The sequence below is a fragment of the Tachypleus tridentatus genome, chromosome 2 (assembly GCF_004210375.1).
Source record: "Tachypleus tridentatus isolate NWPU-2018 chromosome 2, ASM421037v1, whole genome shotgun sequence".
Lineage (NCBI taxonomy): Eukaryota > Metazoa > Arthropoda > Merostomata > Xiphosura > Limulidae > Tachypleus > Tachypleus tridentatus.
The window spans coordinates 43,826,112-43,898,200 of record NC_134826.1 but is presented as its reverse complement, the minus strand read 5'-3'; the positions used below and the strand labels follow the sequence as shown (position 1 = coordinate 43,898,200).

The window sequence follows — 72,089 nt, the reverse complement described above, 5'->3', positions numbered from 1 at the left end:
CATTCCCCCGCCAACTCTTGGAATACGGTTTTACCAACGAATAGTGGGATTGACCGTGACTTTACAACAGCTCCACGGCTGAAAGGGTGGGCACGTTTGGTGTGACTGGGTTTCGATCCTGCGACCTTGAGATTGCGAGTCAAGCACCCTAACCACCTGGTCATGCCGTGCGCGTGTTCAGTGATATGCAGTATAGGTTGTCTGTTCCTGTCTGCCTTATAGCCAATTTTAGGGTAAGCAGCAAATGCAGTATTGTGTGATCACTTCCATAATCTGTTAAAGGAAACACTGCATCTGTTGATTAATCCATTGTTGTCAAAAGCTCGAAATGATGAATAGAAGTATAAAGAAATGATACATACTACTGAAAAATGAAACTTGAGATACTTAGGAGTCCCGAATAGAATGTATCAGGAAACTGGGACAGTATTACAAAAAGCAAATAAACCAACTAGATATCTGATGACCCTAAGCATTGGCAGACAGTTGGTATGAATTACTGTGGGTCATTGAAGTGACTTGAAGACTGGAGGTTATAAGACTGAGTGGGTACAATCAGACTGTGGCAATTAAGAAGGTTCAACTCCACTTCTGGTTGTTGTTACTTGTGACCAGCTCAAGGAGATTGGAGATGGTGTTGGCAGTCGTTGTTGCCAAGAGAGACAGCGCCGACTTGTGTGGAAGAAGAAAGTTTTTTTGAGATGAAAACTGTGTTATTAGTATTTCTTACTTTCACTTTGGACAATCAATAGCGGTGGTCCGGCATGACCAGGTGGGTTAAGGCGTTCGACTCGTAATCTGAGGGTTGCGGGTTCGAATCCCTGTCGCACCAAACGTTCTTGCCCTTTCAGCCGTGGGAGCGTTATAATGTGACGGTCAATCCCACTATTCGTTGGTAAAAGAGTAGTCCAAGAGTTGGTGGTGGGTGGTGATGACTAGCTGCCTTCCCTTTAAATTAGGGACGGCTAGTGCAGATAGCCCTTAAGAAGCTTTGCGCAAAATTTAAAACAAATCAACCAGTAGCGTAATCAGCATCTTAGTTTTGATAAGAATGATGTTTTGTTTTATAATGTCACACACTGTCTCTCTTTCGGGATAAAACAGAAATATCTTGCAAATACATAGATTATTCAAACCGATCTTTCTTTTTTCTAATATATGTACACTCATCTTTTGAATTTTTGTTTCGTTTAACAAATAAGGCTTAATTTTGACTTGTTTAACACTGTATTCAGTGTTTACTCTTCAACTCAGTCGAGTCAAAATTTTAGTTTCAACTCCATGATAAATATTCTGGCCATGCCTCCTGTTATTTGCAGTTACTACCCAACAGATAAACCAATAAACCCAAGAGTAAATATCACAACGGGATAAACTTTGCTTGCACCAGAAGAAAGTAACATTTGGGTGTTACATTCAATGTTAGCAGACGACAATAAAATTATCGATGAAAACAAATGTTAAATAATAATAAATATATACATGCCAACAAAACTTGTAATAATAATAGAACCATCAGTTTGTATCTCACTAAACTGTTAGGATACTACGAATAAAAGTAAACATAGACTGTTACGCTTAAAGTGCCGTATAAATAAAATATTATTTTCGACAAGTAGAACTTCATGGGTTATAAACACCTTTAGACACAGGTATATATCACTAAGGCTTTGAAGTAGCAAAACAGGTACTGTACTCTCCATGTTTATAAACAATATAAACCAAAGTTGTAGTTATAGAAATTTAAAATCATATTTTTCCTTTTTTCCTTCTTTTTTTGCAAAAGGGCAACAATAGTTTGATAATTGATGTACTAAGTACATTCAAAGGCAAAAATATAGGTGGTCTCTATTAAAGGTCAGAGAGGGTATGGATTCAGAGAAACAACTTTCTGAAAGACAGATAGATAGCTCAGAGGAAACAAATCTTCACACGGATTTGCTGCGAGTTAACTGTATGGGTGAGAGCATTTGATCTGCCCAATAAACATTTGGTTGAAGGACACTCTCCATTTTCTCGTGGAAGCTGGAAGCAATTTTTTGTTGTTAATGTCCAAAACCTTTAAAAACATCGGTGGTTGAAATAAAACTAACAAGGCGTAGATTTTTTAAAATTTTGCCTAAAATGTCACAAAGGCTATTATTGCATTTCGTTTTCCCTGATTTTAAACTGATGGACCACAAGAAAGACAGCCAATCAACAGTGTCCATTCTTACATGACCAAAAAGTGTGGTTTGTCAGTTACTCTTATAGCGTGCCCAATTGCCCTAAAGTGCAGAGCGCATTTTTGGCGCTAATGGACCACGAACCGTGAATCTATTGATTCACAAACTGGTGATACTAACAAGTAGACCAGTCCAGGTTCTGCCTAGAATGTTTTAACAACTAGGCCAGCTCAGGTTCAGCGTAGAATGTTTAATAACTAGACCATTTCTGATCCGGTGTAGAATGTTTTAACAAGTAGACTAGTCCAGAACCGGTGTAGAATGTTTAACAATTAGATCAATCCAGGTTCAGTGTAGAATGTCTTAACAACTAGACCAGTCCAGGTCCAGTGTATAATTTTTATTAACTGGACCCGTCCAGATCCGGTGTAGAATGTTTTAACATGCAGACCAGTTCAGATCCAGTGTAGTATGTCTTAACAACTAGACCAGTCCAGACCCAGTGTAGAATGTTTATTAACTAGACCAGTTCACGTCCAGTGTAAAATGTTTTAACAACTAGACCAATCCAAGTCCAGTGTAGAATGTTTTAACAACTAGACAAGTCCAGAACCGGTGCAGAATGTTTACCAGTTAGACTAGTCCAGGTCCAGTGTGCAATGTCTTAAAAACTAGACCACTCCAGGTCCGGTGTATAATGTTTTATGATAAAATATAGTTGCTTATGTGTTCTTCTTTAAAAAAAAATCTTGAATGTTTTTGTTGTTGTCGCAGTGTTTTCTAACATTAAAAACTAGAATAGATAACACTGCATTCAATTGTTTACTGTTGTAAACGTTTGATGCTATCCATAAATAAATTTTGAAATGTTTTAGATTTTTTTCTAATTGTCATGACGGATCCTGAATAGATAGTTTTTTACTGATGTATAAAATACATTGGTTCTTCAAACATTCATCATGTTTTCTAATGATAATAAAGACACGTATAATGTTAATATTATGACCATTATGGACAGGTGATGAGGGGGTTCAACTCGTAGTATGAGGATCGCGTGTTCGAATTCCCTTCATACTAAGCATACTTGCCTTTTTAGTAGTGGAAGCGTTATAATGTGACGGTCAATTCTACTATTCGTTGATAAAAGAGTAGCCCAAAATTGGTGATGGTTGGTGATGACTAGCTGCCTTCCTTCTAGTCTTACACTGCTAAATTAGGGACGGTTAGCACAGATATCCCTCATGACGTTTTGCACGAAATTCAAGAACAAACAAACAAATAATAGCTCTTAATAATTAGATCTTGAAAACATTCAAAGTCATTAGTTAACCATAAACATAACATAAATTTTCCTGTAATTTCTGGTTGTAAAACCCGTTCAATAACATATTAACTTGATTGATAAAGAAACGGCCGTATTTGCAGCATGCACGAGTATTGAATAGAATATTAATGATTGGTTCCCTGTCTATCCTTATTTCGTTGTTATATAAGGACTTGAAATTATACTTTTTTGTTATAGATACTTCCAATCGTTGCAGGTATTTCACAAAGTCAATACGACGATAAATCCAACTGTAGAAACTCTCTAATCGTTGAGAAAGCTTTCAATATGTCAATTGCAGCCTGTAAAATAGACCAGCATTTTCCTGATAGAATCACGCCCCACTAGTTTTTAGAACACCACTTAAAACGTTGAAAACAGAATAAAAGATAAAAAAATTGTATTGTTAAGTTAATGTTTTGAAGTAGATAACAAGCTTAACCATAACTCCACCAGGATATTTCAAGGTTAAGGTGACCATATGGGAACAGAAATTGCTGTTTAATTTTCCTTTGAGGAAATGTTTTACCATACAAAGCAAAATAACAAAAGAAAAATCTTAGCATTACACCATAACTTATCGATTTTTGTTTATTTTCAATAAACTACAATAATGTGTAATAAATATATATATATATAACGTAAATTCATAAATTTACGAACTTACAATGCTCAAACCTGGAGTTCAGTTCCCCGCAGTGTACACAATAGATAGCCTAATATGGTTTTGAAACAAACAGTAGCCTTATTACCTTGTAGCTTGGAAACTGTAATGTTATATCTGTCACGTGGTAGAACTAACACACATATTTGAAGTTGTACTTGTTTGTCCCTAATTATAAGCTAGTCAACACCACCCACCACCAGCTTATGGTTTACTTTTTACTAAAGAAGAGTAGGATTGACCGTACATTACAAAGACACCACGCTCAAGGTGCATGTTTGGTGATAGGATTCGATTTTGCGACCAGCAGGTTGCGAGTAAAGAACTCTAAACATTGGACATGGCTAGTTGGTTTAGGTGTTCGACTCGCAATCTGATGATCGAATCCCCGTCACACCAAATATTCTCGCCCTTTCAGCCATAGAGGCGCTATAATGTTATTGGTAATCCCACTATTCGTTGGAAAAAAAAGAGTAGCCCAAGAGTTGACTATCGGTGGTGAAAAATAATTGTCTTTCCTCTAGTCAGTCTTACACTGTAATATTAAGGACGACTAGCGCAGACATCCGTCATGTAACTTTACTCGATATTCAAAACACACCATCTAAACACCAGGACGTGAATATTTAAAGCAGAGTAATCAATGAAGTTTACATCAGCTAATTATCAAGTTGTTTTATTATGTATTAGAACAGAAAGACTGGTGCATTTCTCGTATCCTAAAACAAATTTGGTCGAAGACTTAATCTATTAATTGTCATTGTTGATCCATCCTAAAAATTAATCATGAATTTTCCTTTGCGCCTGAAGTAGCCTAATGATTATCATTTTGGTCTGTACATCCAAAGTTCCACGCTTCGCATCCCGATGCCTCAAAATAATACTCCAAATCCCATTTCTCGATTAGAGTAGACCAAGAATTGGACAATGGTGCTGTTGACTTGCTGCTCTACCTTTATATATGTGAAGTCAATCCCAGTATTTGTTGCTAAAATAATAGCCCAATAGTTAGTGGTGGATGGTGATAATTAACTCTCTTTCCTCTAGTGTTTTACTACTGAATTAGGGACGGCTAGCGTTAGATAGCCCTCATATGAGACAGCATATTAATTCAAAATTAAGAACGACGCGAAGATATCTCTTACACAGCTTTGCAGAGATATCTGAAACAAAGTAGTGAGTTTTTTTCCAAGAAAATCCTGCTTATTTCTATTTTAGAAGTTGAGTAAGATAATTATAAAACATTAAATATTCTGTAAAAATACCGATTTTTCTTTCAGAAACTCTGTTAAATCAGATCTCATCAGTAAAAATCTGAGGAACGTTGGCACTAGGTGAAGTTAAATTCAACGTCTTATGTGCATTTTCTTCAGAAAAATTTTCATCGTTACAAGGAAAGTGGTAAATAAAATCTGACGCTTAACTCATGATCAAGATTAACTTGTTCTTGCCAGGAGTCAAACATAGAACCGGTTTTTCCTTGTTTTTTGCAAGTTTTAACTACTGTTATTGAAGGAGCATACGTATATCTGTGGGGTGATTAGCGTATGTAGTGGAATGTAAAAGGTTCGAGCCACGTCACTGTATAAGTTCGCCACTTTTAATCTTGGAGACGTTATAATTGCAATAGTGAATCCTACTAGTCGGTTGAGAGAAAATTCATAAGATGGGTGGTGCTGACTGGTTGCCATGCTTTAAATCAGCAGTTCTGAACTTTCAATGGTATGTCTGATCTTTAAAAGCCCCTTTATTCTCCTGAAGAAGAACAGTGAACCCTTCGAAAGCACTGAAGTTTTGGGTCTCTTTTAAAAACCATTCCAACTATTGTGAGCGATCCTTTGTGGCGACCTTTTAACCAGACCTTATAAGCCTGTAATATTTTTCAAGCTTGTAAATTTGCGTCAAAGTAATCAATAAGAGCTTGCTGATTGGAGATTCGAATGATAACAAGTTATGAAAGGCGTGTCTGTTTATTTACTAGCTTTCTATTTCAGTTGGTCCGGAGGAAAGTGTTGAATCATGGGAGCTGCACAAAGGTAACCTTCATTTACACACAACTAAACAACAAGGATTCTTGTTAACATAGTTTAGTACATGTGCCTCATGGACTAAAGTTGGCAACCATTGAAAATTATCTAAAGAATATCAAAAGTGATATGCAAACTTTAAGGAAATATTAGCTTTAATGTTTGAGTTTTTATAACTCTGTTAAATGACACACTGTTTATCTATTGTTTCGTACATTTTTCAATTGTCTACCATTCCTTTATTTGTCGACGGATTGACTTGAAACTTGGTGGGGCTTGTTTTGTTGGGTTTTTTTTTAATCCAGCTTCTCTGAACAATTTATGGGGTCAAAGTTCAAACAACTATAAATGTATGTTTTGGGCTTATGTGAGATCATATTTAAGCAATCAAGATCAAAATTGGAACAAATACAGATTTTCGTACGCCCAAAACATTGTCAAAAAGTTGGATTTGTTCCTTTTGAATCTTTTTAGACGAGTCAGAGCTCACAGAAAGTGTAATTATGGAAGTTTTGGTCAATTACTCAACAATGTTTTGATCAGTTTATGTGGGATTTATTACAAAATATACTTTTCTACAGGTCCCACACGTTGACAAACGAAAATGTTGAACTTTAGTTACCTATAAGGAAATCAAGATGCTACAAAAAACATAATTTTAGGGATTTTCCCATAATATCGCCGCCATATATTGGTCAAATTACATGATATTTGGTACAAAGATACTTTTTTACGGGTTCCAAACAATTTTGGAATTTTTGTTTTTGGTTCATGACAAAAGTGAGAGAAGCACAATCTGGGGGAGGGGAAGGAAAGGTTTGTGACATAAAACCCTCTTCATGAGAAATACGCTATATATACTAAGACTGTTATTCAATGCACAGTCTTCTCTTGTATTTTTATCCAACATTCACATTTCGTTTTTTTTTTGTCTTTCTACGGGACCGACATGGCCAAGTGGTTAGGACGCTCGATACGTAACCCGAGGGTCGCAGGTTCGAATCCCCGTCACACCAAACATTCATGGCCCGGTATGATCAAGCGTGATAAGGCGTGCGACTCGTAATCTGAGGGTCGCGGGTTCGCATCCCCGTCGCGCCAAACATGCTCGCCCTTCCAGCCGTGGGGGCGTTATAATGTAACGGTCAATCCCACTATTCGTTGGTAAAAGAGTAGCCCAAAAGTTGGCGGTGGGTGGTGATGACTAGCTGCCTTCCCTCTAGTCTTACACTACTAAATTAGGAACGGCTAACGCGGATAGCCGTCGTGTAGCTTTGTGCGAAATTCAAAAACAAACAAACTGTCTTTCTATTTGAACTATCTGTATTCTGACACAATAGATATTGTTCCTCTTATCCTCAGGAATTACTCCAAAAGTTTCTACAGGGAAGTGTCTTTATTCTGCACTTCCTTCAGTTCTGGTGAACCTAGTTCGAGAAGTTAGTTTTAAAGACTTTAACAAGCTTCATATCGTGTTTGTTTTTTTCTTTAAGCTCTTTTGATGGAAGATGTTGCTTCAGCAGTCTTCTTTCTGTCAAAATCTTCCAAATTCGTACTAACTGTTATGTTACCTATTACCAACTTATGCAGTGGTTCCTTGATACACACATAGACTCAAGGCCTTCTACACAGAATGGAGTATCCATATTTAATTTTGCTATGGGAAACCTTCGCGCTGTCCCATTAGTTAGCACATATAGGCGTACCTTGCCTGTCATCTGACTATCGGATTCTGGATCAGTTTTTACTGCTGCATTACTGCACCCAGTGTCTAGTAGGACCTTCAATTTCTTGTTTCCGATATAGCCTTCTCATACTGACATATTATGATTTGTTGGCATCTTTCGATATTTGTAACATGCTCTGAATACTATTGGCACTGTTGATACATTTCCTAACTTGAGTCGACCATTAATCGTGCGATGATCAAACATTCTTTCTTGTATTGAATTTGATAAGTAATTTTTATTCTCTTTCTTCTGACACCAGCATCCGTAGTGCCAGTCATTATTTTCTTGTTTCTTATCAACACTGTCTTTGAAAAGCTGATTTCTGCTGAGATTTCTGCTGTTGTTTGATGGTGCTATACTTGTAATCTTTACAATATTTCCCATTTTATACCAAATGTAGCATGTCTTTTCCCTCTGTCATCTTTGATAAACTGCTTCTGGTCAGCCATCAATGGTTTCAAATTTAACTGGATGTTATTTGACATGCCAGTTATACTTTCTCCAGCTGTTCTGCCAGCTTGATCATCTCGTCCACATCTTTGATGCTCTCTCTTTACAAATAGCAGCATGTTAGTTGAACACGTGATTATGAACTATTTTCACAGATGGCCACGTCACTCCATCTGACGAAATATAACTGTTAACGTGCAACAAACTGCAATACTGTTTTTCCAGTGTCAAGTTTGACTTCTCTAAACTTTCAAAGAAAAACCTTTTTGAGAAGTTCATACCGTTTCAGTAAAACCAGTTTCAATTTGACATCGTACCTGGCACCTTCTGACGTAATTCCTGCATATACTTGTAGGATTTTTCTTGTGAGAAGTGGGCTTATACAGTCTACCCAATTGCCTTTATCCCACTTCTGACTTAAAAAAAAGTTTCACATATTTCCAGGAAAGCATTTATGTCATCTTTATGTTCATTGGACAGGTTGGATCAGCTGGCCCAGACTTCATTGTTATTTTCGGGTCTTCCTCCTTCGGTGGACGAGTTTTGTAATCTCAATTTGTATTCTGATTATCTATGTTTCTAGCTTTTTCTTTTTCTAATTTTCTTTTTTCGCATTTTTATTCTCATTTTCTCCATTTTTAGTCTCTTCTTTTCCACTTTCTCTTTTGTACTCTTATTCTATTCCTATTTCCTTTCCTTCTTTTAGTTTTCCTTCTTCTATTCTCTGCCTATGCTCTTCTCTCTCTAGTTTTTGTTGTTGGCTAACAAACTCTCACAGTTCACTGTCTTTTAACCAAAGATGTTCTCCAATTTCTATCAATTTATCCAAAATTTGATATGGTTAGTAGTGTGATTGTAATCTCTACTTTCTACACCATTTTCGTTATTGCTACAGTCATAGGTATATAGGCCTATGTTCTTCTATTGTACTTTACTACTGTATAATTAATCATGGCTGGCTTACCAGTTGTCACGCAACCTTACGTTTTATAGTGTGTGTATATATAGAAAGTATACATGTGGATGTCTTGCGCTATGGATTCTCCTTCAATAGGTGTCTGTGATTTGCTGGTGATAAACTCAGCAAACAGAACTTATTCCACTTGTTTTCAAAAAAATATACATACTTGAAACTAGTTAAACATATTTGCAAAAACGTATTTACACTGTAAATATCATAGGCATATTGTAAACACTATATAGTTTTCTTCTTGTCTGTTTTTGTTTGTTTGTTTTTTAATTTCGCGCAAAGCTACTCAAGGGCTACCTGTGCTAGCCGTCCCTAATTTAGCAGTGTAAGACTAGAGGAAAGGCAGCTAGTCATCACCACCCACCGCCAACTCTTGGGCTACTCTTTTACTAACGAATAGTGGGATTGACCGTAACTTTATAACACACCCACGGCTGAAAGGGCGAGCATGTTTTGGTGCGACTGGGATTCGAACCCGCGACCCTCAGATTACGAGTCGAGCGCCTTAACCCACCTGGCCATGCTGAACCCATTTCTTGTCAAAAGCACAATTAGGCCCATTCATTTACATTAGAATTTTGACTGACAATCCGAACTATTTTTCTCTATTAGTCTATTACTATCGCCAAACTATTCGAGTACAGTTCACTCACTTTGTCGTCGAGTTACCACGGTTGTACTCCCATATTTCTAAAATCGTCTTTTCTTTTTCTCTCTCTCTTTCTTTTTGTATTTCTCAGAATCTTCTGCCAGTTTGTCAAAGTTCACAGAGGTAGGTACAATTACTTTAGAACTCGCTTTGACGAAATAAACTATCCTTCTTATTTCTTTCGACACTGCTAGTTTCGCCCTAATACATCAACCGTTAGGCCTTACACTTCTCCGACGACAACTTTGTATTTAATTTTTCTTTGGTAAATTCATTCTCGTAATTTTAGTTTTCGTCTGATTTGTTTTTAATCTGTCTGTCTACCTTTCCCGCTCATCTCGTACTATTTACATGGTATTACTTTACCGTTTAATACGAGTCGAGTGCCTTAACCAACTGACCAAACCGAGCCGTCTGGTAATGTACAAGTTAATATTATCGTATGAATTGGACATGGCACGAAACGAGTACGTTAATTAACACTGCGGACAATGGATAAACTTTAACATAATGTGGAGTAATGCAATAATAAAGGTTATTAACTAGGATTCAGTGGTAATGCAAACAAAATAACAATTCCTGAGAGGGGGAAAAGGTCTATGCTGAAGCTGACCGTCCCTGGTTTAAAAAATAAACTGAACCCATTTAAAGATGAAGACAGATCACTGTCACTATTACTTGAAAATGCTCGTAAAGGACGCTGACTTCAAAAGAGGTTATTAATTTATAAAATAAATCTTCATTGATTGATATAAAAACAAATTGTATATTGAGACACAAAACTAAAATTCATTATATTGTTAACAAATACGCTTGAAATATTTAACTTTTAATAACATAGTTTTATTAACTTCTTTACGTTTTATTATCTCTTATGCTCAATGACCGATATATTTAGTTACGAAACATGACGTAACTCGATTAACCTCAACATTGCTGAAAAAAATCAAATTTATCTAAATTTATCCGGCCAAGTATGGCGAGGTGGTTAAAGCGCTCGACTTGGAATCTGAGGATCGCTGGTTAGAATCCCCGTCACACCAAACGTTCTCGCCGTTTCAGCCGTGGGGGCGTTATAATGCGACGGTCAATCCCACTATTCGTTGGTAAAAGAGTAGCCCAAGAGTTGGCAGTGGGTGGTGATAACTAGCTGCCTTCTCTCTTTTCTTACACTGCTAAATTAGGGACGGCTAGCGCAGATAACGCCTTTGTGCGAAATTCAAAACAAATAAACAAACAAATACAGTACTGTGCAATTTGCATACTGTACATTATATGGTGCTAATTCTTCCATTCCATTAGTGAATATAAATTTCAACAGTACGGTAACGCTTAAATGATCCCTGTTGACAACTGAGTGAGCCAAGATGAGAATAATTATCATTCTTTATAATTCCCATATACCTGTACCAAGGGTATGTCATAAGGTGCTGTTTGAGTGAACATAGTGATCAGATTTAGGGTCTGATATAACTATTATGGTACTCGTTTCAATGTCTTAATTATATAGAAAAACAACTAGCAAAGAGCTATCATATGATACCGGTATACAATGGAAGAAATCAATTGAATAGCACCCCACAAAGAAACCTTGATAAAAACAGTGTTTACTATAATATACATTGAGTTTTGTTGTAATTTCACGGCCTAAAAAAGCACAGAAAATTGTGATTAAAAATTGAATAAAAGCTCACGTGATGCTGGTTGGACAACTTGCTTCAGACCTGAAATGTTTCCCAAAACCCTGTCAAGTACACCAGAGATCGTGAGCCGATTTTGGTTTGTTTGGAATTTCGCGCAAAGCTACGAGAGCTATCTGCGCTAGCTGTCCCTAATTTAGCGGTGTAAGACTGAGGGAAGGTAGTTAGTCATCACCACTCACCGCCAATTCTTGGGCTACTCTTTTATCTACGAATAGTTGGATTGACCATAACATTATAACGCCCCCATGGTTCATAGGGCGAGTATGTTTAGTGTGACGGGGATTCGAACCCGCGACCCTCAGATTACAAGTCGAGTGATTTAACACCTGACCATGCCAGGCCTTCGTGAGACGAAGACAGGAAAATTTGAAAATAAGATAGGAAGAGGCAGAACACTCAAAATCATTGATACTGATGTTAAGTATCTTCATTTATGCTGCCTTCGGGACAGAAGGAAGACTGACACTGACGTCAGGCATGAGACAAACAACCATATACTAAATGACAGAAAAGTGTCCAGATCTATAGTATTAAGAAGACTCAACGTATATGAAATATTTGGTCGTGTAGAAGTTTAGAAACCTTTACTTCGATTTCCAAATATTATCAAGAGACTGACATTTGCTATAAAGTAAAAAACTGGACTGTTGATGATCAGAAAAAGGTGTTGTGAAAGGATAAATCAAAGTTTGAAATATTTGGTTCAAAACTTAGGTTGTATGTCCGACGTAAGAAAGGTAAATATACTTACGTAAATGCATAGCACATAACATGAATCATGGGTGAGATAGTGTGATGGTTTGTGAGTGTTTTTCTGCTGAGGTGACAGGAGTTTTATGGAAAATAGATGAAATAGTTAACTATCACAAATACTTGTGGTTTGCGTATTATTGGTAAAGAAGACCAAGAAGACAATGACTCCTAATACTCATCCAACCTATGCAGAAATTACTTTGTTAAGAAAGAAGCTGTTGGAGTCATTTAAATGATCCAATGGTACCCTCAGAGCCTTGATCTCAACCTAAATGAGGAGATCTGGAATTAGATAGATCAAAAACTGTCTATAATTATTAAAGTAAAAGGAAGACACACAAAATATAAACTGTTAGCTGAACTCAGTCACTTCCTCTGAGTTTCTGATGTACTAAATATGAATATTAATAACATTTTAATGTTTCGCCTGTGATTTAACTTCCATTGTTCTTTTCATAACACAAGTATTATGTTAATTCCTTTATGCAGTAATAGTTTATTTTCTGTGCGTAATATTTTTATTTAATAATTGTGCTATTGTGTTGTGGTTGTTACATATGAAAATATCATACGTTATCTACCTTCTTGATGTCTGGGTAATTTTGTTTTAAAATTTTCAGTGCTTTAAATATTTGTTTTTAGTACAGAGCATTGGTATTGGCCAAGGAATCTAGTAAGCTCACCTTGTATTGATTGTTCTTCATGCGCGTTTTATCTTTAGATTATATCATTATGATATGAACTGAGTTTCGAGTATAAGCAGTAATACATTCTTGCAGGAAGATGTGGTTTTCTTGTAGACATGAGAATGGCCCCGTATTCGTACGTAGATGATGCTTTTGTTTTTGTTAAACATTCCGGTAGAAGCATATTGAGTATTGAAAATATCACAAACGTTTCTAAACACGCAGAGAGATTCGACATTCTATTTTATGCTGAGACTCTTCTAACCCATTGACTGTGTCATCACAGCCACCTGACTCTAGAAGTGTGTCAGATACACTAGCGAGAGGACATAAATTAGCACAAGCGATTGTCCGAGCATTTAAACTTGACTTTGTTTTGGACAATAAAGATTGCAATTGTTTATACTCAGTGCCCAGTCTTTCCTTTTCATTAAGATTCAGTTAAAGAGAAATAAATGAAATGGCACTGCTTAATAATAAGGCATTTGTCGAATATTTCTTTCTAGCTGTTCCAGAAGACTATTATGAGGGAAATTTAAAAAGACAATATGGTTTTTACTGCAAATCTACTAAAAAATTACTTCTAACTTAATAGTAGAAAATACTTAGTTGTGTAGTGCCATATTTATTTATATTTTAGCAGCATTCGAAAATTGCTTGCACAACTATTTTAGGCCTACAGTGTTCGGTTCACGTTTTAACATTTATCGAGATATTTTTTTTTTTTAATTTCGCGCAAAGCTACTCAAGGGCTAGCTGCGCTAGCGGTCCTTAATTTAGCTGTGTAAGACTAGAAGGAGGACAGCTAATCATCACCACCCACCGCCAACTCTTGGGTTACTCTTTTACCAACGTATAGTGAAATGGATCGTCACATTATAACGCCCCCACGGCTCAAAGGGCGAGCATGTTTGGTTCGACGGGGATTCGACCCCGCAACCCTCAGATTACGAGTCGAACGTCTTTACCCACCTGTCCATGCCGGGCCGTTCACATCTAGATACACGCAAAGCATGGCCAGGTGGTTAAGGCGCTTGATTCGCAATCTGAGGGTCGCGGGCTCGAGTCCCGGTCGCACCAAACACGCTCGCCCTTTCAGCCGTGGGGGCGTTATAATGTGACAATGAATCTCGTTATTCGTTGGTAAAAGTGTAGCCCAAGAGTTGATGGTGGGTGGTGGTGACTAGCTGCCTTCCCTCTAGTCCAACACTGCTAAATTAGGAACGGCTTGCGCAGATAGCTTCCGTGTAGCTTTGCGCGAAATTCAAACAAACCAATCCTCAACGCTCACCACGTTAACTTTCATCGACTGACAGAAACTTGTACAAGTGAAAGCATTATCCTTTTTTCTTTTCTTTTTTTCTTCGCGTTTCTTATGGCTAAACAGCAAGCTGCAGAAGTAAAGCAAAGAAGAAGTTTCACGATGTTTCTCGAAACTTCTGTAAAAGCACTTTTACTATTGAAGGTACACAACAGTAAAGAACCTGTGGTCGACAAAACGTGTAAAAAGGGGGATAGAAATGAAAGATGGTTAGTACGTGCTGTCGGTTCAACAAAATATTGTAAACATACAAACAAATACCATGCATGAGGCCTAAAGCATAATTTACTATGATGGTAACAATGAATCCCTTTATGTACGTAACAGTTGAATCCAGGTAATATAAGCAGAAAATTTGTTTAAACTAGTATTCCTCTTGAAGAGTTAAGATTTAAAAAAATTGTTTCTGTAGGATCACTTGACCTGAGGGACAATTTTGTTTTCTTTAATGATCGCATCTCACCAGGAACTAGCCCTCTTCGTTTGTGTAATTAACGTATCGACTTTCTTTTTTTTTTTTGTCGTTTATCTTGTCAAGTTCTAAGGTATAAAGGATTTCCCTTTCTTCCATACTAGTGGCACAGCGGGGCGCCTTCGAATTTACAACGCTAGAAACCGGGTTTCGATACACATGGTGGGCAGATAGCTCATTTCGTAGCCTTGTACTTAATTACAAACAAACGTATTTGAGGCTGTTATGTCATCGTCACTGCTTTCTTAGAGGTTAATAATTGGAGCTTTTCTAGAATATATATTTTGTTAGAAGAGAAACATTCCATATTTGTGTTAATTCCTGTTGAACTATGGATATTAGTGATTTCTGTTTTGCACTTTCATTTCACATTAGTAATTGAAATTTCAATAACATGGGTCAGAAAGAATGTTCAACATTTTATTCGCAGACAAAAATAACATTAAAAAATCTCTGCAGATCTTTCCTTCGAAGTAGATATTTTAGGGTAATTATTTGGCAAAATTCAAAGCAAACAAACACTCCTGAAAACCAATAACAACGTTTTTAAATAAAAAAAACTTGCGATGTGTGTGTGTGTGCAAAGGTTTGTTTTAGTTGTTAGTTGTTGAGCAACAACCTATAAAATGGGCTATTTCTATTGTGCTCACCACGGGTACCGAATCCCGATTTTTAGTATTATAAGTCTCTAGATGTAGCCCCCCATTGGTATGTCTGCGGACTTACAACACTAAAAACCGGGTTTCGATACCCGTGGTGGGCAGAGCACAGATAGCCCATTGTGTAGTTTTGTGCTTAATTCAAAACAACAACAACAACTCTAGATGTACCATTGTGCTACTAGGGGGCAATTGAAAACAGAGAGAAAAAGACGTTTGATATGTAACATTCTGCATATGCTATAAATTATATTTGTGTAATTTGTTTTCCAACTTAAAACACAAAAGGTATGAGGTTTATGTTATGTTTTCTTCAACAATGGAGACACTTTAGCAGTAAAAATCAGTCGAAATATACGTTTGAAAATGTTATTTTAAGCAGCAGGTGGCGTTGACTAATTGTTCTATACATTATGTTGTGTTAGTCGTAGATATCGAAATCCGATGATTAAACGTTATAAGCTTTCAAGTTTACAAATGTGCCACGAGTGAGGGAGTGAATGATGGGGTCTCTGATCCGGTCTTTTAAACCATATTTAGTATAAAGTGTCGTCCAACTTTAAAACATTAAATTCCACAGAACACCATAATTTGATCTTTCTGCAAAGCCGAGGAACACTTCTATATCCAAGTCATTGAATCTGACTTTTTAACTCAACTAACAAGTGAACAATATAACTAATTAATTTTACGCATTTAAATAGTTTTGAATGTCCAACCGTTTCTTACTAAATCTAAAAGAATCACAAATAACCGCTTTGCCAGTTCTCTTGGTCGAGGAGAGCGATGCTTAATTGTATTAACCAAGATATGTATCATTAAAATTCATCACGAATTTAACTTGTTTCTTTCCGTTACATGTACTGTGATATTATTCAAAGGGACACCTAAGCAGCCGAAGTTGGTAAACCAGTTCTGAAAAATTCGAAGGAGGAGCGAATAACGAATGCTCTCTTTAGTCATTCTGCTATCCAATCAGAGTCGTCCTTTCACAAAAAGACTATGTTGGTAGAAAATTGAGGATGTCCTCGCTTTATTGAGCACCACCTATCAGAAAGTGGATAACCTAAATGTGGAAGAAGTTGTCTTGTTGGTATATTTCTCTATAACTCTGAAGGCTTAAAATAAAGAGTTTTCCTGAAGCACACAGCAGACCGAGACTGTTGTCGGTCTTAGACAGATCTATTACCTAAGCATCCTCTGTCCCCAGAGGGATTTTACTCTGTACCACGTAACTGGGGCACTGGTTCGCGAGCTCACGAAACCTGCTGAAGGGTTGGTGTTGTATAATATTGTTCATCTGAGTGCCTTCAGTAACAAATTGCGTCTGGTGTGTTCAGCAGCCGACCCGCCACCGAAACCTCATTCGTTATTCTGCTAAACAAATTAGGGTATTAGAACAAGGTAGGTTACACGAAGAATCAAAGTTTTTCTTTCATTTTTGCGTCCTAAATGTACTGTTTAATTTGTAGATGCACCAACTTTTCAATTGTAAACAATATTTATAATCATTACTTATTTTGAACGTTTTTTTTCATGTTCTTGTTTCATTTTATGCAAAGATATATTCTGTTGTATTATAAGAAGAAAACATTCCATACTAAGTATGGAATTTGGTTTGTTTTGAATTTCGCGAAAGCTACACAGGGGCTATCTGCAGTAGTCGTACTTAATTTAGCAGTGTAAGACTAGAGGGAAGGCAGCTAGTCATTACCACCCACCGCCAACTCTTGGGCTACTCTTTTACCAACGAATAGTTGGATTGGCCGTCACATTATAACGCCCCACGGCTGATAGGGCGAGCATGGTTGGTATGACTGGGATTCGAACCGGCGTCCCTCGGATTACGAGTCGAATGCCTTAATCACCTGGCCATGCCGGGCGTACTAAATGTGTCCGATCTTCGAGTAAAGTTTGTAATAGTATGTTATTGTTACAATGAGCAGATAACAAATGTTATGCAACTAAAGCAAGGTTATCGTAAGACGGGCGCTGATCTACAATGACAATTGTGAGCCGATATTTTATCATTTAAAAGGTATAAGAATACGAAAGTGCGTATGAAAATGAAATATTCTTAATGCAAATACCCTTTAAATTTTAGTCTAACAATTCTACTGTTTATAATAAAATCAACATTTGTTTAGATAACAGTAGGAAATTTAATTACTTCCCGAGCTGAGACAATTGAAATTTTCTTTTGTCTAATATAATGTTGTTTTTATGTTAAGGCCCAGCATTGCCAGGTGGTTAAGGTATTCGACTCGTAATCTGAGGGTCGCGAGTTCGAATCTCTGTCACACCAAACCTGCTCGCAGTGTGGTCGTTATAATGTTACGGTCAACCCTACTATTCGTTAGTAAAAGAGTAGCCCAAGAGTTGGCGGTGGGTGGTGATGACTAGCTGCATTCCCTCTAAGCTTATGCTGCTAAACTAGGGACGGCTAGCACAGATAGCCTTCGTGTAGCTTTGTGCGAAATTCAAAACAAATCAAACTTTTGTCTAAATAAAAACAGAACGTAAAAATGGAAAGTTTCTTGCAATCGTCAAAAAGGATTCATTGTCACTATTTTCACACTTTTTAGTTTAGTATTACAACAGTTATAAGATGAATATGTTCGTAATTTTTTTTCTGGTTTTATTTGAAGATCAAATATTTTGGTGAATTTTCAGACAAGAAATGGAAAATAGGAATGGTTGTGTACAGGTAGATAGCCCTTGCGTATGTTTTTGTGAAATCTAGAACAAAATACATACGCAGTTTTTGAAAGATAAAACAAAACTCCTTTTCTGTACTGGTGGATCATTAGTAACTTTACGTACTTACGACTCTAAACTTTGGGGTTTAATCCCTGCGTTGGACAGAGCGTAGACAACTTGTTATGGAACTGTGTATTATAAAACAAGACAGAAAAAAAATTAACGTTTGTTTGTTTTTGTACTTTTCGAGGGAATATCTAAATATTTTCATTGAATTATATATGAAAAAGTTTGCTGGTGATACGTTAGAGATGAGATAAGAATAACTTCAACATGTTTCGAAAAATTACGGTAGCTTATTAGTACCAATAAGGAAATACGGAAAATATTCGTACTATAAAGTATTCCAGTGCGGTAGAGAAAGTGAAGATTACATACGTGCTATATAAAAATCAAATGACAAAAAAGTAAAATCAATCTTTGACAACAATTATAAGCCGTGATAACTCAATCCAATTTTTATCTCTCCCTACCAATATTCGTGTTTTGAGCGAGTTTTCAACTTTTCTCTTGGAGTTGACTTTGAGCTAATTGGTGTGTAGTATATGCAGTGAAAGCATTAGATACGAAGTTAAGAGTGCATCATTAAAACGATGGTAAGATGCGATGTGTTGTATAGATAACAGTGAGTTTAAAACTAAAGATCTAGTAATACAATGTTAGGATTTAAGGATGGTCGAGTTGATATCACTAACTAACAAAAATGCGATGTTTACGCATACCACCAACCTTTTGAACATCATTACTTTATATTTTGAAAAAAGCATATGAGAGGAATTTTAAAGAAATTACAATTACAAACATTATTAGGTTGTAATTGTAATCATTTTAAATTTATTTTATTTTTTAAAAATATATTTGGATATTAGAATATTAGGTGATAGAGGAGGATCTTGGGAGTAAAAAAGATTAAATGAGTGAGGAGAATAAGAAGGGATTAAAATCCTATATAAAAACCTTGTTCCAGAGCCTTTAGGCCTTTATCACTTCTCTAATGTACATATTAAGTATAGGCAGTGATAAAAGTTTCTATCCTTGAATTTTAGTATTAGGTATAACTTAATGATGAAAATGTTTATGTTTGAATATTAATATCAGATATATTAACGATAGAAATTTGTATTCTTAAATTTTAATATTAAGTATTGTCGATGAAGAAAATTTCTTTACGTAATTTTAGTATTAGGTTGAAAAGGGTAATAATAAAAATTTATATTCTGGAATTTTAATATTAGACGTAGTTAATAATGGGCACTTATATTCTGGAATTTTAGCATTTGATGTGTTTAATGACGGAAATTTCTAATGTTGAATATAAGTATGAAGTATGTTTAATGAATCCTAGATGTAGATATTGTTAATAATTAAAATTTATTATCATGTGTTTTAATAATGGTTACTAATGGAAATTCATATTCTAAAATATTAATATTATGTGGAAATTATATATTCTTGAAACTTAATATAGCTATTTTCAATGATGGAAATTTATGTTTTAAAATTTTAATATTAGTTGTAGTTAATGAACGCAACATCCATCTGTAATTTTGATATCAGATAAATTAATAATGAAACTCCATATTCTGAAATTTTAATATTAGGTATAGTTAATGATGGGTATTTATAATCTGGAATTTAATATTAGATATGTTTAATGATGAAAATTTATATTTTTGAATCCTAATATTAGGTGCTTTTAATGATAAAAATATTTTATTGAATTTTAATATTATTTATGTTTAATGATGGAATTTTAATAGTAGATGTAGTTTATGATGGAAGTTTCTATTATTGAATTTCAAAATTAGATATGTTTACTGATGGAAATATGTATTTTAAAATTCTTATATTAGATATAAATTCGCATCATTAATTATATATGTTTGTTATTTTTGTTTAATGATAAGATATTCTATTGTCACACTTTAATAGTAGGTGCAATGAACGAAGTATAAGTATATACATATTTAAAATCTATGTATTAGGTATAATTAACGATGGACATTTGCATTCCAAAATCTTAATATTGTAATAATGTCATATTTTGTCAAGTAATATTCATGCATTCTAAGTTGTTGAAACTGTTCCTAGTTGTGTTGTTCCTAATATGTACAAATGCCACCCTTTAGCATCTACAAAAAAAAACAACAGTCGAACAGTATATTTTAGAATGCGAGAAACATTTCAGTCTTTTTTCAATATTTTTTATGGTTTATAGTACTTCAAAAAATGAAACGTAGTGGGCTCGCCTGTTTACCTTGACCTTGTTTCTTTATTTACAGAAACTCTATCCACCAACTAACGTAATTTGACCGTAAAGACAAACATTTATTTCATAAAAAAACATCTTTGAAGAAATTACACTATGCTTCGTTACCTGAAATACCCTCTTCATTATCCAATCACATTCTACGACTGGATGATGTCAAAAAGTGGTATGTAATACAGTGATCTGTTTCATAATTCTAAGGTTTTGTTAACTCCAAATGCCTTATTCAGTTCCAAACTATTATACAAATTAGAGCAGCATCGTCTATATATAAAACAAAAAAAAACGTGTGGATCAGATAAATTAATATTCACTTTCTTTAGCTAAATTCTTAAAATATTTTCTTTTTGACTGATGTGCTAATTTGTGCTTGAAATATTTTCCACAAAAAGCATTAATGTAGCATACAAATGTGCAAATTCTATTTTTTTTTAATTATCTGTTTTGACTTCTTTTTTATCTCTTGTTTATACTATTATTTAAAAGTGACAACATTTGTTGGGATTTGCACATAAAACATTCTGCAGTTTCTGGAGTTTCTTTTATCAATTGTTTGTACAATAAACATTTCTGAAGATGTTATTACTTAATTTCAAAACGAAATGTTGTGTTTTTGTTTCGTTTTTTTTCTCTAGTTGTTAGTTATATATTTCTTTAAATCTCGGTTTTTTTTAATACTAAAAGAAATAGATACATTTCAAGCATTCGGAACTAAATTATAAAAGAGATCTTTCGAATGAATCAATAAAACTTCGGCCTGGCATGGGCTAGCGCGTTAAGGCGTGCGCTTTGTAATCTGAGGGTCGCGGGTTCGCGCCCGAGTCGCGCCAAAAATGTTTGCCCTCCCAGCCGTGGAGGCGTTATAATGTGACAGTCAATCCAACTATTCGTTGGTAAAAGAGTAGCCCAAGAGTTGGCGGTGGATAGTGATGACTAGCTGCCTTCCCTCTAGTCTTGCACTGCTAAATTAGGGACGGCTAGCACAGATAGCCCTCGAGTAGCTATCTCTCTCCAACTGGGGTGTTCAGGAACTTTGTAGTTCCTCTTCGTCCCCTTACATGAGAAATGTTTTAAAATATCCATGTAGTTTTAACTTTATTTTTAACATTTCAAAAAATGGAGTTGTGTATTTGTGAGTGAGAGGAAGGACGGGAGAACTGGACGAAAGCCGCGAAAGTGAAGTGAGCCAGACCCTGGCTCGAGGATGGAGTACCCTGGCGGCTGGCGAATTGATTTTTAAAATTTACTGTGTTTGATTAGATACCCTTGACTGGGTAAACGGCCCTTTTCAGAATGAGGCTGGGACCTACAGGTCCGATGCCAGAGATTTTGCTGTGGGGGGAAACGGGAGTACCCCGAGAAAACCCACTTTCACGGCCTGGGCGCCGAATAATCTACCCAGACCGTGCCCGGAAGTAGCTGGGAAAAAAAAACACACACAAAAAACTGATGAACTATGTTGGTGGTATACGTGGAAACTGTTAGCTGCAGTCTTGTAGATCGGGTGGTAACTTCATCATGAACTTTTTTCCACACTTGAAGCCCATTGGTGCAAGTGAGAAATGTGGTCTTGGTGGTGGAACTACTGGCTGTTCTTCGCTGGTCTGTGATGCTTTGTTTCTTCTCGAGATTTTGGTTTGAGTTTTCTGCGTGGAGGTAGATTGTTTTTCAGTTTGTGCTGTCGCGTCGATGGTTATCTTCGTAATGGTTTGAGTCTGGCTGGTTGTTGAATTCTGTGGAACTAGGATTGAAGTCTGGCAGGAACTGTCCTTTTTCTTTCTTGAACTACTGGAACTTGGCGTGTTGCTAACAATGGGTGTTGTCGTTTTCTGAGTCGGGTTGTCTGAATCCGTCTTCATGTTTCTTCTAATACGGTCTGGACTCAGCGGTATTTTGGTATTTTCATGTTGGAAGATTTCCGTTGGTTGTTTGCGATATCTGGGTGCTTGGTTTGAACCATTATTGAGTGGTCGTCGATGTGGGCGTTCGGCTCTAAAATGAAATATATGATAATAACAGCCATCTCGTAAAATACAGTCGGCACTGTACTTCGATGTTGTCACTATCTTCATGAAGCGTGTGGACCCACCGCCAACTCTTGGGCTACTCTTTTACCAATGAATAGTGGGATTGACCGTCACATTATAACGCCACCACGGCTGGAAGGGCGAGCATGTTTAGCGCGACGCGGGCGCGAACCCGCGACCCTCGGATTACGAGTCGCACGTCTTACGCGCTCGGCCATGCTAGGCCGTTACAAATCTGCATCAGATATAACTTTGTTTTCTTCTGACGCAAATACATTTCAGTTTACAACTGTATAAAACCTTATTAGGTTTAGCGTATTTTCTATCAGCATCATAACTGTACTACTTCAAACAACCGAGAACCATAAAATTCTCAGTTTTTATTTACAATTTAGTTATAACCTAAAATACAAGTCATGTAGTAGTTATAATGCATTTCACACCTGTAAACTCGTCTCTCCTGGTTAGATTTGTCATTTCTTAAGTTATTTAGATTATTTATTTTAAGCAGTGTCCGATTAAAGAACTGAACATTGAAAATTTGTTTCTCCCTTAAGTTAGACAGATCATGTGATAGATACATACGGCTTTTAAATATGTCCGTGCAAAGACTTTATATTCTCACATTAATAGTTCAATACCAACATAATAATTAAAAAAGTATTTATACCCGACATTGTTGAATTAACAGATAAGTTGAGGCTATCGTAAAATATAAACGACGTTAACGTGTGTTGTTATGTTAGGCCGGATATGGTTGTTATATAACCTAATTATATAATCTCGTTGAAGTGGCCTTTTCTTTGCTGGTGGTCAGAGGACCCTTCTGAAATGGGGATTATTTGTGACTACACTTCAGTTACTTCGGACCCGTTTTAAAAAGCTTTAAGAAATGAGATTGAAGAACAGAGATTTTAATTTTACGACACAAATTTTATTATACGTTCTCAAAAGAAACATTTTTCATAATCAATTCTACTATGACACGTCGTGCAAATACAGCTACTATAAAACTTCTTACGTAGCACATGTTCGCGTGTTGCTATCTTTACGTTGTAAGTCATTGACCTCAGTCTCGAAGCTTATAAGTTTGCTCTAGTTTTACAAAACTTTGCTAGCTGGTCTAAAGCCAAGTGTCATTTTATTATCGGCGAAACTGACTTGAATTTTCAAATAATGATGGAGAAATTTCTTTCCTTTGTTATGCACTGAATGAAACAAAATAGACAAATTAAAAGGGATTGTTTGTTAAAGGCAGTGGCGGCGCCAGGATATTTTTGTTGGGGGGCTGAGGTAAACTGTGGAGGGGCTTCCCAAAATGCCATCAAAATGAAGTATAGATGGTAAATTATAATAATGTAAATACCAAGGTACATTTCAGAAAGGCGTACTATTTTGAACTGTGTTTTCAATGCAGTTTTCATTGGAAACTTATACTCTGATTAATAACTCATTATTACAAATTAGAAATAATCTGATTATGAAAATATGCGTATATGTAAAAGAGGAAGTGTTTTCCATATTTTATGAATATATGTAGGTAACAATATTGGGGGGCTGAAGGGGGCTCAAGCCACCTCCAAGCCCTCCCTTGGCGCCCCCACTGGTTAAAGCTCACAAACAACTGTAACAGAATGAATAGTAGCAATTTTATCTAGTTTATATTTTTATTATGATAAAAAGTAAATATTTATTTACACGATACTTTGTCTGTCTTTTCATTATTATTATTATTATTATCCATTAAAAACGTAAACACTTTAATATATTCTCACGTTAAAACTTGTAGTTTTAAACAAATTATGTCGTTATTATGTCCGAAAACTCATCTGACCATGTCGGGACCAAACCAAAATTAAAACACGGTTGGTGACTTACGTAATGCACCTAATACTCTTAAGCTTACTTATCTGCGTATTGGAAAAGGTAGATCATGCAGGAAATTTTTGACAAAGTCGTAGGAAGCAGTAAGGCCAGTCAGGCTTTGGACTGACTACGTTTTCATGGTATGTATAGCTACAACTTTAATGTTTTTTTCTAACCATAACGTCAATAAAATGATAAAAATTGTTCCACTAGGTGGGAAGCACAGTGACGGTAAAAAAAGAGAAAAAGACTAAGATACTTCCCTTAAAATTTATTATAATATTTAGACAGCAACATGTCATGGAGGTAAAGAAATATAATGTTCTGAGGTTGGATATCCAAATGATTTGGGTTCCTCACCGCGTTGTTACAGTCAAAATCAACCCGTCAGTTCGTAAGCTATCTGACGACAGTGCATCTAAACAATATTCTTGCAGTGTAGGTTCATTGTAAAAGGTCCCATCGTAAGTATTTTATGTTAAAAGCACATCTCTACTACATACTGCTTTATATACGTCAACTAGTATAAGAGGACCACGGTTTACCAGCGCTCGTTTCAACAGTGTAATTACATAGCACAGGAAAACATAGGCGTGGCGTCCGACGAATTCACCAGTTTCATTCTCCAGCTGCTCGAGGTATGCGACAGTTGAACAAATACACCGTGAAAACAACTTATGTACACATGACTTGTATCGATTTTCCAAGAGAAGATCCTTCTCGATTCTCTTGCATACTGTTGTGTTCATGGACTATCACCCATTGCAAGATGCCTCACTTGACTCATCATGGCTGGGAAACGACTTGTTGCAGGTCTCTTTCTGGGTGGTTTTGGTGCCTCAAGTTAATTCATATTCCTTCGTTTTTCACTACATAAAGTACAATGGATATCTTCCTCTTGAAAATTCTAAAGGTTTGATATGAACACAACATTTATTATCTGAGTGCACGACTATTTTGCATCGGAAATGAGTGTTAAATATCATTCCCAATCGTTATAAGGTTTCGTAGGTATCACAATAAGCACGCAACGCCAACCAATACATATAATTGCCGTTCTACTTCAACTTTATATCGGCTGACTTGCATATTCAAAAACGTTTAAACACAACTTAGTCGAGTTTCTGCTCAAGCTTATACTGTACTAATAAATAAATAAATGTAGTAATAAGTATGCTCATTTTCCACTCAGTTCTGCTATTTTCAGTGAAATTGTTCTATTCAAAAGTAGATTGAAACTCTCATGTTCATTTTTTTGGGCTCAAATTTTAAATCTTGGCGCCAAAACGAAAAATTCAACTGAAACTATTTAGGAGTTTGCAAAAAAATTAAGAAACATTAACCTAAGTTTTTTTCCCACACTGAAACTTAAATAAAATGTGTATCGTTGATGTATTAAAAACAATAATGGCTCACGATTTTCAATCTGTAATTATTGATGAGACTCGTGTATCCACGATTTTGTTGGTTGGTGTAATATGTAAACATAACTACTGCAGTTGAAACCTACTAATTCCTGTTGGAGTCTCTTTTCTATTCTATTAACACTTGATATTGTAGCAGGGGAAAATAACTTTTTAACACAGTGCAAATTGTGATACTCCGCCGAGAGTAAAAGGAAAAAGGTAACCTGAGGATAAAGATTTGTTTGTTTGTAGTTAAGCACAAAGCTGCACAATGAACTATGTGTGTTCTTCCCACCCCGGCCATCGAAACCCGGTTTATAGCGTTGTAAATTTGCAATTATATCGTTGTAGCGCTAGGGGAGGTAAGGTAGGCGCTAAGGGTTAAACAAATCACTCGTATAACAAATAATTATATTTTGTGATAACGACTTGCTGTTTACGAAAGTGTTAGACCAAGCTGGAGTCAGAATCGATCAAAAAATTAATTTCTTCATTGAAGAACGTACTTTCCGGAAGGAAAATATCGACGGTTAGGTACTTTCATGACACAGCTGATAGCGACATCTAAGTTCTGCACCAGTGATCTCAAACGAGTTTGTTCAGCTTCTAGGATTTTACTACTTCTGTGCTAAAAATTAAGTACAAGTGTGTTTTTTTATTTTCTGTGATTATTAGGTTAAGCACACTAAAAAACAGCCCAGTTTTACAAAACATAGACAGCAGACTCGAGGGAGGGGGTGCTGGGAGCACGTGCCTCCAATTTTGACCTGGTACTGAAGAGCCTCTTTGAATGGGGAGCAGCGACTTGAATATAATTATCATGGGATGTCACAGTTTCAGCCTTAAATTAAATGGTTAGTGTTAACATAGCAAATAAGACGCTAACAAACGCAAAATTAAAGAAGCCTTACTTATACAACAACTCAAGCCCAAAATAAACCAATACAGAACACCTTTATACCTATATTAAAAAAAAATATTCAAACATTTAAGCACGCCCTTTACATTCCTACACTCAGTTACATAACCCCCTTTAAACATGTGGTCAGCTATCGGTCAGTTACCTCTTTTTTTTTGCGAACCTGACGATGACCGAAGAAGGTCGAAACGTTGTTTGCTCCTCTATTTAGTGCTTTCTCTACCTATGCCAGCCGTTTTTAAATATATAATAACGTACATCTGTTTATTTGTTTGTTTGAAAATAAGCACAAAGTTATATAATGGGCTATATGTGCTCTGCCCACTACAGGTATCGAAACTCGTTTTCTAGCTTTGTGAGTCTGTCGACGTTTCGATGTGCCATAATTGGAGTACCGTACGTCCAGCTTATAAATAACACACAGCGTGCTGTAATTGAGCATTTCGAAACTTCTGTAACTATACTTGAACACCATAAACACGAGTATTATCAAATTATATTATGAATTTGATGATCTTTGATTAGCTTCTTCAACCGTCTTATTGTTTATCAAAATTAAAATGATACTTTAAAATATTACTTAATTCAGTAGAGAGTTGTGTGTGTTTGTGTGTTTTCTTATAACAGAGCCACATCGGGTTATCTGCTCAATCCACCGAGGTTAAGAGAGTTGTGTGTGTTTGTATGTTTTCTTATAACAAAGCCACATCGGGCTATCTGCTCAGTCCACCGAGGGTAAGAGAGTTGTGTGTGTTTGTGTGTTTTCTTATAACAAAGCCACATCGGGCTATCTGCTCAGTCCACCGAAGGTAAGAGAGTTGTGTGTGTTTGTGTGTTTTCTTATAACAAAGCCACATCGGGCTATCTGCTCAGTCCACCGAGGGTAAGAGAGCTGTGAGAACCAAAATTATTTTTTGTTGTTTTATTTATATTCAATGCTTCATTCAGTTATTTTAGCCCTCAAACCACAGTGTAATAGTTTGAGTTCGAATCCAATCACCGAACATGTTCGTCCTTTTAAATGTGGGGTCGTTGTATAGTTATGGCCAATCCCATTATTCGTTGATTATGAGTAGCCCAAGAGTTGGCAGTGCGTGGTGATGACTAACTGTCTTTACACAAGTCGATCACTTCCAACTTACGGACGACTAGATCAGAAAGTTCTCGAGCAACTTTGCGCGAAATTCAACAACAACAACAAATAATTGCAGCATGCCAAGCAACTGCGCGTTGTGTAGGCTGTGGAGAAAATCACCATATTTCACAATGCACCAAACAAAACCCAAAACCTAAATGCTGTAATTGTGGGGAGGAACATACGGCAAACTATAAAGGATGCCAGAAATACAACTCAATTAAGACACGCTTATACGAACTTAAAAATCCAAACACGAACAAGCCACAAACAAACAAAATTCACGAACCATTAAAACCAATTACCATTCCAGCACCAGAAAACACAAATACACAAACAAACTCGTATGTTGCAGTAGTCAAGAAAACATCATTCATGCAGGAAAAACCATCAATAAGTAATGAAGATTTACCTGAAACAACTGAAGACACACACAAAATAACACCTATGAATATTGAAAACACACTAACCAATGCTATTCCTTCTACCTTCTATGAAATATTGACAGAATACACAAATCCAAATAATGAAAATATTCTAACAGACATAATCATTAAAATAATTATGAAAAACATCGAAAAATACCTACCACAAATGTTAACATACATCATGAACTCTGTTAAACATGAATAAATTCACAGTATTACATATCAATATCCAGGGTGCTATTGCTTCCAACACCTCTCCCTGTTAAATTTGTACATCTGATCTTTCGATAAAATCAGATTTAAATAATAATAATTAATAAAATAGTGCTAAATTAAAACAGCCACCTACGTACTAGACTTTTAAAAAAAGATAAAAATATAAATGGACATTGCCCTGAAAAGGACCAGTCTAAGTTGATATTACTCCATATTAATCAGTCAATTCCAACAATGTTATAGAAGGAGGAAGAGGTCTGGTGTACCTGACCCTCCTGGGTATAAAATTATATACACCCAAACGCCAGAGAGAGAGAGAGAAAACAAATAATTAAACATTTTTTGACATGTATTATTTTACTGTTACTTGCAGAAAAACTGTGACCTTCTTATTGTAGAACAAGGTCGGCCAAGCAGTAACCGTAAGCCACAGTTTGTCTGTCTTCCCAATATAACAAGACAGGTTAAAGCCAGTTTATTGTCTATGTATTGACGTGAAGATGTTCTCATGATAACAACTTTGACGCAGGAATATTTTTTTTTTTTACATTTGTTAACCTACATTCTTATTTAATGGTTTGATCGTATTTTATACACTTTGACAATTAAAGTTACTAACCATGGTTTTGTAACAACAAGCGGCATTTACCCGTAAAGTGTAAAATAATTAAAAACATTAACCTTCGTGGACGAATGCAACAAATCTCCGTCACACCAAACATGTTTGCCCTTTCAGCTGTGGGAGCATTGTAATATGACGGTTGTTGCCAGTATTCGTTGATAAAAGAGTAGCCCAACAATTGCCGGTGGGTGGTGATGACTAGCTGCCTTCCCTCTAGTCTTACACTGCTAAATTAGGGACGACTAGCGCAGATAGTTCTCGCATAGCTTTGCTAGAAATTCAAAACAAACCAAACAGACTACTTTACAGTTCACTGTCCTTGTAAGAGCCACGTGATTATCCAACAAAAGGTAACAATTGGAAAGGTCACGGCGTAGCTAAAGAGTGGGAAACGTTAAGTGCTGCTAGAGCGCCCTCGAAAACGTTCATGACCTTGTTTTATGTTCTTCAACATTACTCATTATCGTTAACCAAACAAACAACGTAAACACATCTTCACACATATATTAGAAATATAAATATTAGCCGTATTTCTGACACAAAACACGCTTATCCTTCCTTTTGTTGATGGTAGTAATTCCGTGTTAGCGAGTACAAATATTACGTTCACAGAGGAAGGATTTACGCAGAAATGAAACTAAAACCAATATTTTTCCCGCGAAAACTGAAGTTGTTATTTGGCTTGGTTATTGCTGTTGGGATAGTTAATTTTCTTATTAAGTATTTTTGCAGTGGCAGGTTTAAAGTTGTGTGGATCCTACGTCCCTTGTAATTTTACAGAGAATAAAATTATCAATGGGCCCTCGGACTGAGCACCTACCTAAATACACTGTCTGGTTCATTTATGGAAGGGGCGAATAAACTATGTTCAGATACTGGATTCTGTTAAATATAGAAGAAAAATGCTTTATCATTTCAGATGTTCACTGTGGGGACAAATTCCCAAATTCTAATGCTGTGAGATTCCAATCTTATAACTGAGATACTAGGGCCTGTTGTAAAAGGTATTAGGTTTTCAATTCTTACATTCCAAGGAATGAGACAGTGTTGGTGAGGAGAGTAGGCAGAAATCTGTAACGGGTGGTGGTGGTGGTACATTTGGTTTGGTTTGTTTGTTTTGAATTTCGCGTAAAGCTGTTCGAGGGCTATCTGCGCTAGCTGTCCTTAATTTAGTAGTGTAAAACTAGAGGGAAGACAGCTAGCCATCACCACTCACCGCCAACTCTTGGACTACTCTTTTACCAACGCATAATGGGATTGACCGTAACTTTATAATGCCCCCACGGCTAAAAGGTCGAGCATTTGGGTGTGACGGGAATTCAAACCCGAGACACTCGGATTACGAGCCGTGTATCTTAACCAACTGGCCATGCTGGACCACTACATCTGGAAAAAAAGGAAATGGCTGAAGAAGTCATACTAGGGAAAGGGGTGCAACATGGGTGCAATTAAAGGTGCAATTGCACTCATCCTCTTCGTACGCCACGTTGGTTATAATACAATTTTAGATGAACGCATCAGAAATATATTAAGCAGTTAAAAATTTCAAAACTGAATGATACTATTTTTTTAAATTAGATTTAAATACACCATTCAATAGCACCACACAGAAAATAAAGTACTAAACGATCAAACTTACTAAAATATAAACGTGTAATATCCAGGCTTTTAAAGAAAGTCAGGAGTCAATTTTTTTACAGATGATGTCGTTTTTTTCTATTTCTAGTTAAGGTGAATTGTTAACTCACTGAAACGTCAGAACAGAAGTTGTGTGCGTATTTTATGTTTACGACTGATTGGTATGAGATTATATTTAGCGTTGTATTGTTGGACTAACTTCATTGTTTGAAAGCAAAACTGTTATATATATAAGTAGCCTTAAACGTCTGTGAGAATTGTATGTGTTAATAGCTGCTTCAGAATATACAGGCCCGGCATGGCCAGGTGGTTAATGTACTCGACTCGTAATCTGAGGGTTGCGAGTTCGAATCCCCGTCACATGAAATATGCTTGCGCTTTCATCTGTGGGGGTGTTGTCATGTGACGGTCAATCCCACTATTCGTTGATAAAAGAGTAGTCCTCTAGTCTTACATTGCTAAATTAAGGACGGCTAGCGCAGACAGCTCTCGAGTAGCTTTGCGCGAAATTCAAAAAACAAACACTCCCACTATTCGCTGGTAAAAGAGTAGCCCAAGAGTTGGCGATGGTTGGTGATGACTAGCTCCCGTCCCTCTAGTCTTACACTGCTAAATTAGGGACGGCTAGCGCACATAGCCATCCAGTAGCTTTGCGCGAAATTAAAAATACAAAACGAACATACAATAAAAGGTTTTAGGTTTTTAATAACCTCAAAAAACAGCTTTATATTGAATAAAGTGGATACTCACAATCAAACATTTACGTATTACTTAATCATTAGGTGCTATCGTATTTAATGGAGTTTCTAGGAGATATAACAATAGGATATACGAGTGAATTTATATAAAGTAATTTTTAATTTTGAACTTGTTGTTTGTTTGTTTTTAATTTAGGATGGATTTATGACCACAGATAAAATATTTTTTAATGTATTATTTAAAACGGAATGTTTATTTTAAAACTCTTTCAAACTTCGGATTTATACGAAGTCTTTTTATGTGAATTATTCCAAATCATCAAAAAATACTTAGATGCCAGTTATATATAACAAGAAAGCTCACGTGTTTCTACTTATGTAATAAAAGTAAATAACGTTTGATTTGAGTTCACAACCCTCGTGTTTTTTGTCACGACGAGTTTCAAGTAATCGTAATGATGTTTCGAGATTTATCTACTTCGTGTAAATGTTATTTTTTTGGAAGATCAGTTCTACTATTTCGTAAGTAGAAAGATTATTTTTAATTACCAGTGGCGCCAGTGCATTAGATACTGGTGTGACGTATCATGACGTCATATCTACACCATGAAAAACGAAAAAATCGTACACCTATTGCAAATCTATACGCTTACAGAATACAATTTTCGCCAAGTTGCACATCGCGTAATAAAAAAAGGTTTTCAGTATCATATAAGCAAGTGTTGCATTATAGCATGATATATGTAGTTGGTATAAAACTAATATGCACTTTAATTTGTAACTACATTTATAACTTTATCTGTCGAAAGCCAGGAATTAAGCTATTAGCGTTTTCTTATAATATTTTATTTGTCATTTTAAGAGATTCAGAGAAACATGACGTCAACAAACATATATCAAGGCCAATAAACTTCTACGTCTTCACGTTCAGTGCTTCTTAACTTCGTCGTTTGGTTGTTGCTAGGTTACACGTATGTGGAATATTAACAGTTTTTATAAAAACTGCAAACAGCCAACGTTCTATAACACACAAGAAGAGCCTTGTACCTAAGTCTACACGATTTACTCAATACATATCAGCAGAGGAAGTAGCTACTGACCTAATAATCAGTGATGTCGAGAAACCCACTTGTTGAGAAATTTATATGCAAAAACGGCTCGTTTGGGTTGAGAAAATATTTTACATAGAAGAGCGAACAACGTTTCGACCTTCTTCGGTCATCGTCAGGTTCACAAAGAAAACCTATTTATTTTGCATATAAATAGCTATTGACCTGTCTATCAAGATGGTGGACATATTTCAAGAAAATAAATAAAACTCGAGCAATAGGTTGTCGCTCCCGGTTGTCTTTATCTAGTTTTGTATTTCGAAATAACGAAACCTAGAACTAGCAGACGAGACGTGATTTTACGCTTATCAAAACTTAATGAACAATTTCAAAATATTTCGTTACAAAAAAAGAAAAATTGAAGAATCATTATACGTGTTATCTCTGTATGTGCTCGGTCATTTCAATGAGCCTTGTACTTCCATGTAGCCACCGTGAAACTAGGCAAACTGTAACTGTTAATGTAATAAGTGTATCTTGGCAAAATGTGGCAAGGTTTCAGTAAATATTACGAGTCTTTTGTGGAAAGAAAATCAAATTTTTGGTATTTTTTCTAAAGATTTTTCTATAAATGTACGGAATTAGAGTCTGACTCAAACTCTGACAAATCTGAGTTCCAGGTGATTTTCATGTTAAAACTAAAAATACTTTTTACATCTTACACTTTCGAAACTTCATTTGCATGGCCTCTAGAACCTCATAAACAAATACCAAAATATTTTTTCAGTAAAACTTTATATTTCGTCTGTTATTTGATTTAAACTGTTAGTGAAGGTACACGTGCTAAATCAGCTTCCGGTTTCTAAACACAAAAATGTTTACATAGAGGGTGTTCGAGCTTTTCTTAGTTCAGGTACGTAAATGATTACGGCGCTGTCAAAGTGTGAAATGGTCCTCTTAATCCTGCTGTTAATCTCAATTTTTTACGTATTACAAGGGCAGTAGGCCTGGCATGGCCAGTGATTAAGGCGCTCAACTCGTAATCTGAGGGTCGCAGGTTCGAATCCCTGTCACACCAAACATGCTCGCCTATTCAGCCGTGGAGGCGTTATAATGTGACAGTCAATCCCACTATTTGTTAGTAAAAGAGAAGCTTAAATGTTGGCAGTGGTGGTGATGACTAGCTGCCTTCCCTCTAGTCTTACACTGCTAAATTAGGGACGACTAGCGCAAATAGTCCTCGTGTAGCTTTGCGCGAAATTAACAAACAAAACAAATAAGGACAACATGTGAAACACATTCTGTGAAATTCGTTGACTTGCTTGTCGTTCCAGACGTTTCGGTCAACCCGTATAGGCGGTTCTAAAGTGAGATGTTTTACATCAATGACAGGAGTTTTCTGGGTCAGAGCATCAAAACTGTTGAGGCGTGGGACAGTCACATATAACACTGTTATAATACCTCCATAAACACGTGACAAGTGTGCACCAATACGCTCTCATAAGTGTGTGTTTGTATGTTTTCATCGAGCTGTCTTCCGTGTTCAGAGAGGGGAATCGAACCCATAATTTTAGACTTGTAACTCCGAAGACTTACTGCTCTTCCACCAGGGGACACCCTCAAAAGACATTAAGCTATTTTGCAAATTGTGTACGCAGATGCCATCGCTTCACCAAAAGAACCTTTCTTAGATGAGAGCAGTGAATTAATTTGATATTGCATAATAGAGTTTGATTTAGGTCGAACACTATTACAAGTCTAGTATTGGACACTCGATTAGCTTTACAATAGTGAACATTTTAGATACAGTATCACACGATCTTCTGAAATTTAATATTTAACTAATAATCAAACAAAGTACTATAGTTCTTTGGAAGCGTGGAAGTGGTGGAAGCGTACGATTAATTTTAGCTTACATAAAGGTACGCGAACAGTGGTGCTAAATACATCACATGTAACTCTAATTACTGTGACACGGGCCGGCATGGCCAAGCGTGTTAAGGTGTTCGACTCGTAATCCGAGGGTCTCGAGTTTGAATCCCGGTCGCACCAAACATGCTCGCCCTTTCAGCCGTGGGGACGTTAGAATGATTCAGTTAATCCCACTTTTAGTTGATAAAAGACTAGCCCAAGAGTTGGCGGTGGGGGATAATGACTAGCTTCCTTCCCTCTAGTCTTACACTGCTAAATTAGGAACGGCTAGCGCAGATAGCCCTCGAGTAGCTTTGCGCGAAATTCAAAACAAACAAACAAATACTGTGACACACTGACAGCAATTTAGTGCATAGGAATAACTTGTTCTTCAAATCTTACATGAAGATTTTGGTTACTACAACACACACAAACAGTTATTTGACGCACAGGATTAAGTTGTTCTTTTGTGAAGATTTCGGTTGCTACAAAAACACATGGATGGGGATTTAGCCTATTTGATTAACTTTTGCTGTTCAAGCTTTACAGGGGGATTGCGGTTACTGTAATATATGGGTAATAGTTTAGTGTATAGGGTTAAGTGGTATGTTAAAACCTCTTGTAAAAACAATGGCTACTGTAACACGTATAAATACTAATCGATTTTGTGCATAGAAGTAATTGACCCCCAACCTTCCTGCTGACTCAGCGAAAAGTTCGGGGGCTTATAATGCTAAAAATAGGATTTTGATACTCGTAGTGGACAGATAACAGAAAACCCATTGCGTAGCTTTGCGATTAACAACGAACAACAAACGACATCAGCGGGTTAGTCAAGACTTACACGAGAATTGCGACTATTTGTGGTGGTTTAATACTGAGAACGAAATAGCTGAATCAGCCATCACAGGAGTGTACTGTTTACTTCCATCTTTATTCTATGCTAAGAAACACATGAGTAAAAATAGTTGTGTTTATCTTAGAGGAAAGCCGCGGTGGGCTATCTGTTGAGTTGATCTCGAGGAATCGAATCCCAGATATTAGCTTACCTGTCCTAACTGGGGACAATGGTTGGTTGTATAAAAAAGAAAAAACAGTATTAATAGCTGAGAAATAATAATTATTTGACATACATAAGTGTCGACCATTGAAAAATGAATGTGATTTAATAATTCAATTCGATGGTTTCAATTTTATGTTTCTTTATCATTATTAGATCCCCGAACCAGCAGTTGGGCACTTCTAGGATCACCTTTTCCGATACTTACAATAATCGCTTTTTATGTTTACTTCGTCAAAGTACTCGGCCCTGCGTGGATGAAGAATAAAAAACCGTTCCAGATTGAAAAGATCATAATTTTTTACAACGTAGCCCAAGTAGTTCTCAGTGCTTTCTTTTTTTTCTACGTAAGTTTGATCTTTTTTTATGTTGTATGATTTTTTTATGTGATTGAGATCGGTTTTTTTTACGAATGGTTCTTCTAGGTAAGGATGACTTTTTTACGTAGTTATATTCTTTATATGTAAGTATGATCTTTTTCTATGTAAACAAGATGCTTTTCTTCTACATAAGGACGACCTTTTTATGTACTTATGATCTTTTGTTGTATGTAAGTATGATCTTTTTCTATGTAAACAAGATGCTTTTCTTCTACATAAGGACGACCTTTTTATGTACTTATGATCTTTTGTTGTATGTAAGTATGATCTTTTTCTATGTAAACAAGATGCTTTTCTTCTACATAAGGACGACCTTTTTATGTACTTATGATCTTTTGTTATATGTAAGTATGATTTTTTTTCCTACGGAAGTGTCGTCTTTTTTTTTTCCACGTAAATATGATCATTTGTTTGACAGTTTACATTTAACTTTAATATAATTCTCAAATTTCGTTAACTGTTTCAATAATACAGTTGTTTTTCTTAAATTTCTGCATAGAAATACAGTGAATTGGAATTGTGCCAAAAGAATTCTTTATTAGTGTGAACATTTGTTACTATGGTGTCTGAACATTCTGCTTATGGAACATCACTGGGGGACAGACGATATTTACTCTGTGGAATTGAGTCCGTTTTACTTTAGCATATAGTAACCTAAGTTAATTTAGGTACGTGAATAACGTTATGAATTTCGGCGATTTCTTTTCTTTAATACCAGAGGTGAAATTAAAAATAGAACGTGTAATTTGAGAAAAAGAAAAGAAATCCTTAAAATATACAGACAATTCTGATGTTCAACTGTTTCTTGTTTTTTTGTTTTACTTTCTCTTTTATTTATTGTTTGAATCACGGTTAGAATATTTCTTTTAATTTATTGTTTTCTTTTCAGACCTCGACAATCGTGTGACTCAGTTAACTTTAATATCACCAAATATCAGTTCCATTGTTCCGAGTTTTTAATACAAACATCACTTACTATTATTTTAGCTAGAAAATATTTTTAAATTTTTATTCTTTATGTTTAATTATTTTATTACCGATAAACATTTGAAAACGAAAAGGTTTTTTAAACGACGAAAAATTTAAAATTATTTAGATTACAAAATTTTCTTGTCATTAAAAGAAGTTCCGCTCTTTCTATTAGTTTAGATTGTTATAAACGTATTCTACTGATATATACTAGCACTTCACTCTACATACAATTTGTTCCATAGGGTGGCAGTTTATCTTACCTATCTGGGAAGTACAATTGGGTATGTGAACCCATAAGCTACGCAACGGATCCAGAGACTATGACTGTAAGTTCAGAAGAGGTAGTTTGTTATAGAATATGTTAAGAAAAAAAACACGATAGCATAAGTCTGGAAATATATGTGCTTTAATAAACTTCAAAACTGGTTTACCGGAAAAACAAACAAACAGGAAACATAAAAATATTACGTCATAGAAGCAATGTAATAGCAAACAAAAGAAGTAATGAACGATTGATATGACACTAAAATATAAGTACCAGCACTTCGATATTCTCCGTTGCAGAAAATTTAAAAACAGATGTACGATTTCGTGGTCATTACCATGCACACGTAAAATTAATTGTACATATATTATTTTATACAAGTAAAATATTCTACGTACAAAAAAGATATTGATATGTTGTTAAAAAAAGATAATATTTGATAGTTTCATGAATCAACAAGATAATTTGTAATACTTCTGAAATTTTAAAATATATAGAAAAAAAGATATGTTGAAAATACAAGACGAGGCATGGCCAGGTGGTTAAGGCGTTGGATTCGTAATCGAGTAGGTTTCAGAGAAATTCAAATCAAACCGAACCAATCGTACATACAGAAACGGGAGATGTAAGAGCGTAAATCTCAGTACAATGGTGAAATAATGGTTTGAATATAACTTGATTTTAACTTGTGAAACCGGATCTAGATATCATAAACTAATACATTTTTTTCTTCCCTCTAGTTAGTGAAACTGGGCTGGTGGTATCTACTTCTCAAAATTGCCGAGTTTCTTGACACGGTGAGTATCACAGAACGAAATTACTAAATAAAAATCAAACAATATTATACGATTACCTAAAACCTACATTTCTATTCGATTAGCTCTTCCAAACATTACTTTATCATCTATAGAGATAACAAAAAAATTGTCCAATGTTGCACAAGAAAATAAGAAATGTTAAATAAATTCATTACATTTGTAAACTGTCGGGTGATGTTTTATCGGGTTGTTTTTATTTCAAACTATAACAGTGGGTTGGATTAATTCATTACATTTGTAAACTGTCGGGTGATGTTTTTTCGGGTTGTTTTTATTTCAAACTATAACAGTGGGTTGGATTAATTCATTACATTTGTAAACTGTCGGGTGATGTTTTTTCGGGTTGTTTTTATTTCAAACTATGACAGTGGGTTGGATTAATTCATTTCATTGGGTAAGGACTGTGAATTTTTGCACATCAGGCCATTCTGGGATCTCTTACTTTTAGAGAGCCTTGAAGCAATGCACGTGCAGAGACGCGCTCTCCAAAATACATCTCCTAAAATACACGTGAAACGTCTGGATAAGCTTTTTAATTTGTGAGAAATAAAGTCACAACACTTTCACAAGCGCTCCAGAGCATTCAGTTCTCCTCCCAGTGTCACAGCATTTTGGCTACGTACTTATACCGCTAAAAACCGAGTTTCAACATCTATGGTGAGCAGAGCATTGTGTAGCTTTGTGCTTAATTCCAAACATAAAAAAACAAAACATTAGCACAAAGCGACCTATTTTTTTTAATCAAAAATCACAATAATAATATTGGTCTAATATTCGTCATAAAAATTCACGTCAGACTATTGATTTTGTTATCTTTCCGCATTCTCCTTAATTATTCCATAGGGATTTTAAATCAGAGGCGTGAAAACAAACAAGGCTTGTTTTCAAAACTTTATTCAAAGCTACAAACAGAGTTATCTTTGCATAACCATTCCTGATATTTACCTAATTTTTATTTTTGTTTGTTTGTTTGTTTCTGAATTTCGCACAAAGCTACTCGAGGGCTATCTGTGCTAGCCGTCCCTTATTTAGCAGTGTAAGACTAGAGGGAAGGCAGCTAGTCATCACCACCCACCGCTAACTCTTGGACTACTTTTTTACCAACGAATAGTGGGATTTATCGTAACATTATAACGCCCCCACGGCTGAAAGGGCGAGCATGTTTGGCGCGACGGGGATGCGAACCCGCGACCCTCAGATTACGAGTCGCACGCCTTAACATGCTTGGCCATGCCGGGCCTTATTTAGCTAATATACTAGGATTTTAATATTCCTCTGGCCTGGCATGGCCAGGTGGTTAAGGCATTCGACTCCACAGGTTTGAATCCCTGTCGCACCAAACATGCTCGCCCTTTCAGCCGTGGGGGCGTTATAACTTGACGGTCAATCCACTATTGGTAAAAGAGTAGCCCAAGAGTTGGCGGTGGGGAATATTGACTAGCTGCCTTCACTCTAGTCTTATACTGCTAAATTAGGGACGGCTTGCGCAGATAGCTCTCGTGTAGCTTTGAACGAAATTCAAAACAAACCAAACCAATATTCATCTAGAAAAAAAAAAAAAGATTAACGACCGGCTTACGTTTTCAACGAACCAGTTTATTTAATGCTATGTTATGTTGTATTGTAACTGATAGTTTTATTGGTTATAAGTCATAGTTTTGCGATAGAAGAAAAAGTAAAGTAAAGAGTGTTGAACGATAAAACAAAATGTTAAAAATAATTAGTTATATTTTGACCATTCGTGTTGTGTTAGCATACATTTTGTTTAACACCAACATTTGTTTTCTTAAAAAAAAACATGATTTTTTATGAAGTGTAAATAGCAACAAAGAACAGAATGACATCACATTTCTAAAGATGGACAGTTGTAAAATAAATCAGTCTTCACTACAACTCCGTCAATTCAATTTTTTTTTAAAGTAGTAAATAAAAATGAGAGTTAAGAATTGTTATGGAAGGTAGGCGTAGTCGAATGTTAACACGATTAGTCGAATACAGACAATCCCACTATTCGTTGGTAGAAGAGTAGCCCAAGGATTGGCGGTGGGTGGTGATAACTAGCTGCCTTCCTTCTAGTCTTACACTGCTAAAGGAACAGCTCGTGCAGATAGCTCTCGTGTAGCTTCGCTCAAAACTCAAAACAACAACAACAAACAAGAGTGCATCACTCTGAACATTTCTACACTCGTCTTTCATTCACAACATGAACAAGGTTGCTGGACAAGCAGGCTGTGGTTAAGTTCAACCCAGTATGGTAGAAACATCGAAAAAAAAAGGAATAAATGAATGAACAGTTACTAAAATGACCTGAGGTTACAAAGGATAAAGTGTACGTTATGTCTAATTACATACCAGAATACATATACCACTAATTATTTTCTTGGTAAAAATTCTGAAACATTTAGACCAGCATATTATTCTCCGGTATATTTCCGGAATTACAGCGCTAAGATCCGGTGTTGGATCCCTTGTATGGTGAACAGAGAGTATAGAGCTTTAAGCAAAAAATCCAACAACAGTCCGATACCCGGAATAAAACTAGATTGTTATGATCGAATATTGATCATTGTTACAATTCATGATCGATACCAGGTTTTTAAGTCGTTGATGACCTCGGAGAGTTAGGTACATAATTTTAAGTCTCTTCTTGCTTATCTTTATCTGGATTTAGGTCTTAGGTATCTTGGAGGATCAAGTTCGTTGGCCTGTTCCTCCTCACTGTATTACGTAGTATGATTGATTTAGAATGTACGTGTAGATACAACAAACCTCACTTACTCTGACCCCTTTCAGGACAATGTCCATACACGTATCGGTAGTTACATTGATTTGTTGTTTATACTGTTGCTCATGTTCCATATTTTATAGCCCTGTATTTCATACATACACCTGTATTTCACGCACAATTCACTACTTCCAATCCTAATTTCAGAACGTTTTACATAAAAACAGAAACAACAAAAAAAAGTTTAAATGTTTTCAGCTAGGTTTGAAATTAATATAGGTTGTTCAGACTAGCTTTAGGTAACCTGATTAACTCTTTTATTTCTAGAATATACGTTAACTGGCGACAGGTGCTTAGGTCTATTTACATCATGTATGTGTATAGTAGCGATTGAGTTCGCATAGTAGGTCGTTTTCATGCTATTTTTTTCATAAAGTAATTTAGAGAATTATGCAAGAATCTATCAGTGAAAGTTTGCATGTTTCTGTAACTGTGTGAATTTTGATGATGTTTTACGTGGTACTTTGTAGGCTCTTCTAAGTAGCGAGTTCTGTATTGATCGTAATTTATTTATCTGTTCAGGTGCTATGCTTATCCATGCTGGGCATGCGCATTCTATGACTGGGCGTATGTATGTTTTGTATATTTTGATAATGCTATCTGGTGTGGTTCTCTGGTTTCTGCCCGTTAGACTTCTTGTATGTTTATTCGTTTTCCAAACTTTTGTTAATATGTTATTAATTGCTTAATCCACGTTAATATAGAATCGTAAGCTAGACCTAAATATTTTCTTGAAGCTGTGGTCTGGAGAAGAGTTCCATTCACATACAGTTTTGGCGTGTTTAGTTTCTTTCGAAAATACTAGCAGTCAAATTTTGGAGACATTTATTTTTATCAAATTTTTTGACAGTATTCTATTATATTTCTTAGCTGTGGCTGAAGGTTTGTTGCTGTTATAGATGGGATGGAGGAAACTTTTCCAGAATGCAACATCGTCCGTGAATTGTGATTAAAATACTAAGTTTGGAGCTTTCACGGGCATGCTGCTTACATATATGATGTAAAGGCTAGGGCTAACAACCCTCCTTAAGGAACGCCCCCCACTGGAGTAAAAGACTCAGAGTAGGTTCCCCTAACATTTATTTTACATTTTCTTTTTTCCATAAAGTTAGAAAAACAGCGAGTAATTCCACGTAGTTGGTCCATTTCCGCCACACAAAACCTAAGACCATCGTGCCAGACAATGTCCAATACTTTCTCGATACCGAGAAAACATGCGACAGTATATTCATTTTTTTGTTGAAACTCTCATTAATGGTTCATATTTATCTGATCAGGAGGTCAAATGTTTGTCTAAATTTTCAAAACCCATTTCGAATTGCCGGTAATTTTGAAATAATTTCTCAATAATTTGATAGTCTGTAATCAATTACTTTTTCCAGAATTTTCCATACACATACTAATTGTGTTTAGTATAGTTTAGTAATTAAACTATAGTTTAATTACTGGCTTTCCATCTTTATGGAACATTAGTACAATTGTTTTATTTCCTTGTTTTGAATTTCGCACAAAGCTACTCGAGGGCTATCTGTGCTAGCCGTCCCTAATTTAGCAGTGCAAGACTAGATGGAAGGCAGCTAGTCATCACCATCCACCGCCAACTCTTGGGCTACTCTTTTACCAACGAATAGTTGGATTGACCGTCACATTATAACGCTCTTACAGCTGAAAGGGCGAGCAGTTTGCTGTGACGAGGATTCGAACCTGTGACCCTCAGATTACAAGTCGAGTACCTTATCCACCTGGCCATGCCGGACGTACAAAAAGAGACTATCCGCGTTTAGCTGTCCGTAATATTGAACTGATAAACGAGAAGAGAACCAGTTAGTGAACAGCACTCATTACCAGTTTTGGGGGTTATTGATGTCTGACCGACTAGTGGCATTCAACCGTCATTCGCATATCACACCTATAGCCCCAAAACGCGGAGTGCCCTTTAAAGATAATAGGTTTCAAATCATTAATTGCAATTTTGGGCACACTAACCATTAGACTCCGCCCGGCACAATTCAAGAAATATCTTGTTTTATTTCAGAGTCGAACAAAAGTTCATAATAGGTTTGATACGAGATTATCAAACGCACTCCTAACTATTTTCTAAGCATAATCGATTATTAAAAAATGAACTAACACAAAATAAAGTTATGTGCTTTTTTATGCATTGTCTTAATATAAAACTACCTTGCTAAGACTGACGAGTATATTAATATAAAACTGCCCAGCTAAGACTGACGAGTATATTGATATAAAATTACCTAGCTAAGACTGACGAGTATATTAATATAAAACTACCTAGCTAAGACTGACGAGTATATTAATATAAAACTACCTAGCTAAGACTGACGAGTATATTAATATAAAACTACCTAACAAAGACTGACGAGTATATTGATACAAAATTACCTAGCTAAGACTGACGAGTATATTAATATAAAGCTACCTAGCTAAGACTGACGAGTATATTAACATTATCAAAAGCCTGATAACAAAATTTCCTACTTTTTTCTTGAAACTTTCTGGACGCGACAACAAGTGTCATCATATGCACAAAACAAAGAAACAAAGATACTATATTATACTTTAAACATTATGGACGCATGTGTAGTGCTTTAAAAAAAAGGGGGGGAATAATATGCGGGAAAAAGATTAAAATAGATAGGAGGTGACAGATTATTATGAATTATTATGATCCGGCAAAATTATTATGAATTATTATGATCCAGCAAAATTATTAAAACCTGCTGAGAAAATATCTAAAAGTCAGAAAGGGAATCCTCAACAGCAACGGCATTTCAAATTCTTTTAAGCGGTATTAGAGTAAATTAATCTATAAGACCTTCATTTTTATTATGTATATTTTTATGCTTCAGAAATACCAACCATGGGGTGCATGTACACCAAATCCGGTTTTATTCGTCCTCAGGATCCCTATCGCCTACCATAAATTCTGGAAGGCATGATTAAAGTAAATTAATCGATAAGAAATTGGACATGGTGAAATACGTCAATCGAAAGGGTTTGACCACCTGAGACCAAAACTGTAATTGGATCTCAAATCGGTCAAGAGATGACGGAACTGTGAACTAGGCCCGGCATGACCAGGTACTTAAGGCGTTCATCTTGTAATCAGAGGTTTTCGGGTTCGAATCCTTGTTACACTAAATATGCTTGTCCTTTCGGCCATGGGACACTGCTAAATTAGGGACGGCTAGCAAAGATAGCCCTCGTGTAGCTTTTAGCGAAATTCATAAACAAACAAACAAACCATGAGCTAAAAGTTTGTATTTAAAAACATAAACTCAGAGATTTTTATAAGCCGCTATGCTTGGCTAAAAATCTAGATAAAACAGCAAATAAATCCTTTTTCCCGGTACTACAAAACAAAGTTATTGTTACCGACATTACACGATCAGAGTTAGTAGTTACCGTAGTTAATATTAAATGCTATTTTTGTCACTTGTCACAAATCTCAGCTGCTGGCGTTTTTGACAGATATCTCAGCTTTATTAAAATAATTCTATATCAAGTCTTCTGTGTTTTCACTACTCCTTGCTTCTGATGTGAACTTTTGCTTAAACAAAGTATTTTTGATTTGAATATTACCTTCTGCTACTTCTCTGTGCTCTTAAAATTTTTTCTCTGTTTTCTAGCTTCTCTGCCGTGTATTCTGTGTGCTTGACAGCTGTTAACACGAATGTCAGTATTAAACCCATAATTCTGTAGTCTTTATGCTGACTATTACGTGTGTTTTCTTGCAGATTTTTTTCGTCTTGAGAAAGAAGTTTACCCACATATCAGCACTTCACGTCACTCATCACTCCCTCATTGCATGGGGTGTCTGGATTGGCATGAAATTTGGCGCTGGTAAGTGACTTATATTTGAAAACCCAAGTTGGAGTACGCACCACACTCGGTACCAGAGAAAGCATTCAGTTCTTTCTGTTTAAATCTTTATTACCAGGTTTGCTCAACAGGTGGAGAACAGTTACAGGACAGCTTTGGTTTTTACTTTTGAATTTTGCGCAAAGCTACACGAGGGCTATCTGCTCTAGCCGTCCCTAATTTATCAGTGTAAGACTAGAGGGATGGCAGCTAGTCATCACAAGCCATTGCCAACACTTGAGCTACTCTTTTACCAACGAATATTGGAATTGACCGTCACATTATAAAGTCACCACGACTGAAATGACGAGCATATCTGGTGCGACATGGATTCCAAACCATGACCCTCAGATTACGAGTCGAGCGCCCTAACCACCAGGCAATGAGGGGCCCGTTACAGGACAGAACCTAAAACATGGGGCATGGAGTTAAGAAAATAAACTCTTGGAAATATGTTAATATAGGGCCCAGCATGGCCAAGTTTGGTGAGGCGTTCGACTCGTAATCCGAGTTTTCGGGTTTGAATCCCGGTCGCACCAAACATGCTCGCCCTTCGTTGGTAAAAAAGTAGCCAAAGAGTTGGCGGTGAGTAGTGCTAAAACAAACAAACAAACAAACAAACCATATGTTAATATCGAAACCAAGGGAAGACCACAGACGTTTCTTAGTGAGCAAAGAACGTTTTTCATATGTTCAATCAAGTCTCACATTACTTAGTATTAGTCTAGCGTAACTAAACTCTAAAACAATACATAAAAAAATTTGGCCAATTAAATCTGCTAGATTTTGCCTTAAGCCTGACGCGAAAGAAAAAATCTTTTTTAATGCTGAGGAAAACACGCAAGACCCTAGGCTTAGAAAAAACACATGCAGATATCCAGAAAAAAATAAACGGCCTCAGTTTATATCGGCTTCGAGATCATGTAGTAATGGCTGGATAATACTTACAGGTTGTCTAGTTTCTTTGATTTAGAAAAAAAACTTAAATTTCAACAAAATTTAGAAGAGCTTAATGATTTCCCGTACGTCAAGATAGCGTATCATCGGAACTGGATCTGAGCTCTGAATTAACCAGATTAAATATTTGTTTACTTTGTTACTAATTAATCAGTAGGAGATGTGGGTTAAATATTTCGCCTCGCATGAATAAAAATATTGGAGTGAATCATCAGGATACTTGATTTGCCGGGGAAAACCCTTGATTTATGTTCTTGAGACTAAGAAGATTTCACAAAAGTTATGGGAGAAAGAAAGAAAGTTACTCGCTTGGTGGTTAAGAGCTGAATAGATAGGTAAGATAAGAGGTCTTTACTTATTCACCCTTCTGCTGTTTCACGCAATACTGTAAGAAATACTTCATCCTGTTGGTAAGGGGTCTCATGTTCCTCCGATAATCAACTGAAGAACCTCATCTCACTTACTAAAGCCTTTATCTAAAGTATCATTTATGCAAACATTTCAGTAGGCAGAGGTATTTTAACACGAGGGGAAATGTTTGATTTGCGAAAACTACGTCACATCAATATTACCTTATAGGCAAACTGTAGTTAGTTGTCTCACCAGACTTTGGATTAACGGTCGTTATTTATTTGTTTGTTCCAGAAGGTACTAAAAGTGTTACTGCAATCAGATATAAAATGATTTATTTCGTGGGCGGAGCATCTCTACAATATCCAAGACTACGATATTTGGGAATATGATATCTATGACTACGCTTTCTAGGACTAAAATGTTTGGAATTGTGTTATCTGGGCTATGTTATCTAGGACTACAATATCTAAGTGCACCGCAATACTTAGGACTACGTTACCCAGTGCTACGATATTTAGGATTATTAAAATATTTAGAGACACGTTATCTGATACTATGTTATGTAGTACTACATTGTATAGTATTCCGCTATCTAGATCTTGCATTATTTAGGGTACGTTATTTAGTGCTACGATATCTCGGACTACAATATTATCTCAGACTATGATATTTAGTGCAATTAAAAAAAAAAAACGACTGAGTAATAGAAAGCAACAAATAAGTGAGTTATGTTGCAATGATAGTTTGTTGGTATCTGAAATGTATTTACACATATTTTCAGGTGGTATGAGAGTGAATGGTTGAAATTGTTTAAGCCCTATATCCTTATGACGAACTTCGTTTGAAGCCTCATAGTTGCATATCGAATTACAACATTCTAAGTCAAAACTTTTCCACCAGTCGTCTAGCTACCTTTACAACAGAGAAGAAATAGCTGAAGCATTCTAAAGGGTATAATCACAACAGACAAATATTAGGATAAAAAGAACATACAACGTTTCTGTCTCTAAGACAGCCAGTTACAACTGTAGTGCATTTTTTCTCATTTAACCCTTGGTGACGAGAAAACCCACGATGTCAAAAAAGGTCGAAACGTTGTTCCCTCTTCTACCCATACGAACCGTTCTTTAGAAGTATATTTTTCTCATTTAATAACAACCAAACTTTAATTTGTTTTTATTACAAAATCTTACTCAAGACACTTTCCAATAATTCAGTCAGTTAAACACAGGACCGTTTCTTCTTTATCTTTCAGGTGGACAAAACGCTTTTTTCCCTTTCATAAACTGCTTTGTTCACATGATAATGTACGCCTACTACTGTCTGGCCGCACTAGGACCTCATATGAAACCATATTTATGGTGGAAGAAGTACATCACCATTATACAAATGGTAAGTCTGCTCTGGATAAATAACCTCCTTGTCGCAATATGAACTTCAAAATAACAGATGTGCTGAATTATGTACACTTTAGGTTTCTACAGGTTGATTTTTTAAAACAAATGTAGAATTACTTATTCACGAAGTATTGTATTAGTCACATTGTGAAAGTATTTTTTAACTTTATTTACAAATTAGATAACTTAACAAAATGGTCATTTATAGAATACGTGATTGAAACATATCATATGGAGTAATTTTGTGTTTTTATCTGTCGCAATACTCGTTAAGAAGTAGTAGCCAAATAACTAGAAGGAATCGCTCAATACTCGTTAAGAAGTAGTAGCCAAATAACTAGAAGGAATCGCTCATTCTCCTCGGGCCCGGCATGGCCAGCCAGGTTGCTAAGGTGCTCGACTCGTAATCTAAGAGTCGCGAGTTCGAATCTCAGTCACACGAAACATGTTCGCCCTTTCAGCCATGGGGGCGTTATAATGTTACGGTCAATCCCACTATTTATTGGTAAAAGAGTAGCCCAAGAGTTGGTGGTAGGGTGGTGATGACTAGCTGCCTTCCCTCTAGTCTTACACTGCTAAATTAGGAACGGTTAGCGCAGATAACTCTCGAGTAGTTTTGCGTGAAATTCAAAACAAATCAAATCATTTTCTGTAGTCTACCAGTTTAAAAAACATGGTCGGATATATGTAGATGCCATTTGTGTAAGAAACCAACAAATATTTTTTTTCTCTTCTCACAGGTTCAGTTTGTACTTATTGGACTTCATGCTGTCGTCCCACTATTTTCTGGTTGTGACTTTCATCCTGGATTTGCCTACGCCATCCTTGCTCACGCCATCTTTTCTTGGTGATGTTTCTGAACTTTTATATCCACGCTTACGTTAAGAGAAAAGAAGAACATCGAGAAACGACGATGAAAGAACTCAGAGATCGAGAGCGAAAAACTGGAAATCTCGTGAACGACCAAATAGTGAAAGGGTCTGCAATACCTGAAAACAATGGAACCGTGATAAATGGAAAACTTCAAAACAACTCCAACCATCGCAACGAAAGTTACCAAAACGGAAACATTCACAGCAGAAAATTACAGAAAAATGAATGAACCAAGGATAATCGAGGATTTTAAAACTATAATAATTACTTTAAAAAAATGTCTTTTTTTGGATAATGTGAAACCATCTTTTGAATTAAATTTTTTGTTTTCGTTCACAGTCGCTTTAGTTTAATTATTCATACCTCCTTATTAGAAAATGAGACTCTAGCTGATTCGTTCACAATAAAATTATCTCGAATTACGATTGTTCCAAAGATAATACCAACAGTAATTATGTTGTAAAGAATACTTTACCTTCGTGAATAACAACGGGATTACAGTAATTATTTGGACAAAAGCCTGTTTATCCGCTCATAATCTGGCGACGTCCTTGGCATATTTCCACCAATTCTCTTATGTCACCTTTTTATCCCCCTAGAAGCCTGACGTATTGTGTTGGCAATCGAATCTGATCCCTCTGCGTCATTCTCCCTCGGACCCTTATATCTTTCCACGGTGTAGAACGGGTAATTTAGCTACTTGTAAATACATTTTGTACAGAAGTTGAAACTGGTCACACAGTTTAACAGTTTCCTTGTGATCGTCTTTCACTGTAAGACTCTAAACCTATTGCTATCCTATGGTACAATTGAATTCTGCATTAAAAATTAGGTGAAACTTAGCGTTTGATTTGTATCAGTTTTTCTTTTTACATTTAAATATCGATTTTTTTCATCTGGAAATTTCAAGTATAACACAGTTTTAAAATTAAGTTTGTTTCACACAAGTAACAAAAAGATACCGACGCTGATTTTTTTTTTATTAACAAAACATTTGAATTTAATGTTTTCTATTATCTTGAGTCTTTAGATATGCTTTCCTTTTTCGGTACTCGTTCAAATTTTAAGAATTCGTAGCAAGCATTAGTGCTTATTATAATTAATTGCAGGGAATTTAATTGAGAAGGCTTATAAATAGTACGAAGAATAAACGGCAACAGAAACTGATGTGTACACAACAATGTGGTTGTTGTTTATTGGGCGTTACGAACGTTTAAAATAAACAGTATCCCTGGAACGAAAACAATGTGCAAACCTTTAAATAATTAATATATCAAAACTTGACGGTTGAAGAATTGCACACAACTGTTCGTTAATGTGTCTGTTCTTTTAAAACAAAGCCGCAATGAACTTGCTTGTACTTAAGCACAAAGCTTGTCACGTTTTTCGTTACGTATTTATAAAATAACGAGGTAACACTATTATCGTGTTGGAATTCCTGTCTTCCATATTTAATTTGTGAAATATATTTTACCCTCTGTTGGTTAAGCGGTTAGTCTCAGTGGTTTTCCTTGTGTGCAGTTGACCAAAAATTGTGCACGTGTAAAAAAATATTCGTGGCTGAAAATTCACCTATCTAAATACAAATGGATAAACAAAAACAAACAAACAACATATTTAGTATTACAAAATTCTATTCCAGAGTTGATAAATAAATGTATTTACTGGAATAATCGTTATTTTTGGATAATTGGTTACGAGGTCTGAATACTGTTGTTTGAAGTCAATTATAAAGCTAGATAATATATTGTTTGTGTTCTGCCCACCATGGGTACCGAAACAAGGTTTCTAGCATTGTAAGTCTGCAGACATACCGCTGTGTCACTGTGGACACACCATGGAATATCTGCTATGTCCAACGAAGGAAATCGAACCACTTATTCAAGCATTTTAAGTCCGTGGCTCAGCGATATGTATTCGTACTTATAACGCTAAAAACTGGGTTTCGATACCCGTGGTGGGCAGAGCACGGAATAGCCCACTGTGTAGCTTTGGGCTTAACTACAAACAAACAAACCGTAGACTTACCGCTGTCCCACAGGAGGACTCCACATAACATCACTTAACAATATTGAATTAAAGTATTACACTAATTGTGCTGGTTGCTTATGGCAACGAACAAATTATGTTGTCAAAAAGTTATTTTTTCAAGGTAAAGATATAAGATAAAGATAAACAACGTGAAGTTTTTCAATGCTATTTATATGTATGTAAAAATAGCATTCATTTAGTGCATTCGGAATCATAATTCAACATGTTATCATATTTTTCAGTGTGTAATGTTAACAAAACAGTTCAACCCCTCTCCTCCCCCGGTGGTTCAGCGGTAAGTCCAAGGACTAAAAATTGGGCTGGATACCTCTGATGAAAATAGCACAGACAGCCTATTATGTAGTTTAACATTTAGCAACAAACCAATAAAAGAGTTCTTCAGGTAAAGTTGACAGATTGCTCATTGCCACGTTAAGCCTAAAGTCTAGCGAAACTAGGCTAAGACAATGGTAGCATGTGGTATTATGAAAACCTACTAAACATGTATGTAAGCAACTCGCAACCTCATAACAGATGTGCAACAAATGAGTGAAATTGCACCATTTTACAATCAGTAGAGCTATCTAGGCGAGTGTACGAACATCGCCTATTTTGGTTTCAAAATGAATGTTAATGCTATAGTACTAAATGTACACTCTTTGAGAAGGGCTGTTTCAACTTGTGTAATACGTATTTAAATAACACCCCTTTTACCTAAGTCTTAAACATTTGTACAAGTTCTCTTACTGATGGAATAATGAATCATAAGGCTAGTTTAATCACATTTTCTAAGAAATAAGAGGTTCAAAAGGCTTATTTAGAGTCGACTCATTTCTTTTTCTGTGATAGTTTCAGATTAAGTAGCAGCAGAAACTATATTTAAAAGCGAAGGCTCTCAAGTAAGGAGCAAAAATGTGGAATATTTAGTTTCATTCTAAGCAGTTAGTTTAAATCCGTATTGTCAATCAACGGTTCACTGATATTTTCTACGGTCCACAGTAAAATGAAGTTTTTTCACCGAAAATTTTTTAATAAAGTAATACACAATTTATATTATATACTATTAAGTTTAATTTGCGGGCTGTTTCTTTCTGGCGTAAACTATTATACTATTAGTTTTCATTAGATATTTTTAATTAAAAATATTATTAGGTATCAGAAGGTATGATCCACTTTGATCAACTATGGATACAACGTTAAATGTCAAGAGATATTAAATATATTTTATTTTCTTTCTGTAGTATTATCAGTTTCATGAATGTGTATCCTCTCATGGCCATCTATGGATAAAGTGTATAATTGGCCATCTATGGATAAAGTGTATAATTGGCCATCTATGGCTAAAGTGTATAATTTTAAGAATTAATAACAAAATTTCCCTTTGTTTCTGCATATATATCAGTGTTACGAATATAATGTAAGAAATCCTGTTTTCAACTATAGATAGGTGTTAAATTTAATTAGTTAATAAACAATTCACATGACAAAAACTTGTCGAGTCTCTCTTATAATTGATTATTTAATGTTCACAATGTGAACGGGACATCATAGTACATCCCACGAATACCGGAGTTGTGAAACACCATTGAAAGTGAAGAGCACGTCAAATTTAAATCATAGAAAAGACTCATTTGTAATCTTTTAGACAACTATCACCAACTGAGAAAACAAACAAACTCATTCTAAAAATAAACATGGAGCCTCTGATCTATTATTTGATTCAACATTTCTCGCAGAGTTCAACAAAATTCATTAAATTCTATCTTTCATTACAATTGCGAAAGCATGCCCCCAAAATAGTGGAAGGTTTCGAGTTAAAAGAGAGCCCGAATCAGCCAAAATCTTAACTACAATTATAGGGAAATAATTGTACGTGGCACAGTCACTTGTTTTATAATTATCCCCACTGCCTCTTTAGTAACTCTGGATGAATCAAAAGAACAATAATAGGCTTCATGTAGTAATAGAGTGAGTATTACGTGTATGGTGTTGTGAGTTCTCGCCATTAGGGGGCCTATATCAATAAAAGATTTGATGAATACATAATGATACCACTAATGCATTCATTTGGGTCATGAAGCAAAGAAGTCATGAATCTGAGATTAACCGGAATAGTGGTTATTGAATCAATATGTCGGATGTTTGTTATTCCCATTACAATGTTTCTCATAACTATTATTGCATTTCCATAATAAACGCTCTAATTTTTCACATGAATGTTATAATGTTTAGGTGGACTCACATATACTTAGTACTATGTATACTATTTGTATGTAATTTAAATCACCAGATAAACTTAATATCACAATTTAGAACAATCCTTTTTATCCAAATATTACATGTAATCGGGTAACAAAAAATCTAAATCTATTTATTGCACTTTTTTTTTTTTGTGGTAAAACTAGCACAGCCAATACGATTCTGTGTAGCACATTTAGTTGTCCTAATTCTCATGGTGTTTTGTAAACCCTGTTGCTACTATATATCTCCTTCAGAAAGGGTGTGAATATAACGAACATTTAACCTTTCACCATCAATTCATGCCAATGTCCATAAGCACCGTCAGTGTTAGTATTGAAAGTTATAAGTCTAAGTATTCATAAGTACCTTTAGTGTTAAGGGTTTCTAATACAAGTAAATCCGTCAAAGTTTGAAGAACTTTTTTTTTTCAACTACATTGTTTCTGATACGTTTAATGATTTTTACCAATTTATACTTGTGGATTTCGTTGTGACAAAAATGTAATTATATCTGGTCAGTAGTGGATATGATAAGAAGTCATTGAATTACCTCAGGAATTTTAACGAAATATTAAAGGATTTTTTCTCACGTTTACCCTTTTCTTATATACTTATATAAAATTCTTAACAAAAACTTTTCACAGTAAAGTTTTGTATATCTCTTTATTCCAGTACTATTTCGCTTATTCTCTAGTTAACAAAATACAGTTTGTTTTAATTAAATTGATACACTGCTGGCCAAAATCTTAAGGCCAATGAACATAAAGAAAAAAATATGCATTTTGCGTCGTTAGACTCAACCACTTATTTGAGCAGAGATGAAAATAAGAAAAGTGAAAATAAAAATAAAAAACGTTTTTGGCATTTAATATGGAACATGTGAGCACTATGAGATTAGCCTAAATAGCAGCTGGTCAAAAGCTTAAGGCTATACCAAAAAGAAGTCCTAAACAGGGTAGGAAATGCCCAACAAGAGGTCTCAGTAGTGAGTTGCACGGCCGTCATTGCGAATAACTTCAAACATTCGCTTTGGCATGGTCGATATAAGCGTTTGCAGAAGATTGGCTTAAATGTTATTCCAGGTGGTGAAGATGGCTTCATGACGATTATGCACTCTTTGGAATTGACGTCCATTCCTATAGGCTTCCCTTGCCATCCATTCCCAATCATTTTCAATGGGGTTCAGTTCAGACGAACACGCTGGATGGTCCAAAAGAATTACGTTATTCACCATGAAAAGTCCTTTGTCCTGCGAGCATTGTGGATTGCAGCGTTTTCCTGCTGAAAGATCCAGTCATTTCCATACAAGCGAGGGCCTTCAGGTTTGGTTTGGTTTTTGGAATTTCGCACAAAGCTACTCGAGGGCTATCTGTGCTAGCCGTCCCTAATTTAGCAGTGTAAGACTAGAGGGAAGGCAGCTAGTCATCACCACCCACCGCCAACTCTTGGGCTACTCTTTTACCAACGAATAGTGGGATTGACCGTCACATTATAACGCCCCCACGGCTGGGAGGGCGAGCATGTTTGGCGCGACTCGGGCGCGAACCCACGACCCTCAGATTACGAAGCGCACGCCTTAACGCGCTAGGCCATGCCAGGCCCCAGAGGGCCTTCAGTCAATAAGGATGCTCTCTCCACATGCCAATGTAGACAGCTGCTGTTTGACGCCCCTGTATAACCTGAAGCTTCATTGTTCCATGGAAGGTGAAAGCACCCTATATCACGATGGAACCTTCTCCACTGTGTCGTGTAGAAAATGTCTGCGGTGGGATATCCTTATTGTATCAGTAATGTTGGAAGCCATCTGGACCATCCACGTTTAATTTTTTTTTCATCAGAGAACAAAACCTTCTTCCACTTTTCTACGTCCCATGTTTGGTGCTTCTGAGTAAAGTTTAACCGAGCTGTTTCGTAGTGCGGAAGGAGAAGTGGCCTTTGAAGACATTTACGGTTTTTTAAAGCCTTTCTCCCGTAGATGCCGTCTTATTGTTCTTGAGCTGCATTCTGCATCCGTAAGGGCCTTAATCTGGTTCGACGATCGGCTGGTGTCTTGCCGGACAACCCGTCGAATCCTTTTGCTCAACGCCGGCGACATTTTCTTGGACCGACCACTTAAAATTCTCGTTCCGTATCCCTCAGGATCTTTTAAGAAATTTGCACCAGCAGTTTTACTACGCCCAATCTCACCAAAGATGGCACGTTGAGAGAGACCTTGCTTCAACAGCTCGACAATTCTGCCACGTTCAAACTCTGTCAACTTTTTAGAATTTGCCCCGTTTTTACCCAATGTAACACAGGAAATGACAGTGGAAGATGTTGACAATGCTAATGCTTGAGCACAAATGACTAAATTTCGTAACGTGTTTCCCGATTAATGCTTCGTTTCAATATGGTCTTAAACTTTTGACCAACTAGTGTTTAGGCTAATTTTATAGTGTTCACATTTTCCCTATTAAATGCTATAAAAGTTTTTTAATTTTATTTTCCATTTTCTTATTTTCATCTTTCGAAGCTCTATCAAATAAGTGGTTGAGTCTGACAATGCAAAATGCATATTTTTTTTCTTTATGTTCATTGGCCTTAAGATTTTAGCCAGCAGTGTATTTCAAAGACACCGAAAGCGTTAAAATTTATGAAGCTAGAGGTGACATACCAGCGTTGAACTAAAGTTAGATATAATTGAACACACTATTTTGGAGTTCTAGAAAAGTCTTAACTTTCCCACGAGTCTTACTAATTCTGAAATCTTTCAGGAAGTAAAGCTTATCAGTTATGAAATCCCGAAAAAGAAATAACGACACTGATTCTTCATGGAATTATATTTAATAAATCAGCATGTACAAATCATTGGAAAGGTGGAACAACATTACATCTCAAATTAGCTTTCAAAACACTTAAAACCAAATCTTTGAACAATCCAGTATGGCCATTATTCCCTTCAAATTTTGCTTTTGTAACCTGGATAATGAAATTTAAAAATTAACCTATTTTATATGTAAAAAAACGGGCAAATTTGCACATTTTCATTTATATAAGGTCTGAATAAAACAACATATGAATCAAGACTTACATGAAGTTAAAATATTATATCTCAGATGGCGTGCTGGCGGGAATGGTGGTGAGAGCTTTCCAGAAAAGGTCTGCCCCCACGCCACCTCGACAGATACACCCTTAATACTAGTATATCTGGGACAAGACCTCTATCTCTAATGTATCCTGCTAACATGATCGTCATCAGTGACCTTAAAACGTAACATACGTTGTTTTTAAAAAGGTCAAGCTTGAGGAAGTATTCAAAACACTTGGTAATAACTAGAATTTGTTTATTATTGAGCATAAAATTTGTTTGTTTGTTTCTTAATTTCGCGCAAATCTACACGAGGGTTATCTGCACTAGTCATGCCTAATTTAGCAGTGTTGTAAGACTAGAGGGAAGGCAGCTAGTCATCACCACCCATCGCCAACTCTTGGGCTACTCTTTAACCAACTATTCAAATTTCACTTTGAATGAATTACTTTGTGTAATAAATATTGTCCATTGATCACACTCTTATGTTAAGTTTCTCTCTTTTGATTAAAACTCAGTCAAAGGCAGAAAAATGAAATATTGCTTTGTGATATCGTATCTAAAAAAGTCTCCTCTTTTTGCTGTTCCTGCAGATTATTCTGAGGAAAATCAGGGCAATCTGAGAACGCCACAAACGCCTCTCTCATAGCATATCTACAACCTCAAAGTGTGGAGCAGGTTTATGATACCATAGGACTCGAACCACCAATCTATAGTCAATCAGTTGAAATTAGGGATGATTATGCACAGATAACCTTTGTGTAGTTTTGTGTGCGCGCGAAATATTCTAAAACAAAATTAACGACTTAAGATATTTAAACAACGAAGATAGGCTTAAACTTTTAAATTTGTTTTTTTCCCTAAGATGTAGAAGAATAGTAACTTGATTCGGATAGTCCAGCATGGCTAGGAGGTTAAGGCACTAGACTGGTGATCTGAGAGTCACGGGTTCGAATCCCCGTCACACTAAACATGCTCGCCCTTTCAGTCGTGGGGGCGTTATAATTTGAAGGTCAATCTCACTATTTGTTAGCAAAAGAGTATCCCAAGAGTTGGCGATGGGTGGTGATAACTAGCTGCCTTCCCTCTATCTTACACTGCTACATTAGGAACGGCTAGAGCAGATAGCTCTCGTGTAGCTTTGCGCGAAATTCAAAAGAAACAAGCCTTGATTTGGATATGAAAAGATTGGACACTCTTTCTCTGGTTGGTCATGTCCAGTGGAGGAATAAATATAAATTCGTTGTTTTGACTACTTTTTTTTTTTTTTAGTGGAGAGAAATCTCAATGAGCTTAATTGCCTTTTAATAGTTTTATGATTAGGTTGAATCTAAGGATTCATATATTTGTTTTTATTAAAAAAAAACCTATCCAGTAGACAATCTATAATTTGCTCACCACAAAAATCAAAGGCCGATTTTTTTAGCTCTACAACTGCTCGACTTACCACTGAGTCACTGGGGTTGGGGAAAAATCTGGAAAGCAAATATTTTATTTTATTTTATTTGTGAATAATTTTCTTTCAATTATAAATCTATCTTGAAATGCCAATGTGTTGTAATCTTTTGGATTGTAGATTCAATTTAGTTGCATGAGACCGTAAATACATTTCAAAATTTGCTAATTACTGAAACGCAACAATAGATGAAAATACCAGTAGGAAATGGAAGATGTTCATTAATGGTCATTCATCCGAAATGTTGCCCAGGTTTCTTTCCTATGATACAGATATTTTAACTATTTCTGTATATCCATACATGGCACTGTTTTATAGCTGCATTTTTACTTATAATTATTTACCAACATTTCAAGAAATGCATGCCATGTTTTATTGTCTTCGCAAATGATTCCCAATCCAAGCAGTGTAGTTATATATACTATATAGTACATAGCTACATATTCTGTGTTATAACAGTTCTTATCGTTTGGCGAGTTACTTTTAAATAATTTTGTAAGAATAATGCTAGGTTTAATCCACCTAATAAAAGGAAAAGTATTTACTTTTTATACTACAAGGTCTACAAAAAATCGAGCGTTAGTCCTAGCTCACAAATAAAAAAACATTCATTTACTTATTAAATTGCTGTTTTTTTTATAAAACACAGGTGGCTAACTAAAACATTCGTCTACAATATAGTAACAGATTCATTAAAACACAGATTCACAGATGGCTAACTAAAACATTCGTCTACAATATAGTAACATATTCATTAACTAATTAACTGTCTAACTACTCAAGTTACTGATTTACTCAAGAATAAATAACTTATGTTTTTTATATTATTACTTTTTACTAAATCTCTAGAAAATTCGAGATGCCACGTCATATTTAGATGTTGAGGAATTCTCTAGGCCTCACATATAATCACCATGCTATGTTAAATTCCCTCTTGCAACAGTACGAAGCGTTTAAATTAAAATATTAAAATACAGTTTGCAATATGAATATAGTGTATATCTATTAACTCGTAATAGAAAGTATATGAGCAGGTTTTGAGTGTACGTTCGTACCATGTTATGTGAATACAAATTCCGTTGGTGCATTACAGGTTAGGCGAGATACAACGCTATGAGTCCTGTGTGATGAATTATTCAGAGCTGTGCGCATGTTACATAATATCCACTACTAGGTAATCTGTATCAGGAATTTTTTAGATGCATGAGTTCAGTCATTAGAAGTCTCCCCGTCGCACCAAGCATGCTCGCCCTTTTCAGCCGTGGGGCGTTATAATGTTACGGTTAATCCCACTGTTCGTTGGTAAAAGAGTAGCCCAAAAGTTGGCGGTGGGTGGTGATGACTAGCTGCCTTCCTTCTAGTCTTACGCTGCTAAATTACGGACGGCTAGCGCAGATAGCCCTCGTGTAGCTTTGTGTGAAATTCAAAAAACAAACAAACATTAGAGAAGGTTGAAACACTTCAAGTGACATAAATCCAAATAATGGGGTTTTAATAGTTAGTTCCAATAACTGTATTTTGGGTAATTTGTAGTTAACCTTTAATTGCGCCATAGAAATGCATTTGTCTTTACCATTACCTATTCTGGGGCAGTCTCTTATTTTACACGATAGCTGTATATTGTTGGAGCACTTGTCAATAACGAAGTGTTTCACCAGCAGGGAAGAACTGAGAAAGATGTTCAGTGAATTGTAAATAATATGTATCTTTAGTAACAATAATATAACGTTTTCACTGGTTGTGTAATTATGATGGTATATTGGTTGAACAAAAATATTTTAGACAATCTTCAAAAGCTGTAATTAAAATTGTTCGGATTATGTGCAGACTTGAAAATGTTTAGATTCACGTAAGTGATACAGTTTCCTGAAAGAAATATTGTTCAGTAGTTAATATAAAAGATATTTGTTCAGTAGTTAATATTAGAAATATTAGTTTAATAGTTAATGTGAGAAATACTTGTTCAGTAGTTAATATAAGAAACGTTTGTTCAGTGGTTAATATAAGAAATATTTATTCAGTAGTTAATATAAGAAACATTTGTTCAGTAGTTAATATAAGAAACATTTGTTCAGTAGTTAATATAAGAAACATTTGTTCAGTTGTTAATATAAGAAACATTTGTTTAATAGTTCATCCAGTGAGTAAATTGGGGCACATAGTATATTTTTGCAACCAAACCAAATACAGTCAAAGAGAATGATGAAAGTTAAATCGAAATGAGACAGTTGAGTTATGCAGTATTAAAGAGTTAGTCAAGAACTTTGTTATTTATTACTGTGTCAGTTAGAACCTTACCTTTAGATATTCCTCCAGGCACACAACATTCTGGGTTACATTTCAAGGAAACATAGTTTTGAATCTCCTGAGTCAGAAAGAAGGAAATGGCAATAAGAGAGAAGCATATCGTTAATTATTTGACCTAGTTGACAGTCTTATGTACTCTTACAAGACATCTCTTTGTATGTTCTCTAACTTATAAAATACCTTAAGTTTGTTCTTGTTTATACTTAAATGTTACAATTCATCACTTGAAGTCACGATTGTGTAAACTATTCCATAATCTGTTCTTATATCTTTTCTAGGTCATACTACAACACATTCTGATTCAGCAATAAACTTGTGTACTCGTAGGCTAAACATATGGGTTCGATACCTGCGGTGAACACAACATATAAACTCCATTAGGTAACTTTGCATTTAAAAACAAAACTTTCACATTCACAGATTCAAAAAATTGTAAGACGTTTAGAAACTATTTTTTTCCTCTGCAGTTTTTAATAATGTGATTAGTCTTCGCAGTGGTACCTAGTTTGTAAATATAAGATGAAATTGTATGAAAAATATTTTATTTGATCATTAGAAAAAGAAACCTGTATAACAAAGACAACACTAGACAACGTTAGAATAAAATAAACAGCAAAAACTCAAACCCTAATGAAATAATTTAAGAAGACACAATAAAATATGTAGTGTTCATTAAACTCCCAGTTTTCAGTCATTTAAAACTCGCTAACTCCAGGCCCCCGCTAGTACAGCGGTATGTCTCCGGAATTACAACGCTAAAATCAGGGGGTCGATTACCCTCGGTGGGCTGAGCAGATAGCCCGATGTGCCTTTGTTATAAGAAAAACACAAAACACACGCTAACTGGAGGTTCGGAGGATACGAAACGTTTACGTCTCTCTCTTTCTTTCACTTTTCTTTAGTTGAGTTCGTTAGAAGTAAAAAATTAAATCACGGAGAGTGCACAAAACACAAAACAAATTTATTTCTGCCAAAAATAAGAAAAAACACGACCATAAATAAAAGAATAAAACAAGAGATGTTTCTTTGTTTTTGAATTTCACGCAAAATTACACGAGAACTATCTGCGCTAGCCACCTCTAACTTAGAAGTATAAGATTAGAGGAAAGGCAGATAGTTATCACCTTCCACCGCCAACTTTCCACTGAAAGAGCGAGCATATTTGGTGTGACAGAGATTTGAAACCGCGATCCTTCGATTACGAGTCAATTGCCTTAACCGTCGGGCGTCATCAATCGAATACAACTCTTGTAGGCCCGGCAAGAGTAATCTGGGGGTCTAGTTTTACACAACTAAATTAGGAACGGCTAGCGCAGATAGCTCTCATGTAGCTTTGCACAAAACTGAAAAAACAAACAAACGATTGATGACAGAGAGAGAAACGAAGTGAAACGTTAGTGGACTGTTGAGCTCGCTCTCACTAATTTAATCTTCATCTGTTGAGTAAGTTATACCTAAACGAAACGAAAAAATGAAAATAACCCTAAAGCTAAAATAAGCAGTAAAAACAAAAAAGTATTTGTTTAGTAGTAGATCCCCTAAGAAATATTTGCTCAGTAGTACCTCTAAAAGATGAGAGTAGTTATTTTTTCAAAATCTCCAGAAAATGCGAGATGCCACGTGATATTTGGATACTCAAGAAATTTCTACGTTTCACATATAATCACTATTCCCTCTAACAAACAGTACGAAACCTGTTAGTAGCTAATCTTGTTTAGTTTCCAAAGAAACTAAACCAATGTTAAATCTTACAAAAAAGCTCTATTGAAGAATTAAATAAAAACAGTCCTGACAAAACCTTTCAGTTTATTAAACGTTTCAAGTTTTAAAAAAAAATGTCTGAGCAAAATTCTCTTGAACACAGAAGGGGAATCTGTCCTTTAACACTAGAAAATAGAATAACAGCTTGAGACAGAATTGCAAATGAAACTTCTGCTACACGTGACCTTCATCAACTCATGTTTGAACACATGGATGGAAAACCTCTAAGACATTACTTCATTCACTAGCATAAAAAACCACTTTCTATTTCTTGACGCCCCATGGTTTTTTCTCTGCAAGGAATTCTATTAACTGCCAATTTACAGAGGAAGTTCTGAGCAGAACTATTAAAAAGCAACGTCAAGGTAAGCCTACTGTAACGACTTTAACATTCATATCTAATTGAAAATAAATACAGAAATTTTGAAAAAGCTCATATTAACTAAGAAAGTAGAAAATATGTGGTACCATTGTGTATTATATTATTTACTCACTTTACCTCCGGGAAGACCTGACCACACCGAAATTTAAAAGTATCAAAACAAAATTAAAATTTAATGTTTTAATCACGTGTTGCTTAATAAAGAGTATAATTCGTCCTAACTCCAACGAAATCGCCTGCCTATATTCACATACACATAAGTTACAAACTTTTACAAGTTGCCACATATACTAGCAGCTCCTAAAATATCACCAAGGGCATTTGCACCTTTATCTCTTTAACTGACATGGACTACTCTCGTAAACTATATATTACAGTCCAATAATGTACCGCTCCTTGTGAGTGGTGAAACTCACAGTACTTTATAGGCTGGTGAGTCATCTCATGTTAGTCGCTTTTACTAGCTAATGGTACCACACCTCTTATTACTAGGTAATCATGAAGAGATTCCCTGCCACTCCACCAGTCATCAGTGGTATACTCAGACAATGCCCATTATCTTATCAGTTGGTCAAATGGCTCATGTTGGCACTTCTTGTTTCACTCCCTTGGAACACATGATACCCTGATGATGCTCTATCATTTAAGTTCCTACATTGCCTGGACTCAATCTAGGGGTGAGGTGGTGGGGAGAACATTATTTGACATCTCATTCTTTGTCCCGATATTGTGGAATCAGAGTGATAGTTGTAAAGTACATACATGGCATCGACACAATTCCAAAGATACAAGAAAATATTTCCATAGACCTCGCCATCCTTCCTTAAAGACATTCTGCCTTGGATCTAGACTCATCCCTCTCCAAATCATACGTACATCTTCTTGTACATAAAAACACTTTCATGTATGCTAAGACTAGTGTATTTTATGAAGCATTCACAAATTCCCAACTGTTTGTCCCCTTAAAGAGTACACATACCCCCCACAATGAAAAAAACCTTTGGTTTAGGCATTAAAAACCCACATTCCTTACAACTATGTTGTATTTCATTTGGAACAATTGGTTTGTTTTGAATTTCGCGCAAAACTACAAGAGGGCTATCTGCGCAGGCCATCCTTAATTTAACAGTGTAAGGCTAGAGGGAAGGCAGATAGTCATAACCACCCATTGCCAACTCTTGGGCTACTCTTTTACCAATGAATGGCGGGATTGACTGTCACAGTATAACACTTCCACAGCTGATAGGATGAACATGTTTGTTGTGAGGGGGATTCGAACTCGCGACCCTCGGATTAGGGAGTCGAGTGTCTCAACCACCTGACCATGCTGGATCCTCATTTGGAACAATCAGTCAGAACACAGTAATTGGAGACTTAAATGATATCAACTTATGGAGCATGTGTTTATTTATTTCTCCACTTTCTGAGTTTATTAGGAAGAAAGAGTCGAATCAAAGAAAGTATATAAAAGATAAAGTTTAAATTACAAATAGTAACAAAAACGCAGTTAATTCTACCTGTCGTGGCTCTATTGGATTGATGAGCGAGAAGAGAAATGAAGAGAAATCTTTGTGGGTTAATTTTCGCCAGTGCAATGTATCCACCCTCCTATTAGGTAAACTACAGCTAGGTGAAACTACCCAATGAAAATAAATCCAAAGTCAAAAATAATCTTTAAAAGAAAAAAAAAAGTTCATATCTCAGCTGAAATAAAACGATTTTAAAATAATCTTACAAAAACTATAATGAACATTTTAGTCACAAATATCATACCAAAAATGTCTCAGTTCATTAAACGATTTGAATAAAGAGAAATGTACGCAAAAACTCTACCTAACACGGAAAGAGCCTGGAATTTAATAGTACAAATACAATAATTATGAAATAAACCAGGTTTGTTTACGAAACCGTCATGTACATGATTTTCATCAACTTTTTATCATAAGGAATGGCGAAGCTTCCATGTCATTAATAGGTTTGCTGACATAAAAAGATGTTTTATTTGTCTGGATGTCATATGTAGAAAACAATATACGACATCCAAGTGTAAAATATTTGATTGATTGTCAGTTGGCAGATGAGATTCTAGAAGAAACTAGTAAGAAAAAAAGTTAAAATGTATTCATTTGAAAAACTTTCCTCACTTAGACTGGGTTGAAATTAAATTTAGCATTGATGTATTTAGGTAGGGGCTAAAAGAGGCTCAGCCTCAGGGCTTATGGTCTTTATGGTGACCCATTGATAATTTTATTCTATGTAAAATTACGTGGGATTAGGGCTCACAGAAATTGTTGCATCATGTGTTACTGTGACAATAGAATTCACTGCACTAATAGAAGAAAAAGACATTCCACAGAACTCTTAACCTCCAGCCCAAAGTGTAGAAAGGAATACTCACCCTTCCAGGACTCCATTAACCTCTACTGCCAATGTTTATCCTAACATCAAGATGGGAAAGATTGATCGGGCAAAATGAAAATAATAAGTAGTTTATCGTTATTTGACGTTATATTTTATTTCGTTTACTATTGGTTCCTCCATAATGGTCAGAATACGTTAGACACAAAACTTAATTTCAGTGACAACGTCACTAAATGTTTGTTGAAAGACTTCTAATTTTAGGTAATCGCTGAGAGGGTGTTGAGTTTTGAGCGCTGCGTAACACTAGTAGCTTATTTCATAAACGTTTTATATCCAAACCATTTAGCAGTAGCACCATTTCAGAAGTTAATAGGGATAATTAGGCTTCTCGACTATTTTAGGTTGTTAAAGGTTAAAGTGTAAAAAAATCAGTCTATTCTGCTGTAATTTTCGAGGACGTTTTCATCCGAGCTAACTATCAGATAGTGCAACAAGGTTTTTATTTCATTTAGTATTACCAGGTCGAGATGATACTTCATGGTTGATAACATGCCCTCTAGATCCTGGGGTCGTGCTTCTTAAACGACATTTCTTCCTTTAGTACTGTGAATATTATTATGTTAATGAAATTCCTCAAGTAATGTAGGTGGTATCACGTTGTGTGGCATCATATACGTTTGTAATACTTACATCTTTGACACAACGTGATATACACGGCAATACATAGTCTTCGAATTCCATGTAACTGATAGAACTGTCTTTCGTAAAGAATATGGCTTTATAACTATGATTACAGAGCGATCTCTCAGCATTAATCTTCTGCAAAAAGTGTTTGAAAAAACCTTAATGTAGAGTTCAATATATCCCCCCCCCAATGGCACGACTGATGTTCGCGGACTCACACTGCTAAAAACCGCGTTTCGATACCTGTGGTGGGCAGATCACAGATAGCTTATTGTTTAGTTTTGTGCTTAATTATAAAAAGTACAATATGTATTCATAGCACGATTTTTTAGAACAAAGCCACATTGAGCTATATGTTGTGTATATCGTGGGGAAGAGATTCCCACATTTTAGTGCTATAAGTTCGCAAACTTACTGTTATCATATAGCATGGCAAAACAATAATAGTGACCATACGTGCCATGAGAGCACTATAGATCGTAACTTATCAAAACATTTGTAAAGATAGAATATTTATATATATGAAGTTAGTTTGTGTAGGCCTGTCATGGCCCAGCGCGTTAAGGCGTGCGCTTCGTAATCTGAGGGTTGCGGGTTCGCGCCAAACATGCTCACGCTCCCAGCCGTGGGGCGTTATAATGTGAAGGTCAATCCCACTATTCGTTGGTAAAAGAGTAGCCCAAGAGTTGGCGGTGGGTGGTGATGACTAGCTGCCTTTCCTCTAGTCTTACACTGCTAAATTAGGGACGGCTAGCTCAGATAGCCCTAGAGTAATTTTTTGCGAAATTCCAAAACAAACAAACAAACAATACTTTGTGTACAACCTTGTTTTCTTTCTTAATAGAAGACTGTCGTTGTTATAGGTGTGGTCTACTGGATATGTCTTTTAATGGCGTAATGACAGTAAAAAAAAAAAAAACACTGACCAGAGACAGATCTTCAGAGATTGAAACTGTTTTGAAAAGTTAACAAGACGACAAATCAGGAGTTGGGCCACGTGCTTCATGAAAAGACCATAAAATAAACAGGAATACGAATGTTTAGATAGAACGTTTTGGAAGAATGCCCATCCAGAAATTCGATGATGAACATATTTCTATTCACTTAAAAATCTATAAAAATATTAATTTACTGCGCAACACAGTAATATAATACCTATATTTTATTTGTCCCCCTCTAGGACAGCGGTAAGTTTTCTAATTTGCAATGCTAAAATCAGTGGTTCGATTCCCCTCGGTGGGTTCAGCAGATAGCCCGATGTGGCTTTTCTGTAAAGAAACACACACAACTGACTTTTAAACTGCGGAACATAATACAGTTTATAATCGACAACAGTTTATAAGTTATTACTGACTCTCGTATATTTTATTAATATTCATATTTCAGTTCCATTAGTTGTTAAAAAGTTACCAGTTAGATGTTGTATTGTTGTTATATTTTCTTATAGCAAAGCTACATCGGGCAATCTGCTAAAACCACTGAGGGAAATCGAACCCCTGATTTTAGTGGTGTAAATCCGTAGACTTACCGCTGTATTATCGGGAAACTACTAGTTACAACTATCGCTTCTTTTGGCTCGGCCGAAACAAATGGTTAAAGTGTTCGACTCGTTATCTGAGGGTCGCGGGATCGAATCTTGTCGCACCAAACATGCTCGCCCTTTTAGCCGTTGGAGCGTTATTATGTGACGATCAATCCCACTATTCGTTGTTACAAGAGTAGCCCAACAGTTGGCAATGGGTGGTGATGACTGGCTGCCTTCCCTCTAGTCTTACACGGCTAAATTAGGGACGGCTAGCGCAGATAGCCCTTCTATAGCTTTGCGCGAAATTCAAAATAAAACCTCTTGCTTTTACACCATTCAATACAGGTAGGGTCCAATATTGAAATCACTTATATTCTGTGTAAAATACATAGGAGATCTCAGAAGTAACTAATAGTACCCCTCCTCCATAGTAGTTCAGATATAAGTTTGAAGGATCGCAGCGCTAAAAACTGGATTTCGATAATCGTGATTGGCGTAGCAGAGATAAACCAATATGTAGTTTTGGATTAGCATGAAGAGACGAATGAAACTAATATGATTTATTGTAATATTGATGTAGTTTGTTTGTTTTTCTCTCTTATTAGAGGCTTTGTAACCAACAATGCCATGGGCCCAAAGCAGTTTCGAACGATGTGTTCAAAATGCTAATGAACTCTATATGGGTCTTCTTGGTAAATGTAAAAGTCTATACATAAATCATTGAATATTTACTTTGCTTTCTTCAGTTAGACCCCTTGTTGAATATTTACGAAGTGTGTTTTTTTTTCAATTTTATTACTTATGTAATCCTAGGTGTTATTTTACCGTAAAATAGAAGTTAGGTTAAATTAGTCTCAAAGTATTAGGTAAACTACACAGTATAAGACTTTTTCTATGCATCACTGAAGATGATTCTACCAAGGTTTGGTGTAGGCAACGACAAAACCGATATTGTAAAAGTCGGATAGCAACGACCCAATTTGACTGTGACGCACACGTAAAGGCCCGGCATGGCCAAGTGTGTTAAAGCGTTCGACTCGTAATCCGAGGGTCGCGGGTTCGAATCCCGGTCGCACTATACATGCTCGCCCTTTCAGCCGTGGGGGTGTTATAATGTTAAGTCAATCCCACTATTCGTTGGTAAAAGAGTAGCCCAAGAGTTGGTGATGGATGGTGATGACTAGCTGCCTTCCCTCTAGTCTTACACTGCTAAATAAGGGACGGCTAGCGCAGATAACCCTCGAGTAGCTTTGCGCGAAATTCAAAATAACTAACGCACGCGTGAAATACAAAAGTAATTCTTCATAGATACACAGCAGAGCACCATCAGGATTCTGATGTTAGTATTGTTTGTTTGTGTGTTGGATGATGGTTGGTGCTCAAAATTAAAAAACAAACAAACAAAAAGTGACATAATCGTACAAAAAATTTTTCCACAATAAACAGCCTTTTATTTATTTATCTGCGATGACACAAATTTCCTACGAAATCACAACAACAGGTAGTTTAACTTGTACGTGTGTGTTTGTGTGATGGTCCGTAAGTTACTACAATTACTAGTGTAAATTTTACAGAATGCCCAATCATTGTTGTGATCGTTTCTACTTATGATCGCAGACAAACTCCAGCTAACTCACTTGCAGGATTGTTTGTTTTTTATATGAATTTCGAGCAAAGCTACACGAGGGTTATTTGCGGTAGCCGTCCCTAATTTAGTAGTGTAAAACTAGAGGGAAGACAGCTAGTCATCACCACCCACCGTCAACTCTTGGGCTACTCTTTTGCCAACGAATCTGTCACTTATAACGCCCTCACGGATGAAAGGGTGAGCATGTTTGGTGTGACGGGGATTCGAAGCCGCGACCCTCGGATTACGAGTCGAGCGTCCTAACTACCTGGCCGTGCCGGGTCTCGCTTGCATGACCTAACCTGATGTGTGAAAGATGAAATTGCATTAGTAGTAAGTACGTCAGTTGTAGCAAAGCAGCATGGGTAACACCAGAGCAGAACAATATGGGCACAGTGCGTGAGGAAATATAGACGAATCAATTGTTTTATATCTGTTTTTTGACCAATCAGGATCTATCATTCATAAGTGCTTTTTTGTTTGGAAAATCAAATCTAAACCCCATTAACACTTTTACTGTTTTATTCAAGAACCACACAGCTCTACCAACTTCCTAAACCACCACACATTCGTAGCCAATCACTGCTGAGAATTGAGTTTTTTGGCAGTAAAATGTGATTTTTTAAGGTTAGCAGATGAGCCCGAAAGAACCTGTATATATTTTTTGTTCTAACTCGAACCCCCGAAACTGTAACTTCCTTCAACAGGCCTCACCCAAGTCCCTGAATTTAATCACTGCTGAGAATTGAGTTTTTTGGCAGTAAAATGTGATTTTTTAAGGTTAGCAGATGAGCCCGAAAGAGCCTGTATATATTTTTTGTTCTAACTCGAACCCCCGAAACTGTAACTTCCTTCAACAGGCCTCACCCAAGTCCCTGAATTTAATCTCATGTACCCACAGGCTGAGTGTTAAAATATCACTTTAACTGTGTTTTTTTTTATATAGTTTCACACGGAAAGAATTGTCCAGAACTGTAGACGAAATAATACAAAATACAGATTTTGTTGTTCTTTTGTTTGTTTATTTTGAATTAAGCACAAAGCTACACATTGGGCTATTTTAGCGCTGTAAGTTGTTTGTTGCTGTTAAGTGTGTAATTCTTTTAAATACTTTTCTACTTGAAATATACAGTATTATTTTACTAACTTTATTGTTATTTATTAACGAAACATGATTCTTATTTCTTTATTTATATCTTAAAGAATATTATTGTCAGATGTCTAAATACATGTATCGGATATACGTGTTACTTTGCCCTTGTCACATATACTTGTATATAAAACAGTGCTTCGCAAAAAAGGTCATGAATTATAAAGGGATTTTACGATCTTACAGGCTTACGTAATGTAGCCCCCAGTTATCAGTCTGTAATTCCTGCATGACTAACGAATATTACTTTATAGAAACAAAAAAGAGGTCAGAAGGGAAGGAAAGCGAGGCCAAGAAAGTTTTTTTTTTCATTGGTAATTAGGTAAATGTTTTTCCTCCTTACCTTCAGTTTCAGGGTGAAACTGGTGATTTACACTTTTACCTATTTTAATTTATCCCGTTTTTCATGTAACTAACCCGTAACCTAAAAAAATAGCTCAAGGCTCTAATTTTTACAGCAATTTATCTTCGAAACTGACTATTTGATTTGTTTGTTTTGAATTTCGCGCAAAGCTACTAGAGGGCTCTGCGCTAGCCGTCCAATTTTTGCATTGTAAAACTAGAGGGATGGAAGCTAGTCATCATCACCCACCGCCAACTCTCAGGCTACTCTTTTACCAACAAAAAGTGAGATTTACCGCACATTACAACGCCCCCACAGCTGAAAGGGCGAGTCCTTTACGAATGACAGTAATTAGTAGTTTGAAGAGACTGTTAAAAGACATCTGAACATTTCGTTCTGGAATATTTTTTTTTTTTTTTTGTACTTAAGAACAAGACTACATAATGGTCTATTTTTGCTGTGCCCACCACGAATTTCGAAAAGTGGCTTTTCAGCGTAACAGGCCCACAGATATACTGCTGAGTCACTAGGAAATATTAGTACAGCGGTAAGTCTACGGATTTACAACGCTAAAATCAAGGGATCGATTTCACTCTGTGGGCTCAGCAGATAGCCCGATGTGGCTTTGCTATAAGAAAAAAACACACACAAACACATAGTATACTTCTACATGCCCAGCACAACATTAACGGATAATCTAGCTCCTACTGTTTCTTATATTTCATTAATTAATATGAATAACTGATATGTTTGTGTTTCAACGCCACGAATCCCAATATGATAAAACTAATATTTATAGTTTGAGCATTAAATAATGTTTTTTATTCTCTACAAATCCTCCATGTTGTGAGCGTACTGGTGAATTATTTGAGTTGCGAATAACCAACAGTAAGTCAAAAAACTGACTACAGGGGGTTAGTTTCAGAGTTCGAGTTTGACTGTGTGGGTATTTGGGTATTGATGTTGTTAAATACCCAGGAGGGTCAGGTACATTTGACCTCTTCCTCCCTCCCGAACGATTATAGCGTCTGTCTTTAGGGTTTTTTTTTTTTTTTTTTAAAGCTTTGGGCCAGAGTAAAAGTATAACATCATACTCAGGTCCATTTCAGGGCTCAGTCCATGCATGGACGAACAAGAAGTTTTTTTTTTTTTCTCCATTTAATTTTTTTTTTTTGTATTTTCATATATATATATATTTTTTTGTATTTTTTTCTCCTTTTTCTCGATTGAGAGAATGCTACTACTACTTGTAGTAACACAAACACTCACACAGAAAAGAAAGTAATAATAATTATTATTATTCAATACTTGAATAATAATTCAAAAGAGAAGAAAATAAAATAATAATAATGATTAAAAAAAGAAAATAATAATTATAAAAATAAAAAGAATCAAGGACTAAGTGTCTAGTGCATAGTGGCCAGCTTGTGTTACATTTCTTAAATATATGTTAAAAGGGAGAGGTATTTAGTACCATTTACATCATGTACGTGATATCTGTCGAGATCACACATTAAGTCATTTTTGTGCCAATTCTTATTGAAATATTTTAGAGAATTATGCAAGAGTCTTTCAGCTATTGTATCTATGTTTGCATACTTGTGCATGAATGTGGTTGAGGTGCTACGTGGTACTTTGTATGCTGAAGTTAGTACAGAATTTTGTATACGTTGAAGTTTCTGTACATGTGTGGGTGCTATGTTAATCCAGGCAGGTGATGCATATTCTATTGTTGGTCTAATGTACGTTTTGTAGATTTTAAGTATGTTGTCTGGTGATGTTCCTTGGATTTTACCTGAAAGACTTCTTGCATAGTTTGCTCTTTTCCAGATTCGTATCAGTACATTTTTTAATATGTGGTAGCCACGTTAATTTTGAGTCATAGGTTAGACCTAGAAATTTAGCAGAAGTAGCAGTCAGTAAAAGTGATCCATTCATATAGAGTTTTGGTGGATCTTTTTTCAGCTTATTCAGTCTGCTGAATACTATGACTTGGGTTTTTGGAATATTAATTTTGATTCTGTATTTCTGGCAGTATTCTTCGATGTTATTTAGGACTGGTTGTAGGTTCGTTGCTGCTATTGACGGAGTGGGGGCACTTTTCCAGACTGCTACATCGTCAGCGAACTGTTTCAGAGATTATAAGTTTGGTTTGTTTTGAATTTCGCGCATAGCTACACGAGGACTATCTGTGCTAGCCATCCCTAATTTAGCAGTGTAAGACTAGAAGAAAGGGAGCTAGTCATCACCACCCACCGCCAACTCTTGGGCTACTCTTTTACCAAGGAATAATAGGATTGACTGTCACTTTATAACGCTCCCACGGCTGAAAGCGCGAGCACGTTTGGTGTGACGCGGATTCGACCTTGCGACCCTCGGATTACGAGTAGAATGCCTTAACTACCTGGCCATGCGGGGCCTCAGAGACTATACGAGTGTTTATTTCAGATTCATTTCTATCTTACTTCGCCGTTGTAATATGAACATTGATGACAGAGTTACAAGACAAAATGAAAAGAAATATAAATACCACAAAGTTTTTTAACGAGTTTCACTAGATTATGAAAAACACGACTGGTAACCATAATAAACGTTAAGTAAAAATGACTGAAAGTAACAAACATGATTAAGTCAGTACTCCAGATGAACGGCGCCACAAAAAAAGCATTTCATTAACACCACTAAATTACGCTCCTTGGATTTGGGAGAGAGCCAACAATCTTTCGATAACTAACACGTCCAACATCATAGTGATCACGTGGTATGTCTTTCTTCTTGTTCTAACATTGCCAACAGTTTTAGCGCCATCTGTTGGTATGTAATAAATTGGGTGAATAAATGAAATCACTTTCTTCTGGTTGAATTGTGTCACTCAGTGATCGCTAAAATACTTTA

General features: G+C 35.9%; 1 pseudogene across 1 annotated transcript; it reads left to right on the top strand.

Annotated features, from left to right (window-relative positions):
- The first annotated feature begins 16,633 nt into the window (after positions 1–16,633).
- Positions 16,634–48,596, top strand: LOC143242262 (very long chain fatty acid elongase 1-like; annotated as a pseudogene). Its single transcript, XR_013022573.1, has 8 exons — positions 16,634–16,977; positions 20,616–20,768; positions 35,734–35,924; positions 37,172–37,255; positions 37,935–37,991; positions 44,556–44,661; positions 47,246–47,382; positions 48,128–48,596. The product of XR_013022573.1 is annotated as a very long chain fatty acid elongase 1-like (transcript).
- The last annotated feature ends 23,493 nt before the right edge of the window (positions 48,597–72,089 follow it).